This window comes from Phyllostomus hastatus, unplaced genomic scaffold (assembly GCF_019186645.2).
Source record: "Phyllostomus hastatus isolate PE091 unplaced genomic scaffold, TTU_PhHast_1.1 phas_contig_40, whole genome shotgun sequence".
Lineage (NCBI taxonomy): Eukaryota > Metazoa > Chordata > Mammalia > Chiroptera > Phyllostomidae > Phyllostomus > Phyllostomus hastatus.
In genome coordinates, this window is record NW_025333872.1 from 24,628,033 (window position 1) to 24,700,121 (window position 72,089).

At 33.0% G+C, this 72,089-nt stretch overlaps 1 pseudogene; it reads right to left on the minus strand.

The window, feature by feature from the left end:
* Positions 1–8,423: 8,423 nt before the first annotated feature.
* Positions 8,424–9,528, minus strand: LOC123821487 (annotated as a pseudogene).
* Positions 9,529–72,089: the final 62,561 nt, after the last annotated feature.

The following is a 72,089-nucleotide window of genomic DNA, read 5'->3' on the forward strand; positions in this document are numbered from 1 at the left end:
AGAAATGTTATTTCAACATACACAGTGGTATACAAAATATAATTAAGTTAAAAACTAACATAGATAATTAAAAATATGTAGATCTTAATAATTCTTTCATAGTGTATGGATTTTATATAGCACGTTTCTTTGATTATGCAAATATTGAAACATTTAGCAAAAACTTCCTTAGGATACAGAAATGGTTTGTAATTCCTATAGTTTGATGTCTTCATTCTTCCAGATACCTGTATCACCATGGGCTGATGAATTATCCTTTTTTATGCATTTTTGGTTTGGTAGATTATTAAGATATGTTATATCTTTGAAGGTGGCTTAATACTATTGAATAATTTTTAATTTTATTAAGGAATACACTTATTAAAGAAGGCAAGATTTCAAATGAAAGTTTGACCATGTTTTAAAAAGTTAATTTTGAGAATATCTATCCATATTTTAATGAAAACATACAGAGTTTAATGTTTATCTGAATTGTTTTTTACTCTTTAGAAGGAAAAATTGTGTGGGTTTTTTTTTAAATAAAAAAAATAATGAAAAATTATGTCTCTAGAAAAATAAGGTCAAAAGACTCTGATAAAAATTGACAAAGTTGTTTTCAAATATGCTAATAATAATATTATATCTTGTTTACTTCTTTTTTATGTCAAAAAGAAAAGAAACAGACTTCACATGGGGTTGGAGAAGGCCTATGAGATGGGAGGCTGTAGAAATGGAAGTCAGGGGTTGGTTGATTGTTTATTTTGTTTTGTTGTTTATTTTATTCTGTTTGCTTAGGCTTGATAGGTTAACTGAAAATTTAAAGTCTCTATTCAATTCTATCTTTAGCTTTTTGAGGAAATTCCATACATTTTTTTTTCTCCTATAGCTGCAGCAGTCTGCAATCCCACCAATAGTGCACTAAAGATCCTTTTTTCCCACATCCTCACCAGCACTCATTGTTTGTTGATTTGTTAATGATGGCAATTCTGACTGGTGTGAAGTAGTATCTCATTGTGGTTTTTAATTTGCACCTCTCTGATGGCTAAGGGATATTGAAAATTATTTCATTTGTCTATGTGCCCTCTGTATGTCCTCCTTAGAGAAGTGTCTGTTCAGGGCCTTTGCCCATTTTTTAATGGGATTGTTTTCTTGGTGTTGGGTCGTATGAGGTCTTTATATATTTTTGAGATCAAACCCTTGTCTGAGGTATAATTGGCAAAAGTGTTTTACCATGTCGTTGGTTCCCTTTTCATTATATTGATGTTTTCTTTATTTGTGCATAAGCTTTTTAATTTGTTGAAGGCCCATTTGATTATTCTTTCCTTTATATCTTTTGTCCTAGGAGATATATCAGCAAATATATTGTTTTGTGGGACATCTGACATTTTAGTCTAAAGATAGAACTGCCTTTTGATTCAGTGATTCTGCTGCTGGGATTATACCCTAAGAATCCTGAAACACCATCTCAAAAGAACTTATGCTCCCCAGTGTTCACAGCATTACTTACAATAGTCAAGTGCTGGAAACAGCCTAAGTGCCCATCAGTAAATGATTGGGTCAAAAAAACTCTGAAACATTTACATAATGGAATACTATTCAGCAGAAAGAAAAAAAGGAACTCCTATCTTTTGCAACACTGTGGATGAAAGTGGAGACCATTATGCTAAATGAAATAAACCAGGCAGTGAAAGGCAAATACCATATAATCTCACTTATAAGGGGAACCTAATAAACAAAAATAAATGAGCAAAATAGTACCAGAGACATAGAAATAAAGAATAAAGTGACAATGACCAGAGGGAAGGGAAAAGAGGGGTAATAGGGGAAAGATGGGAGAGGGTATAGTCAAGAAACTTGTATGAAGGACCCATGGGAATGGACAACAGAATGGAAATTGACTGAAGGAGCAGGGAGTGGGCAGGGCAGGGAGAGCAATGGGGAAAAAAACTGGGACAACTGTAATTTAACAATAAAAATAATAAAAATCTCTATTCAGTAAGAATATATATAAAGTTTTTTTATCTCCAATCTTCAATTGCCATATTATAGGATATATATATATATATAGCCAGCATTTATAGGATATATATATATATATATATATATATATATATATAGCCAGCATTTCCACTTTTGAGAATAATATCCCAAGAATTCAGAAACATCAATTCAAAAAAATATATGCACCCTTAAGTTCATAGCAGCATTATTTACAGTAGCCAAGATTTGGAAACTGTGTAAGTGCCAATCAGTAGATAAGTGGATAAAAAAACTATGGTGCCTTTACACAATGGAATACTGCCCAGAAGTAAAAAAGAAGGAACAATATGTAACAACATGGATGAAACTCGAGACTATTATGCTACATTTACAAGAGGAATTTAATGGACAAAATAAACTAATGAGCAAAATATACAATCAGAGGCATAGGAACATGGAACAGACTGACAGCTGTAATAGGGGAGGAAGGAGATGGGGGGCTGGTTGAAAGAAGTGAAGGGATTAGTCAAAGAACATATATATATATAATGACCCATGAACATGGACAACAGTGTGGGGATGGACTATGGGGATGAGGGTGGGCTGGCTGGAGGGGGGCAACGGGGAAAAACTGGGACAGCTGTAATAGCATAAATAAAAAATATTTTAAAAAGAAAGCAAAACAAACAAAAACATATACACATATAATAGAGAAATCAAAGTACTTGAGTGGTTATGATTACTCTGATTTTATTAGTTCTGTGTTATGCATAGGCAGAAAGTAACAGGCATTGAAAGACACATTATCCCTACCAAGATACAGAGTTGAGCATAAAGGGCAAGATTTGTATTCAAATGACTCACTTCACAATGTAACTTCTTAGCTACCATCACTTTGGTGCATACTGTTCATTTATGGTCCATTACACTTAACCTTCCTTGGATAATTGCCTGTGATCTAAAAGAAGCTACTGCACTCTGCAGACCTCTGCTCATCCAGCCCTTCCTGTTGCCTCCACAGCTTTGTTTTGTGATTTCACCTCCTACTGGAAAAACATTTAAAAATCAATCAAACAAGCAAAAATCGAAAACCACAAACAAAACAGCTGCACCTCCCCCCTGCAAAAAAGAAAAAAAAAACAGGTTTACTTCTGATATCGAAAATAAACTCAGAGTCTAGTATCCACTATATCTGCATTAAACAAAACTCTCCCCAGGCTATGCTACAATAATACACAATGTGGTTTCAAAGAAGGTTTGTCTACTAATTTAGATAAGGTTATATTTTGAGATTCAACACATTTTGTATGTCTTCCTAGTACATATGTTACTCTTACACTTGATAAAATGTAGAATGGTTTCTATTTAAGAAGATTGACTTTAAAATGGTTGGCGATTTTAATAGTTTCAATAGAGAAAAAACTTTTTCACGTATGTTATTACTTGAAGGATCACAATGTACTTGAGTTCAGTTGCATAAAAACTGAACACTTCTGCATGAACTTTTGAGTTATCTAAATATAATGCTTCTCTACTGATTTTCCTATTATTATCTCTTAAAATACACTTTTAATTCAAACTGAACAATCTCCCTTCCCATTACTGCTCAACCTCATGGTGGTTGTTGTCTGCTTGGTGTCAGATGCTTTTCTCCAAGCTTTCCGGGACTTCTCTCCAATGTTCTGGTAAGCAGTGGAATTGTGTCTAAAAAGGGACACAGTGTGATACAGATCTTCCTGGAGGCTGATAATATTTTATTTCTTGATCTTTGTGGTAGCTCTATAGATGTACTTGCTTTATGAAAATTCATAGATCTGTACATTCTTTTTGCACATTGGCTTATATTTAAATTTAAAACATATTTATAAAGGAAAGAAATTGTCAGAAATAAAGATATTTAGTAGTGTGATGCCATAATAGTGGCCTGGAATAGAAATAACTATCTAAAGGAACTAGGAAGGATTGGAAGATTTTAAAAGCTCTATTTAAAATATAAAGTATTGATTGAAGGATTTGGACTGGTGCTCATCTTGTACACAATAGAATATTTTAATGATTTAATTTTGTATGTAAAATATATATTAGTTATCTTAGCATAAATGGTTTCTGGTAAAGATTTTTATACTATAAGAAGAAGTGGTATTAAATGTGTATTCATTTTGCATTGCTTTTATCTATAACTATATTTTTCATATCTTCATTTGTTAGATAAAGACAAGTAATATAGTCATTATAATTTGTATGAATTCACATTAATCCCTTCAAGAAATAAGTGATACTTAATTAAAACATAAAAATAAAATCATTTATTACTATGCATGTTTATTTTTACATATAGCTATATATAGTAATAAGAAAAGTATAGCGTGATAACATCTTATATATGTTAATAATCACCCTTATCTCTATATTCTTATTTTCAATGCATACATATTTTTATTTTACTTTGTCTTTATTGTAAAAGAGTAAGACAGAGCTGAAGTTTCCTCCTGTAGAAGATACTGCAGTTGTCAAGTTGTGTGGTTCTATGCCCTTGTGAGGTTGTCTCTATTGTCTGAGTTCTTTGCAAACTCTAGTTTTCTGTGGGAAAAACCCCAAAACGTATTAAAATAAAACAAAAAACCCCCTGCATAACTATGTTACCAATGGAAAGATTATTTTTCCTTTTTTTAACACCAGAATATATTAAATTGTTTAAATGCATTTAAACTCCTTCCATTCAATATTAAATCTATTCATATTCTTAATGTTAACTTGAAGTTTCACTAGCAAAATTACGATTTTATTTTTAGGTCTTTCTATTAGTCTTTTGATTTTGTTGTGACTTTTTTCAGTTTCATATATATTTTTTTTAATTAAATACTTCTGAATCTTATTGTTGTTCAAGTACAGTTTTCTGCCTTCCCCCCACCACTACCCCTTCTTGTTTTTGTCCATGTGTCCTTTATAGTTGTTCCTATAAACCCTTCACCTTTTCCCCCCATTACCCCCTCTATTCTCCCCTCTGGTTACTGTCAGTTTGTTCTTAATTTTAATGTCTTTGGTTATATTTTGCTGGCTTGTTTTGTTGATTAGGTTCCAGATAAAGGTGAGATGATATGGTATTTGTCTTTCACCAGCTTATTTCACTTAGTGTAATACTCTCCAGTTCTATCCGTGCTGTCACAAAGGATAGTAATTCTCTATTTCTTTCTGCTGCATAGTATTCCATTGTGTAAATGTACCATAGTTTTTTGATCCATTTAAATACATTTATATGTTCATCTACCAGGATATTAAACTTAAATATTACACAATAAACAGGAAAATGGTAAAATTGTTTTCTTTATGTTTAATGTGTTTGTTAAGTATTTCTTATTAACAACTGCTAGTCTGACATCCCAGTGACTGTGAACAAAATTAGGACCCTGTGTATAATGACAAAGTTACATGCTAACACATCAGTATTTATGATTACATTACATAGGACAATGTTTTCAAATCCAATGAAGAACAGGAAAATTATATTATTATGTACTCCAGTAAAACTTAATAAGTCTGATGAAGGCTGATATTACCAATGAATGACACAGAGTGAAGACCTATCTTTATAGCTTTTACCTGTCTGTCACCTTGGACCTTGAGAATATGCCTAAATTGTTCTCTTTCATTTTTCCAGTTGTAAAAGGTTAGATATTCTGAAATGAACAATAAATTACAGAAATTCAACCAAATATCATGTAAGGCATATAATATTGGTAAATCACTATGCAAGACACAGCTGTTAAAATGTGGAATTATTGATTGTATGTAAATAAAATATTGTGAAGTTAAGAATTGTTACTTCACTATATCATACTGGAAATACTTTAAAAATATTTTGTTTTATGTAATGTTGACATAGTTGTAGACTGGCTTTGCTGAATTGACTTAGTCTCTATAAATCTATGTATATATTTCTCTCATCATGGACTGAAGAACACACTATAAAACCTTCAGTGGTTTGTCACTGACTACAGGTAAAGCACAAGTTATATAGCAAGCTATTCAAGACGGTTAACTACCTTTGAATTTTCAGTTGTAGTTATCCCTACATGAATTTTTAATTCTAACAAAATTACATATTCATAAATCTCTCTATACTCATCACATTTCATATCTAACATTCCCTTTCTTCCAACTTTATTATCGGTCTCATAGTATATAACATATATTATCTTGAATTGTTTTATAATACATGATTTTTCATAACTAAGCTATAAATACTTTGAGGCTATGAACTGTTCTGTATTTTTTTTTTCATATCAATAGCATCTGGCATGGTGGTCAGATATAAGTGCAACTAATAAATTCTTGATTGTAATAATGGATATGGTAAGATAATATTGAAGACTCACTCATGTAAACTAGGACAACAGTCTGGTTTGCTAATGTAGTCATAGCAACATACGTGAAAGAAGGGATCTGTGGATCTTTCCAAAGATATGCTTTATCCACTACCAGAAGGGACTTTCTTTCTCCCACACCCAGTCTTAATCCTGCTGGTCCTTCTGTTCTCAGTTTATACAGAATTTGTGCCATATCTAATGAGAGCTTTGATTCTTCAAACTAAAGTGCTTATTTTTCTCATAAGAATGGGAAGCAACAAAAAATGACAGTTGAAAAACACATACATAGATGTATTACTAAAATGTCAGAATATCATGAGAAATCACAGGCATGTGATTTAAAATCATTCTTGAACAGTTTATGTCACTGGGTCTCATAATGATCCTAAGTAGGGCAGTTAAACTTGGATTTCCTCCATTTGTCCTCCAGTAAATAGTAGAAGGTACTAGTTTCTGTATGTAAACCTATAAGTAGAGAATTGTTTTAAAGATTTTATTTATTTATTTTTAGAGAGGGAAGAGAGGGAGAAAGAGAGAGAGAGAAACATCAATGTGCAGTTGCTGGGGGCCGTGGCCTGCAACCCAGGAATGTGCTCTGACTGGGAATCGAACCTGCAACACTTTGGTTCGCAGCCCGCACTCAATCCACTGAGCTATGCCAGCCAGGGCTCAGTAGAGAATTTAAAAAAAAAAATATCTTTAATACACTAATGAGTGCAGCATTTCCAGTCATTAGAAGATTAGTAATCTGAGTACTAGATGCACTTAAAGTTCATTAATGTAATTAATGTCACCAATAACTTTTTAATAAAAATGATTTGACTCAGAAGTTTAGAATATATTAAATAAAATAGTTTTAAATGATGGATAATACCTGTGGACCTTTGTTTTATTTATTTATTATTATTATTCTGGCTTGTCCAAATATACTTTAATGGCTTTTGTAATTTGACAACAAGCACAAAATATTATTGACAAATGTTTAAATAGTTAATGGTTACTCTGAAAGGTTAATTCAAAACCTAAAACAAATTAATGAATACAGTAAAGAAATAAAGCAATATTGTGGAAAATATTATAATATACATGCCATTCTATATTGTGTTATATTTTCAAATAAGTTTTTGGCTAATAAATTTGGTAAAATGTCAAAAGAGAATAAAACAATGACTATGTTGGAAAAAACAGAACATAATAAAATAATAAAATTAGAACTACCACACCTCTGCCAATATGACAAAATTACAAAAATGGTTAAATCTAGGTTTTATGAATGTATTCTGTGTCTAAAATGAACACATAGTTTTTTTGGGGGGTGGGGTATTTAGGAAAAAAGCTTTTCAAATATTGAAAACCATGACAAATGAACACAATTAACTTTTCATCTCAAACATCATTAATCAATTCTAGTGACTCATATTTAAATACATTCATTTTAACTTTTTAAATTTAAGCTTTACTTTTTGAATTGTATTAACATCATCATCACATATGCTAGAACATAATTCTATTGGAATACATACCTTTTGGTTTATGTTGTGGCATTAAACATTTTAATACCACAACACATACCCTTCATTTTATCACTTTAAAATTTCAGAGGCACTTTACACATTATATTTGGTGTACACTGGCTATAATGTACAATAAATAGTTGTGAATTGTATATAAATTAATTTAATTATTATAAAAATATATTGAATTATATTATACAATCACGATTATGCATTAATTATAAAATCCTATTTTAATTAAAATTAATTTCATTATAAAGATGAGGAAAATAATTACACATTTAAGCTCGAACAGTATTAACTTTTGTATTTTCCTGTCTATGGGTTCACCCAGGGCTCAGAAAGAGAATTTATTGGAAGCTATTCTGACCTAATTTTTCAGGCTGCTTTGTGGTCTTGGGACCACGGATGGAACCAGGATGGAATCTTCTTCTGACTGTGAGGGGACAAATATGGGTCTCCCCATATGTAGGACTCAATTGAGGACATTTCTGCGAGGGGTAGATGGGCTCCTCATGGAATAGGCCTTGTTGTTTTCACTCTAGAATCTCAGGGCATTGCAGTACATGGTCCCCACTAAGGCTCACCCACTGCCACCAATGGTTCCTCTGTAAGTCAGTCCACTGCCACCACCACCAGCGCTATTCACCACAGAGATATTCGGGGTTCCCACTCCATCTCCTTTAACCAGTACTCTGCCTTCCAGCAGTTTGCAATAGGTGGCAATCTCAATGTCCAGGGCCAGCTTGACATTCATGAGCTCCTGGTACTCCTGGAGCTTCCAGGCCATATTCTCCCTTGTTTGGTGCAGGGCAGCTTCCATCTCCCCCTCTTTGTCATGTGCACCCTTCAGTGCTAGCTCCCGGTGATTCTCAGCCTCAGAAATGGTGGCCTCCAATTTAGCACGCAGGTACTTAATGTTGTCAATCTCAGCCTGCAGCCTCTGGATGGTCCAGTTCATCTCTGCAATCTCATTCTGATTATTCCAGAAATCCTAGCCTGGGCCTGGAGGGTCTCAAAGTGGGTCTGGTACCAGGTCTCAGACTCAGCCAGGCTGCGGTTGGCGATCTCCTTGTACTGGGCCTTGACCTCGGTGTCAATGCTATCTAAGTCCAGGGAGCAGTTGTTATCCATCGACAGCACTACAGATGTGTTGGAGGTCTGGGACTGTAGCTCTGACAACTCTGTCTCAGAGAAGGTCCTGAGAAAGCTGATGTCTTCTTTCAGGGCATTCACCTTGGACTCCAACTCCACCTTGTTCTTGTAAGCAGTATCCACATCCTTTTCAGCAACACAAACGCATTCTCAGCAGCCATGCACCGGTTAATTTCCTCTTCATTCTTATTCTCGAAGTCTCCAGAACCCGCACCTTGTCGACGAAAAAGGAGGACTTGTTGTTAAGGATCTTCATCTGTTCATGAGCCTCTTGGAACACCTCTTGGATGGAGCGGTCAATGCTCACCTGAAGCAGGGCCAACAGGCTCTGACTGAGGGTGATCTGGTGGATGCTGGGGTCCACCGAAACCCATAGGCAGAGTGCACCACCATGCACGGCCGCAAGGTGCCCAAGCCTTAGAGGTTACTGCTGCAGGAGCCACAGCCAGTGTCAAGCTCAGGTACACCTGGGCACTGCGCCCGTGGAAGGAGGCGAAGCGCTAGCTGACCAGGGAGCTGAAGTGGGTAGACATGCTGGCTGCACCAGGCTGTACCTAGCATTGAGAGAGAGAGAGCCGAACTTTGAATAGTATTAACATTTTTTAAATTGAAGACATCATAAAGTACACTTGATATTGTATTTAAATAAAATGTTAAACATTAAAGAAAATGCTTAATTGGAGTGATTAAAGTTTGTATACTATATCTAGGGTTATAGTCACATTTTTATTATATCTGTTCAGTTGATTGAAAAACTTGAACAAATAAATATATTTCCATATGAATAAATTGTTTTACTGACTATAAGCATTAATTGTATGGCTTAAAGGGTTTTAATTGAAATTTCCTCTAATATTTCAAATGATTTAAGTTAAAATGCTGATTAGCTATAACCAAAATTAACAGTATTATTGCTTAGTTAAGCAAATAATTCTACCCCTCTGAAATCTATTGTTTCACATATTTTAACATCAATTAGCTTGAACATATATAAAATATGAATGATTATTGATAAGAGTCTCCTATTGCTTTAAGGTACCTGTATTGTTAGAACAAATTTAAGATTAAATGCATTTAACCATTTTTAAAAAATTGAGAAGACCATGTTAGAAATAGAACTATTTTATTGTCTAGTAGTGTTGTACTATGCCTCGACATTTTACAAATTCCCAAATACATAAGATTCTTATGGACAGTTGTGCAATGACAGAGAGAGTTCTTATTAGAGAGACATGCAATCCTCCGTGATACAAACAAGTTAAAAACACAGTTGATAGTATATGCTTACTCACCATTACAGTCCATTATTTTCTTGCCTTAATTATCTATTAGCCCTGTCTTACTGAACCCAAAGAAACTTTATAATATATTTTATTCAATCCACAAGCACCAGACATTTCATCTTTTATTACAAAGACTAGCTTTAATTTTTGAAATAATTAATCAGATTTATATAAATAATCATATGCCATGCAACTGTTTGAGACATTTTATATTAGAGAAATTTATTATCTATTTGATATTTCAATGTATCATTTGTGAAACATATATTGTAAATGTTAATTTGAACTGATATGCTACAAAACATGTTTACATTCTTTCAAATTATAACAGGCAAAGCACTTGATAACTGTCTATAACTTACACTTAATCATTGTCTGTGTTAAAAAATGTGTCCTTTTGGAAAGCAAATAATATGCTGGAGGTTTGAATGTCACCCCAATGGAAAAAAGCAGTAACCAACTCTATAATCACCAAAAGAGAGGATCAATTTTCCTTTTCTCTTGAAATTGTTGTTTCCCAGGTGGTCAATTGCACTTGTCATCTGCTATTTTGGAAAGTGTACAGAATTTAATAGATGAGGTATATCAAACTAACTACATTATGAATGTACCGGCTGTCAATATGGCTTCAACCCAACATCATCTTTTGGGAAAAGTAAATTCCAAAATGCAGACATTATACTATTAGTCTGATAGAATGATTATAAGTCCCACCATCTGTTGCACATTTTACAATTAATTGTGATTTGTTTTCTCTAAAAATGTATGTTTTTTTTCTTATATAAGAAACAAGCCATAATGGACCATTTATAGTGTGGTAGTGACACCAAAACTATCACTTTAAAGGTGCCACATATTTGCACAATAATTTTCCTGAAAACTAATTATAGACATTTATTCAAAAATAGTAATTTCTATGTCAATTAATTCAGTTTAAGTTTATATGCATTAAAATTGTCTTTTAACTTTCCAAGTATTACTACAGTGCAAATTATGAAAAACGTAATCAAGCAGACAAATACAAGTCAAATTTCTGGTATAATTTTTAGATACCAGTAGTTTATTCTATTACAAATAGAGTGTTTGTTTTATCATCATAGAGTGCTAGTTTATCATTTAATTTTAACATTTGCATTTGTTTATGATGTTAATTTAAATTATACTCTTTGAAAAATGTTGGAAAAATTTGTTTCAAATATCTGGAGAAAATTATTACTAAATAAATCTTTATTCCAATTATATTGTGAACTCCATTCTGATTTTGATAGTTTCTACCATTTCAAATAAAAGAAGATGCCCTTTTTCAAAAGTATTCAACTTGTCTTCCATATCAAAAGATTAATTTTAACATCAATTTAGTTTCAAGGTAAATCTACAAGAAAAATCTTAAATAATTAAAGCCTATTACCTACTTTTTTGATAAAATATTTTTAAATCTTTCTGTGGAAAGTTTAATTAAACTGCATTTTTACCCTGGTATAAGTGCACTTATGTTCTATTTTCTTGGCATAATGATACTAAATTAGTAATTCTCTACTTTATGGTTTATATTACTTGGTATAGTTCTGGAAAATTACCCAATTCAGAATATCGAAATCTAAACTACCTACTTTTGCATATTTTATAAACATGCATGTGTTGTTGAGTTATAATATTTCTTTGAATAAACTGATCAGTTGTAAATACCTTAATTAAAACTCTAGGATTTAGGCAAGTAAATGGAAACATAAACTTAATTAGATAAAGGTCTGTGGAGTTTGCAGTAATATAGCTTTCTAGTTATAATTACTGTTGATGGTATTTATGTTATAACATAAAGAACCCTCTGGCCTTACATCACTAACTCACTGTTCTATGGAACCATGTTTTGGAAAGTCATTCATGCACCATTGGGAAGCTGCGGAGATTTGTAGACATCTTTCCTACCATATGTATCACAAGAACAATTATTTTGGAGCAGTTTTTCTAATTTAAGGTAACATTATTTGTACATTTCTAGAAATAAAAATCTATATTTTTCTTAAAATGATAAAATTGACAAAACAAAAATTGAGCTATGAATCATCTTAAAATAACTATGTCCAATAAGTATATTTATTTATTGACCCAATATACGCAGGTTCTAAAATGTACTACATTTTTAAAATATTTTTATCAGATATTAATCTCCAATGTGGACTAGATTCAATAGAATGTAATAACATTGTCTGGTAGAAAAATAGAATACATAGGGTTTAGATTCTGTTTTGAAAGTGCTTACCTTCTACTTAGAGACTTAAAAAATGTACATGTGAAAGCCTATTATCCAATTATAAGTGATACACTGATGGTGTATATAAAGGTTTGAGAAATGAAGGAACAATGTAAAACTCTATCAAAGAAAACCACTTGGATATGAATTTGAATGATCAATACGTCTCAGAATAACTGAAAGGAGCAGTGAAATTTCACAGACACACTGAGGACCAACCCTGTTGTAGCTACTCTAACTAGCACTTTATATTCACCAACTCTTTTAATTTGCATGTAGATTTCAGGAGGTAGGAATCATATCATTTTTACAAATAAAGAAATTAAATTTCAATGGGGTTAACTAAGTTCCTCTATAAAATAGTGTTAGTTTGATATTTCTGAGGTGTTGTGAAGGTTAAATAAAATTATTCATACAAAATCAAGCTAAGAAGGTATTAAACTATAAAATAAAAACTCATGGATACAGACAACAGTGTGGTGATTGTAAAAGGGAATGAGGAGATAGTGGAGATAGAAAAGGTAAAGGAGGAATAAATGGTGATAGAAGGAGACTTGGAGTAGTGAACATACAATGCAATATACAAATGATGCATTATAGAATTGTATGCCTGAGACCTATGTAATTTTATGAACCAATGTCACCCCAATAAATTAAATTCAAACAAGCAATCAAATTACACATATACAGCATTGTTATTTTGAAGAATCTGTAATGCTCTACACAACTTGTTTCAGGTAACTGTGAAAGGCCTGGGATTTTATGATACTTGCAGGGTAACAATTATATTTACAGTTTCATGTATATTGGCAGAAGATATGAGACTCCTGGATAAGAAACAAAGGGCAGTTTATTATTAACTGAAATAGAACTAACCAGAAAACATCATTTTACTTGTTCCTTGAGCCCCAATTACCAGCATTATGTGAAAGTGCCCTACACATTCAGTAGATTGTGTTACAGGAAAGAAACCCTAGAATGAGCAAACCTTGATCTTAGATGTGGGCTACTAGCAAACATGACCAAATTGTCATAAAGGGAGTTATCTCATTTTCCTGGACACTGGGTGAATCTTTTCCAGAGAGGAATGTTGTATCTTCCATGGATATTTTCTATAAAACATTTATATGAGGACAGTTAAGAACAAAAAATGCAGAAGCGTTAGCAAATGTTATCTCTGGGCATCTATATTTATAATATTTGATACATAATAATTAATGAATACATATTAATTAGCAATATTATCAAGGTGATATTAGAGGAATAATATATCAAATAAAATAGCAATACCTGTGGTAATTACATGCTAATAAAACAAAGTAGTAAATTATGTAGTATGATAGAGACAATGTTTTAAATATATAAATGTTTAAAGTATTTGTATGATTAAGCCTTAATATGAAATAATTTCAATGTAAAACTGTTTTGGGTTGGAGTTATTTTAAAATAATATTTTGAAGGTTATGCCTCAAGATGGTCTTCATTGGTAAGGCAAGGAATAGGAAGATAAGGTCATCTTCATACCAATAGTTCTCTACACAAGAAAATACAAAGAGACATTTATGGTAGGGCTTCAAGAACTACTTCCTCAGTAGTTCTGACCTACTGAGGAAATGTCTGAGCATGGGTCAGTAACATGCTCACAGTAACTGAATAGCAATTCATTTTTGAACTCTGTTTAAATTTACTACCACAGAAGTTTAATATTGGTTTAGAGACTAGGTGGAGATGAATCTTCAAATGGTAAAACTTCTTAGTAGCAATGTAGGTGGGAAGAGTTTATAGGAATTGCCTGAGAACAGATTTATTCCCCACAAATCCAAAGGCAGTATAAGCACTTGAAGATATAAATCAGTCTATGATTTATTTCCCATATATTTTCTAATTTTTGTATAGGCAATGTTCTATACTTTATGTAAATGCTGGAATGTTGTTCTGCTTGATATTATAATAAATGATTGATTTAAAGGCTTTTTGTGGGAGAAAATTGGGGTAAGGTAAGGGAGGGATTAACTATAAAATTTCATTTAAAATTCTCTCTTATTTAGAGATAATTTACATCAAGTGCATGTTTGTCTCTATTTTCATACTTCAGATGACTTTTATGAAATATTTAGAGGAGGCATAATTCAGTATGCAGCATAAAGAAGAAAACCAAATTCAATAATCTCAGTAAGCAATGTGCTAATGGAAATCTACAAATAAATCACATATCCCAATAGAAAAACAGGGAAACCAAAATAACTCACAGTAAAATGATTTTAAAATATAATAATTAATTATAAATAAATCTGACTTCACTATATATAAGAAAACTTGAATTTTAATATGTTGTACCAAAACTACAAAGTTAAAAATAAATTATAGTAATAATATAATGAAATAAGACTGCTAGTGGAAATGTGCATTCATGATAACTTTCTGGGAGTGAATCTGTCAAGTCGATCCATACTGAATCCCTTAAACATGCTCATATCCTATAAGTTTTCCCTTCCAGGAATGTATATTCAAGAGGTTTCAGTAAGATCCTAATCAGGTCATGAGTGTTATCACGTGGAGCAAAAATGGGGTTAGTTGCCTTTTTTCTGTCCACACATCTTCTGGATCATTAGCTCTAGTCATGAGTGATTGTCTATCAAGCAATATGTTAAAATTTTGCAGAGAAAGCTGTTGGCCATGTGGGTAAATCAACTTAGCTTCAAAAGGCAAGAACAGGATACACTCCTGTGCATGATATATATGAGGACAGGGTGAACATTGAAATAGTAGCAGTGAAGATCAACAGAAAAACAAACAAACAAACAAATTTTGGGGCTTTTGCCTCTGATAAAATCAGAAAGGAAATTTAATGGGAAAAGTTAGAATATCTTTTAGCTTCTGCCTCTGGAGCAAAGTGTTACCGTACTTTCTGCTATAAGTAAGGTTATATTCTTTCTAGAATGGAGTAGATATGCCCCATTTAGACATAAATTTCTCTCTCTCTCTCTCATCCCCTCTCTCCCTCCTTATATTCTTCTCTCCCTCCACATTTCTGAACTGTCTCCATAAAAGAGATATCTACAAGTCAATCCACAATTTTGATGGAGTCTATATATGCCATTCCCTAGTTAAAATGTATTTTTGACCTCTGAATCAATACTCATGTACTCTCATATTTATTCATACATGTATCAAGTAGCAAAAAATAAAAAAGTGGCCTTTTACTCAGGTTCCCAATTGAGGCCAAACAAGGAGATGTTCTGCCTTCTTGTCTCAGGACTCATGCTCTAAAAATGATCATTTCTCAGTATTTTTAGTGTCACATTTTTGCTAGTGATTTTGCTCCTTTAAATGACTCCCAAATATAGTGCTAAAGTTCTACACCTTGTTTTTAAGTCCAAAGGGGCTATATTTTATTGAGAAAATTTATGTGTTAGATTAGTTTAATTATGAGTCATAAGGTATAGTGCTACATCCAAATAAACAAATATCACTTCAAATTATAATCTATTATTATTTATCCAAATGGTTAAAAAGCCTAGATCTTTTGATCTACAAGTCTACTTTTAGAAAATTATAAATGCAAAATAAAAAGAGGCATATAAAAGTTATGGGTAAGGATATGCATTACAACATCACTCATTATAAAAGATACTATAAAAAGCAACTTAAATATCCCACAATAGATAAAAGGATTTACAGCACATAAAGCATAAGTATGATTAAATAATTTTTTCAAAGAATATTTTACAATATGGAAGTAGTGACTATACACTGTTCACTTTATAAAGGTCACAACATTATATATCGAAGAATAAAACTTTTGTTAGAAAATAATATCTACATAGTATTAACATATTAACATATATATTACCATATGTGACATATAATAAAGGGTATTTAAATATATCATAAATATTTTATAAGTAAAATAATGTTATTAGAGTTAACAGTAGTTATCTCTATATGCTGTGAATTTTAAATAATTTTACGAGTACAATATATTTTATGTTTTGTTTTTGTTTCAAAGAAAATGTTTCTTTTCTTTTTTTCTTGCTTTATTTCTTTATTTATATTGTTGTTCAAGTACAGTTGTCTCCATTTTCACCTCCCTATTCCCCCCACACCTCACCCACCTCCACCCCCACCCTTGAACCTACCCCCTTTGGCTTTGTCCATGTGCCCTTTATACATGTTTCTTAATGGACCTCTCCATATTTTCCCTATTATCCTTCTCCCCACTCCCTCTGGTTACTGTCAATTTGTTCTTTAATTGGGGGTTTCTGTTTATATTTTGCTTGCTTGTTTGTTTTGTTGATTAGGTTCCACTTACAGGTGAGATCATATGGTATTTGTCTTTCAGTAACTATAATATATCTTATATTTTGTTGTTTTTCAAAGAAAATGTGTTTCTGTGTTTCCTTCATAATAAAATCTTATATAAAGGTTTTGGAATTCAAGAAAATATTTTTCAAGTGTTACATTGACCACATTGTATATTTGTTTTAAAATGTTTTATATTATGTATATGAATTTCTGGAGTATTGTTTTCTGCTTTTATAATAATAATAAAAATAAAAGAAACTCAACTAGTTTAAGTAAAAAATTTACCTACTAAACCTGACAGGGCAACTGTAAAGTAAAGGCACATTATAAACCCTGTGGAGGTCATAGCTGATCTGAGAGATATAAACTCTTTCCTTAAATATTGTTACATATATCTGGTGCATAGGTTCAAGGTCATGACTAGCTGCACATTTGTATATGACTAATGTTTAGCCATAACATTTGAGCAGTTTGGTTATATCACATTTTGTAAGAGTGTGTGATATTTGGTAGTGAATTGTGTCTGAGAGATACCTTGAACTCCAAAACCAATATTGTGTTTATTTGTTTGTTTTTCATTTACCTTTGAAAATGCCTGGAAAAACATATCGATTTGATAATCCAAGAGATGTTGAAGAACTTCAGCAAACACTACTCAAGCCCAATGTTGAGAATGATAAAGTTGAATGTGAAAATGAAAGTGATTTAAAAGATGATTATGTGGAAGTTCATCCAGGAAATTCAGATACCAAGCATAATATTTCTAGTGAAGAAAGTGAAGGAGAATTAGACATGAATGAAAAATATGTGAGTTTTTTGTGGAAAGTTTAAAGAATCAAAATGTAGGAAAAGTCCAATAAGAAGAAAAACTTAAAAACAGCTGCAGAATAGTTTGTGTCAACTTCCATTAGATTGATGACAAACTTACCCACTTAGAATGCCTGAAAGTTGACAAATTAGTGACTGTGCAAGACATTTTCTCAGCATTTGTAGAAAATTGTAAATTATGTTACTCTATGGAAAATAATGTAAAAATAGACAAAATTTTAGCTGGATTTGGAGGCAAATGTGGATTTAGACAGTGTATTCCATTCAAACCCAGTAAATGCAGTATAAGGTTTTTGCTAAGGTTGATTTGAATGTATTTTATACAGGAAATTTTGAAATGTATGCAGGTAAGCAGCACAAAGTTCCTTACTTGATTAGTAATAAACCAGCCGACATGATCAAGAGACCTGCAGAACCCATTTACTCATCAAGATGTAATATTACAGCAGATACCTGGTTCACTGATATAAATCTGATCTCCAACTTAAAAAAGAAGCGACTTTCATATGCAGGTACTGTTTGTAAGAATAAACCCTAACCACCTCCTGAATTTGTTTCTTCTAAAAACAGGCCAAAAAATCCAATTTATTTGCTCTCGGTGCAGATTGCACACTTGTATCTCATATACTCAAAAGGGGAAAGATGTAATTTTAGTTTCAAGTGTGCATTTCAATGATGCCATAAATTTAGATTTGCAAGACGCATGATAGAATAGTACAACCAAATAAAGTCAGGAGTTGAAACTGTAGATCAAATGATAGGTACATATAATGTATCCAGGAACAGCAGAATATGGCCTATGGTTATATTCTACACAGTTTTGAATATTGTAGGAATAAATACTGAGACCATTCTTATGCTGAATAGCAATGCCAAAATAAGGTGCAGAATATTTATTAGAAATCTAGTAAAGTAGTTAGTGTCAGAACAAATGAAAAGGCATTTGAAAATCTCTACAGGTGTGCATAAGCATTTACACCTGAAACTTCATCAGTTTCAAACACAAATTGAAGGAAATTCTAAAGACAACATAGGTACCGCTCCCTCCACAAGCAGAAAAAAAAAGATGTGTTGGGTACTATGCATCTAAAACGAGTGCTTATCAAAGTATTTTTGCAGTGTTGTGAAAATTATTTATGCCTTGAGTATAGCAATATTGTTTGTGATGACTGTTACAAATGCTTTGCAAAGCCAACTGTTGAAGATTCTGATTAATCAAAGACATTTTGCTGGTTGTATTTTTAGTAATATCCATGTTTCTGTTATTTGAAAAGAAAGATTTTATCCTTTATGTTTTATATTTCTTTGTTTAATAATTTCTATATTTTAATCAAAAAATAAAAACACGTATTTTATTATATAAATATAATAAACACAAATTTGCAGTGATTTTTCTTCATTTCAGCATGTATTACAATAAATGTATATCTTAGATACATGTTACCTATGCTGTAATGTTTTTGGCCATGGCCTCCACAGGGTAAGATATGGCTGTTAAAAAACATAAATGGAATAAAGTTTCTACTCCCATACTGACAGTGTAAAAGTGTATCCTGGTTACAATTAAAAGGTAACACATAAATATGAACTTATGGGATTGCTTAATACATTTTCCCAAACTTTTACCAATATTTCCTTGGAGAGAGAGAGATGAGAAAACTATGGGTTTTCTTATAGAAGATGTATAAGTTTTCCAGGAAATTTTAAGGAATAGAAGCCAGGTATAAATCAGAATGTTAACTATGGGTTAAATTAAGGTAACACCAAAGTGTATGGACTAGAAGGAAACAGGTAGGACAGAAGGAATTACTTTTAGTAGAGAATGTGTAAAGTAGGATTAGAGCTTCCAAGTCCTAAAGTCAATCAACTCTTTGACTCCATTTTGATTGATGCTAGAAAGGGCTGAAGAGACTGAAGTTGCATTAAAAGCAGTGACTGGATATAGGAAAAGTTTATTCTAAGAGAAAATGGAAATGGTAATATTGCATTGAGTTTGGGAGTTTGGGGCTGTACCAGAAGTTTATCCAAAACAAGTAGTTTAGGAGTATGATTAATTGTGTCTCCTTTGACACCTTTATTTATCTATGACTGGAAAGTACATTTTAAAAACTATCCCCTTCCAAATTAGAAATATCAATTCAGAACTTTTCATGAAAGAACCACTTAAATTCAAAAAATGTTTATTGTTGTATTCAATAGAGAAAAGGGCCCTCTGGTTTTTGCTGTTTGGAAATGACACCAGCTAATCTGTATTTAAGTATGCATAATGCACCAGACCTGGTAAATTCCTTACATGTATTAATTCATTTAAATCTTGTTAAATTCTTTACAAAGTAGTTATTTCTTTATGTTAGTTTTACCTATTTTGAACCAAAAAGGTGTCTAATGACAGTGTTAGACAGCAAATAAATGGCTGAACAATTCTGGCCAGTACCCAGAATCCTGGATGTTGGTCAACACCCTAAGATAGCCATGAAATAAAAATGGAAACCAAACTGCATATCCCAGCCAGGTAGGTTTTAGTGTACAATAAGTCCCCCCTTAACATCCGCCATAAGTTCTGTGACTTTAAGCAAAGTAATGTATAACAAAACCAATTTTACTATAGGCTATTTTACATATAAACAAGAGTGAAGTTCCTATGCCATGTCATCAATGTTATAATCAAATGATGTTGAACAAAACAACATGATTTAAGGACCTGCTGTATTTACTTCATGTATTAAAAAAATCTAAATATTTTATTAATTTTTCTAAAAATTATCCACATTTTAGTCCACATTACCCCCAAAATAGTCTGAGAAGAAAAATATAATACTATGCAAGAAAATGACTACTCATATATCATTACCTGGGTGGGTGGGAACCATAAATCAGTCCAATGAACACAATAGATCAGCAAAAAAAGCTTTTTAACATATAAACATATATTTTAATATATAAAATAAAAAGGAAGGTGGAGTTACTGTATCCACACATTAAATATCAGAGCTCCATCTTGAGACATAGCAAATAGATTCATTTATTTAACTGGTTATTTACATGATCATGACACAACATGGACATGGTTCCGCCTCCCATTTTGTTCCATTAGGCAGGAGAGAGAGTGAACCAAGGTAGGAAGGGGAGGCAGTGTCTTACCTATTAACTCAGCAGTCCTGACCCTGTCAGATAAGATAACCAGGTCTTCTGAAGGTCACAAGAGAGAACCATAAACACAGCAGGAGGGAAGCTTTTGAAATTGTCTGGATATTGTTGCCCCTACCTGGGAAAGAAAGACTTTTAAGCTATATGTTAATGCCAAGGTTCAGAGTAAGGAGGAAGAGGGGGAGCCTGTAGGCTGGCTGCAAACATATGAACCCTTAAAACCCCAATGGGCAGGGCATTCAGACTAGCTGTGTGTCCACTTACAACTTCATGCTCATGTGTATTTCATAAAGAAACTTGCTACTTCATTTCCACTATACTTTCTGTCTCTCATCTGAATTTAGTCTTACAAGCATGACAAGAACAGAGGAGTGGAAGTCCCCTAATTTGGGTCTTCCCAGTAACACATACTATACAGAGCTCATATATCATGACACAGAGCTCACTCAAATGACCATCATTTTCTAACTCCCAGAAGAATCAATAGTACTTTAAACAAAGAACAATCTTAGTTATCTATTAGGAAGGTCAGAAACAATCCCCCAAAACAAAATGTGGGTGTATCTGTTTGTGTATATTCCATAAGCATCTATCATCTATCTGCTATATGCACACACATATAAATACAAGATACACACACACACACACACACATATATATAGGCATATGTGTTGTATATGGTATGCATATGCATGTTTTTCTGGAAGGCTTCCAATGTGCTATAATTCAAAATGATTTTTATCTTTTTTCCCTGAGTTGCTGTCATATAAGTTAATAACACATCCAAATCTCCAGAAATGGTTTATTTCATAAATACAGAAATAGAGGGCATACAATGTTTTACTGCTTGATCTCCTGACAGTCTGTCAACTTCAAAGTTCATATGAACTACTTCTATGATTAAGTTATCCCTGTTCATCTTCATCATTTTCAAGAAAATTCAAGGCTATTCACATTTTTCAAGATAATGTCTTTGTCCATATTAATGTTTATAAGGGTATTTTAATTAGATCACTTAACAAAGTGTCTTTTAGATTTTCAACACAATTATTTTTCTCATTTCTAAAAAAGCATTTTGAAGTCAAACTTTTAAGTGACCAATGGAAACTGGGGAAGTGGAAGTGACAAATTCTTCCCCTGGACAATGTTAAGTCTTAAAACATATTAAGTCCTGTTTTACTCTTAGTTAGATGGAGTAGAAATATGGTGATGTTTACAAAAGATATTGCCTGTGTTCTAAAAGCAAACAAGGTTATATTTTCAGTGTTCTGTTGATGCTGGCAATTTTGACAGCCCCTGTGTTACACTCAAAATATTTAGTTGGCTTAATCTATGTCTTCCTTTCAATAAGATAATTCTTGAAGGTAGGAGTCCTGTCCATCTTGATCAATCCTGTGCCCTAGTATGTAGTATATTACTGGGAATGCAACAACAATATTTATTCAGTAAAGAAAGTAATAAATAAAGAAAATATTGGGTGTAATTCCAAAACACTGTGTTTATATTCTGTATTATCAAATAATTTATCTTTGTATCAAGGTGTGACAGATAAAAGGTATGGGAAAGTTGGTAAAATGCATCAGTAAAATGTTCTAATCTCTAATTTATCTCAGAATTTCTTTTATAAACCATTAGTAAGTAGAAAAATCATCTATTATAAATGTGGGCCATTTAGATTATTTTAACAATAAATGGAATCCAATTTAATTTGGGAATATGTATGAAAACATATTCCTACTCTGGTAACACAAGATTTTAATTTTTGCATGATTTACAAATAGCGAGTTTTTAAAAAAATTCTATCCTTTCATTTAAATGTGTCAAATTGCAGTTTTGTTTACTTCCACGGGAATTCTAGAATTTTGTCTTTTCAGCTTTTTAAAAATAAGGTAAATGATTAGAATTTTGACTAAAAATACATTTGAAATGAAAACTCAGTTATTTCTATCTAAGAGCACAGCATTTATTCAAGATATATATTACAAACATTGAACTCTGAAATTTGAAAATGTTTAAAGCAACAAATACATTTATTTAAGAAAAAGTACTAAATATCAATGAAAACTGTGGATTTTGTGGCACTGTAATTTAAGACTATTCCCAAACTATAGCCTACAAAAACAACAGCCTTCACCTGTTGGGAACTCATTGAAAGTCCCATCACCAGACTATTGTCATTATTTGATCCAACATGAAGCTCCCAGGATAAACCTCACCCCAAGGATATTATGGCTGTTTGACATGACTTAGATCTCAGCTCAAGAAGAAAAACCATATCCTGGAGCATTGAGAATAATCAGCTCCAATTGTTCAACAAAGAAGTTACCTAAGGTTACAATATAGCTTTGGACAAACTGTGGACAAACAAAACTACAGCCAAAAATTTAAGGGTAATATCTGAGGAACAGAAAGTATCTAGCGAGTTAAGAAAGGCTCTTGGATATACCTGGCAGTTGAGAAAGCTGCATGCATGCCCAGGGAAGCACTGCAGTTACTTATGCTGTCCTCTAAATACTACACAAGCAGTAAGTGAAGTGTTAAGAAGAATTACACACAACCAGTGTGTTGAATGTTGAAGGTAACCCTAACACACACACACACACACACACACACACACGATTCTCTTCGAAAGGTAGAAGTCTTTTTGGCTCAATAAACTTAAAGAAATGATTGGCTAACCACTTAGCTATACTATCTGCTGACTCAGATGCAACCATAAGGTTGCATGATTTATATAGACTGAATGTCTGTGTACCCCAACATTTATGTGTTAAAAGCTAATCCCCATGTGATGATATTTGAGGTGGGAGGTTTGGGAAGTGCATAGGTCATGAAGCTGGAGTCCTTATGATTAGGATTAGTGCTCTTATAAATGAGACCCCAAAGAGCTCCTTTTGCTTTCTGCAATGTGAGGACATAGCAGAAAGATGAACCAGTTGGAGGATCCTCACCAGGAAAGGTCTGCTAGCACCTTGATCTTGAAATTCCTCATCTCCATATCTGTAACAAACAAATTGTTGTTGTTTTTATGTTACTCAGTTTTTGGTATTCCATTATAGCAGCCCAACAATGTAAGACAGTGATAATAATAAACAAAAAACAGTACATTATTGGTTGCATGCTACAGAGAATCCAGGCTATAGAACATGTCTAGAAAAGTAAATAACAGTAACAATAGCAACAACAAAACAACAACAATCATTGGGTAATGATCTCAGAATTGATAAAAGGTATTATCTAAAATATCCAGTTTTTAAAAATTAGGAGACTTGCAAATAAATAGAAAATTGTGGCCATACAAAGGAACAATAAACAGTCAATAGAAATTGTCTATGAAAGCACCTGGATGTTCAATTTAGTAAATACTTTAAAGTGGCCTTTATAAAAAAGTTCAAGAAACTAAAATAAACCATGTATAAAGAAGAGCATGACAATTTTATCTCACTTAATATTTCAATAAAGAGATAGAAATTACATAAAAGTATCAATATAAATTATTCTAGAATTGAAAAGTCTAATAGCCAGAATTATTTTTTTTGTTTATTTTTTATCCTTACCTGAGGATACTTTTTCACTGCTTTTTTAGAGAGAGAGAGGAAGGAAGAAAAGAAGGGAGAGAAACATCGATGCAAGAGAGACACATCGATTGTTTGCCTCCCTTACATACCCAGACAGAGGATTGTGCCCAGACCAGAGATCAAACCCACAACCTAGGCATGTGCCTCCTACTAGGAGAAGGTGTGACCCTTCAGTTCAGTTACAGGATGACACTGCAACCAACTTAGCTACACTGACCGTTACTAAGAGACAGAATTAAATTTTATTAGAGGGGCTCAATAGCAGATTTGAACTTACAAACAAAGCACCAGGGACCAAGAGAGCGCTGTAATACATACTACACCTGAGTTGAACTCAGTACACCTGGCCCTTAGATCTTGGTTTCCAATATCATTCTCTAATATAATAACTGAAACTCTTTGGAAAAAAACTGATTCTAGGGTCAAGACAGGTAAAATATAAAATAAACCTGAAACATCTTCTAAGAAAAGAAATTAAGAAACTGCTCACATAATCAAAAGATGGGGGCATGTTAAAGGGACATAGAAACCAATGTGAAAGAACTCCCAAAAGCCAAAGTTGGAATATAATAACAATATTTTTAAATCATAAGCCAAAGAATAAAAGAAAATTAAGAAGCCCATTAATTAATACTGTATAATGTGTTAAATAAATAAATATATAAACAAGAACAAATTTTTCTTGAAGAAAATTCCATAGAATAAAAGGAGAAAAAAATCAGAGACAGAAAATCAGTAGAAACATACTAATAGTTGCTGCAAGTGAGATTCATTGAAGGATGTTAAAAATTAATTTTAAAAATCAGAGAAAATTTTATGGGAAAAAGGATGTTTGATATATTAATTACTAGGAGATTGTATATTGTTTTCACTCCACTGGAGTTCAAGCTCAACTTAGTGATTTTCTTCTAAAAAATGAAGTATTAAAGGGAAAAACAGTAGCTATGGTGAAGGAACTTCTGACCAAGGTTGTCCTCTGCACTCATGTCAGTTGAGATCATGTGCCCACTGACATGCTGTAAAGAAAAAGGTCACAGAACTGTGCTACTCTTCACAAAAACCCATAGCTTCAACATGGTCATGAGAAAACTTCAGATAAACCTAACCGATGGACATTCTGCAAAACACCTATCACAACTCTTGAAAACTAGCAAGTTTGTGAAAGACAAGAAAATTCTAACATATGTCCTGGCTGGTGTGGCTCAGTGGATTGAGTGCAGACCTTCAAACCAAAGGGTCTCGGGTTCCATCCCAGTCAGGGCACATGCCTGGGTTGCAGGCCAGGTCCCCAGTAAGGGGTGTATGAGATGCAACTGACTGGGGATGCAAACACACATTGATGTTTCTTTCCCCCCTCTTTCTCCCTTCCTTGCTCTCTGTCTAAATATAAATAAATAAAATAAAATAAAAATCTAAGATAGTGTTATATACATTGAGTGGATCTAATTAGAAACAGCATTAAATCCAATATGGTGTCCTGGATTAAATTATCAAATAGGAATTTAAATTATATATATATTTAAAAATATAATTTAATTCTTTATACAATTTATATAATTCACACATTATATATTATTTATATAAATATTATTTAATTATAATATAATTTAAAATATATATTTAAACTATAGAAAAAACCTGTAGTTTACAGTATTGAGTAAATATTCATTTGTTTTGATAATGCCATAGTTATGCCAATATTAAACAAAGAGAATTACGTAAGAGATACATGAGAACACTAAGTATTACCTTTGCAATTTTTATGTAAACTATACAAATTTAAAATTAATAAATTATAAAAAAGTTCCAAACCTTAAAATGTAAAAATATTTTAAATGTTAAATTTTAAATGAATATAATAAAAAAGTAAAATAGAAATTAAATTAATTAACAATTAAAGTTAAAATTATAAAAAGTTAAAATTAAATATTTTAAAATTTTACATGTTTAATAATTTAAAAACGAAATGTTAAAAAATAAAATGCAAATATTTGCAAACACAAACAATTTAAAAAGTTTAAAAATTAAAAAATTACTGCATTCTCTAGAGAACTTTGGTTTATGCCATTGATGTCTAACAATATTTAACATTTTAGAAATAAAACAAAAGTTAACATTATTTACTAATTAACTTAAAATTAACAGTAATAAACCATTATTTGTTACCAGAAATAATTTTTATTCAGAATAACTGCATAAGTATTTAAAAATGAATGTGTTCAAGGCCCTGCCAGGTAACTCAGTTGGTTAGAGTGTTGTTTTGATATACCAAGGTTGTAGGTTCGATCTTCTGTGTGAATCAACCAATGAATGCATAAATGAGTGGAACAACAAATCAATGTCTCTGTCTCTCTCTTTCTCTCTCTCTCTAAAAATAAAAAAATAATAATTTTCTCAAGAACATTGTTTTACATTTTTGTAAATCTCTTCAATCTCTGATTTAAAAAAGATAATTTCATTCTCATCTGTTTCCATATTTAATCTATTGTCCAGTCTTGTTTTGCTTAAATATATAAAGGAAATTTGGCCTCCTAGCCATATGTAATTAGAAAAGAAAAAGGTATTTGAATAATCTTTTTAGATAATTATAGATATTCTTTTTTTAATATTTTACCCAAACATTAATGGCAATTTGAAATCTCAAGCCATAACGACACACTTTTTATACTTTGTTTTGTTAAAACCCATTGTCCTGAGCTTGAATGAAATTTCTACCCACAAATAACCATGTAATAACAAGCATTGATCATTTGGAAATATAGTTTCACTGAATTACGCAGGTTTTTCGATTTTTGACACATTTTATTATATTCCGTCAAAAAATCACATTCACTTGTAGTAACAACTTATTTTATTATAAAGTTTTTAAAGTCATAGGTAACTAAAATTAAAAATGACAGTTACAAACATTCTAGATTTGTAATCTTCTTTTGAAAGGTCAGATCTTATTTGCAGTGAAAACTATAAATTATTTCCTTTGAACTAGCAGTCTCATTTTGATTCTTTTTGAGAAAATTCTACCAAGTAATTGACTCTGAAAAAATGATTTCTTAGACTTTTTATTATAAATGGGTTTTTATGAAAAATATTGGCTGTTTAAGCTCAGAATTAAAGCCATTACACAAGTGGCTTTCTCAAGAAAACCACCATAATTTGATTGGCAGAAGAATACTCTATGTGTACTTTCCCTACTGTCACATAGAATAATAATGTGCCAAAAAGCTAAGATTAAATAAATATAATATTTTTACCACTTCATCAAAGGCATCTCTCACCACAACTTTCTCTGTGTGTGAGTGGGGGGAGGGTGAAGAACACAAGAATACAATTTGGTGCCCTGGTTTATTTAGGCTAAGGTATCAGCAATTGCACATATCATTGCTTTTGCATCAGCAGAGAAAATGTCAACACAGGCAAAGAGAAAAACAATGTCACAGTATCATTATAAAAATATTTTACCTTTTGTACTCCCCGAAAACTTCTAGAGATTACACACTGAGAGCCTGTCAAAGGCACTGGGAAGTAGGCTGAAGACAGTTTAGATGCATTCCTAAGGAATAGTCCCAAAACACACTGGAAGCTGCTTCCTAGAGTCTGTTAGATGTGAGCCTCTGATTTCTATACACTTTCTATTTTCATGATTCAGTCATATGAATTTCATAAAAAAAGAAAACAAATATTTTAAATATTTTTAATTTTCTACTTTTTGGTGGTGATATATAATAATATTGCTGTACAAGACCTTGAATTATACAATTTCATAAATTATTTTGGACTTTTAAACTAAAAAACAGTATGCATAGTGTCTTGCAGACTACATATTTACTCATAAAAATCCTCTCTTTCTGTCTTTCTTTCTAATCACCTATTTTAATTATCTCCAATGTCAATAAATTTATAGGCAAATATGGGTTGACATGAACATTGCAACAATCCATAGAAAATAACTTAAATTTCAAGATTACAGAATAATTGGCATATATATAAAATCACTTCATCAATATACTGAATATAATAAAATGTACTGATTAAAGTGATATATAAATCAAAAAGTTATTATCAGTGCATAGTAAAATAAAAGAAAACAAACTTTCAGTTTATGATATGTATTTTACAAACACAAATTCAAGATATGGCTGTGTCAATAAGTTATATATCCATTCTATTTTCTTTATTGCATCAGAGATACAGTCTGGCAGTCTTTGTAGTATTGACAGTCTTACCAACTTGGTATTAATACTCTACCCCTTATTACTTGATTTTCACAAGAGAAGTTCTGACAAATTCAGCTATGTTAGTCAAGGATTCTGATAATTAGTTGGTCCTATTGTCCTAAAATACAGCTGACTTCCATTTTAGGTCAGTAAATTATAGATCAGAAATCAAGTAAATATATTTAAGTGAATGCCCTTTGGAAAGCCAATACTTGGTAACTTCTCTCAGAATTATGTAGGAGAAATCTTGGGATTACAGTGTCCAGAACTAGTAACTCTTCCACTAATAATTCTTGTACTTGAAATAGTTATTTAACTTTACTGATTTTCAGCTTCTTTCTGTGTAAAATTATGAAATAATTTTCATCCCTACAAAAGTAACTTCCAGTGTGTCTTCTTATGATTTAGTTTCATCTAACAGTGTACATCATACATTTTGCTTACAAAACACAATTAATAAAATCTTAGGAAAATCACTGGATGTAGTTGTTTACAAAGATATAAATTGGTTTTTGAGGAAACTTTTTTTATTTCAAAGTACCCGTCCAAATTTCTATTTCAGAAGTATGGCAAAGCACAATGATAGGCAAGCTCAGGTGTCTGGATGTGGCCAGAAGTCATATGAGAAGCAAATAGGGGGAAACTTTGAGTACTAGCCAATCTGGAGACAGATAATATGATTTTGGGGAGAGTGGTTTAGAATCCATTTATGAACAACTATTCGTTTATACAAGATAGAATCATGTAAGTTAAAAATTGGACCTATAAAATATTGATTAGTCAATACCAAAACTGAAAAGCTAGCTATCTTTCAAATTCAACTTTCAATAATGAAAGTTTTTAGTTCACTTTATGAGTCTTTATTGCACTCATAAAAGTGTTAAGAATACTGAATAAATTTAACAAATATTAATTGAGTATAATGAATTCCATGAAACACCTAATTGAAGTAATTGGGGTTAAGACCCTGCCTAAGGCAATTAGTTTTTACAATCTAAATCTGGGAGTATTTCTCACTGAAAATATATTACTTGCTTCATTATCTCTAACAAAAGTTTCTGTAGTAATTATGTCCAAATAGATGAACAGAAAAAATTGTGACAGAAATTTATAATTATTTTTCTCTGATATTTTAGTTCATTCACTATCTTCAGATATGATTTGAATAAATTAAATCAAAAATAAAAATAGGTTCAATAAAATAGAGATAAAAGTTTGGCTCAGGTAAAAAGTGCTTAGGCTGAGAACATTGAATATATCAGAAAATATTTGATAAAATAAAAAGTTACTACAACTGAGCATGATTCATAGTTCTGTACTTCCTGGCAACACATAGCAACACATAGAGTAATGCATTTTAGAAACACAGGTCATGTTGGAGAAAATAAGTAATCCCCATGTGCATATTAAATCTTCCCTATACAGAAATTTTCTATTTTCAACAGCATTAATTATTAGGTTTAGAGCTTACATTTTGATACATTTTATTTTTGCAATATTTACTCAAGCCTCACATCAGTATCAGAAAACATAGTAATAGAATAGCAATGAATTCAATCTTATAATTGTTCAACTTTTCTCTCCCAAGAATAAAGGTAAAGATCTTTTGAATCTTGTCACACTATAGATAGAACCACTGAGACGTTTCTTTTCATGATGATTTAAATTTCTCCTCATGGACGATTTCAGATGAAGTTTTACAATTCTTTGTCAATTTATTTCCAAGCACTGAATCCAACAAGAGACAGAGTTACATTAATCAGGTCATATTTAGGATAATCCATTATTTTTTATGGCATAGGGGATAAGTAAGCATCCCAGTGACTATAGAAGTCAGTGTGAATCATAAAATTATGACAAAACATTAAAGCCAATCTCTTTAAGACAGAGACAACAGGTGTACTATATTCAGTATATTAAGTTCACATGTGCTTTTGGGTATTCTCACTTTTTTGATGACTGGTTGAAATACCTACAGATATTTACCTTTTTTGGTGTTATTCCCTTTGCAATATGATGTTCAATGATAAGATAGAGTCTACTCAACCTCCTTGACTACAGATTATCCTTGACTGGCTTTTAGCAATACAGTGCAGCATAAGTTACTATATATGAAGTCTGAAACTAGGACTCTCAAGGTTTAACAGGATTCCCTTCTTTCTTTTGGAAATCTGCCACTATTATGTGAATAGGCCCAAAGATTTTCTTGGTGGAAGATGAGAGATGTGTGGCCCAGTGGTCCTTGTCTCACCAGACAGTGCAGTAATATATAGTACTCTATATGTGAGTGGGGTCAGTCCAGACCAGTCACCTCCATGCGAACCTACCAGCTGACTGCAGGTCACCAATGAACCTTTCAGATATCAGCCAAACCTGGCTCAGAAAGAATCATAGCTAAATTAACATTTGTTTATTAAGACACTGATTTAGGTATTTTCATACAACAATAGCTAAAAGAAGAGTATTTTCTATATTTTCTTTAATAGTTGAAAAACATAGAATGTTTTATTTGGAATTTAGATATCATTTAGAATAATGATATCTAAATCTGAGTCTTCATTAGATTTGATTAAGGATAATGATAATGTAAAAATAAAATCTCAAATCACAGTTTAAATCTAAAGAATCTTCCTAATACTTGTAGCTGCCAAACACTATTATAGAGTACAATCATAATCTGTACAAACTCAGTCTGTGTTTAATCTCTAAAAGGTGTTTAATCTCTATGACATGCATTTTACCAACTAAAGAATGTGTTGAATAACTCTAGTTTTTAGAAAAACACAATTATTTTATATGCATAGCTTCAGGTCCTTCTTATAACAACCTCCTAATAATTTTACTGATTTCAGAATTGTATTTTTTCTAACTAACTAACTAACTAACATTACCCTAGATATTTAAAGAATTTTATGAATTCTTTAGTTTATAACTCTAAGCTCAATAATTTTTATTATTTTTAATTTTATCTTTGTAAGCATAAATATCTCAATCAAATCATAAACTTATTGTTTTAATTACTTTTCCAATCAATAAACTGATAGCATATATCATTAGCAAACTCTAGCTGTCTATTAGATAAACAAAACAAAAAAAGGCATGACTTTTCATTTAATAGAATTCTGTGTGTTTCTTGCTGTGATCTTATAATTAATCTTCATTTAAATTGTGGTGCTCAGATGTAAATATGTTAGATTAAACGTTGTCTAACTAGTGAAGAGTAAAGTGCAATATTACTGTCCATGTCTGGATACTATATTTTACTCAATTAAATTTGTAATTATTTGTGGTTTTTGTCTCTGTAACTCTAAAGCTTCTAGGAAAAAATGTCCCATTTGCATGTTTGAGAATCACTTTTTTCTCAGTCATATTTACTGTGTAAGTGAAAATCTATATGCCCCTGGGTTTTCAGGGAGAATCTATCACATGTTTAACATGTTAAAATAATTTTCTTCTCTGTCATCCTGCTAAAAATGAGAACTTGACAATGTTTGCTATCATATTTATATAGCAGCAATACTAAAAATCTAGAAAATAAGTACTTACAAAATGTAAAATAAATGTTCTTCACAATGGCAAAGTTTATATAATTAGAGAGAGTCTATAAAAGCATGGGCTACACATACATATACAGAGAGACAGAGAGAATATAAAAAATATTCACATGTACAAGCAGATAAAATCTTATAAAGACTGATGTATCTCTGATATAATTTATAACTATACATTGATCTATAGAAATGTAATGGCATTCCATTAATAGTTAAAATAAACTAGTCTATCAAACGTTTATTCTATATTTTTTATGAAATAAGTTTTCAAAAATAATTGAAGCATTTTTGAAGAAAAATAAAATGTAAAAAAGAACAAAAGTTGTGCCAGGAAATATTCGTATGAACGAATACAAATTTAAAAATTGTAAGATCATCTGAAGTTCTGTTGTTACTATCTTCCTCTGAGAGAATATTTACTTTCCTTACTGGAAGCCAGTTGGGCTAAAGTAGTCGACCTTGATACAATCTAGGATTGATTTATTTAAAGCTGTTTCAGTCTTTGTGAAAACATCTCTGTCTTCATTTTACCACTACTACAAAGGTTTACCTTTATTGTGTCTTAAAGACTGTTGGAACTTGATTGCTCCTGAACTCTAATTTTGTCCAGTCATTTAAAAATTTTAATTGAGAGTGCCCACTTGTATCAAAAGTGAACTAGAACTCTTGAGAATGAGCTGGAGTCCACAGGACAAACTAGGATACATTACTCTCTCACCACTGCTACAATGCCAAATTTAATGATAGAATAAGCATGACCTTCATCCTGCAGCTAACTATGCATCATGCCCAATAATTAAGTAAGCTAAAGGAGGATATTTAGCAGTATCTGGGTAACATGTGGGCCAAGCTGCTGCCTTATGCCGAAAAGGTGAGCCAAGAAACCCATAATAAAGTACACAAGCAGAAACAGTATACAATCTATTATCCTAAAATTTTAAAATTTTGCAAACTCAATCCAAGTTACAAGTACCTCTTGCTTATAACACTGCAATAGCTTCCTGACTGTCCATACCACATCTTATGTTACTCCTCTTAAACTCAGCTTCTTCCAGAAAAACATTGTGATTTTAAATCCTTTTCTGATCAGCCTTGGCATGATTAACATTTTGGGCCAGGTGTGTGTGTGTGTGTGTGTGTGTGTGTGTGTGTGTGTGTGTGTGAGAGAGAGAGAGAGAGAGAGAGACAGAGAGACAGAGAGACAGAGAGAGAGAGAGACAGAGAGAGAGAGAGACAGAGAGGACTCTGTCCTGTGCATTGAAAGATACTTAGCAATATATCTTCCCTCCTGCCACCAGATGCCAGTTGCCCCCTACCCATGTATAAGACAACGAGAACAAGTAGATAGCCAATAGGCATATGAAAAGATGCTCAGCATCACTAGTCATCTGAGAAATGAAAATTAAAACCACAATGAAATATCACCTCACACCTGTCAGAATGGTTATCATCAATAAATGAACAAACATGTGTTGGTAAGATGTGGAGAAAAGGGAACCCTAGTGTACTGTTGGTGAGATTGCAGACTGGTGCAGACACTCCAGAAAATAGTATGGAATTTCCTCAGAAATGTAAATATGGAATGGCCTTTCGGCCCAGCAATTCCACTTCTGGGAATATATTAGAAGGAACCTGAAAGACAGATTCGAAAGCACATATGCATTCATACATTCACTGTAGTGCTATTTTCAATAGTTAATATTTGGAAGCAACACAAGTCACCTTCAATAGATGAGTTGATTAAAAAAACAAGAGCAAAAAAACTGGTCGATTTACACAGTGGAATATGATTCAGCCATAAAAAAGAAGGAAATCTCATCTTTTGCAACATCATGGATGGACTTTGGAGAGTATTATGCTAAGTGACATAAGCCAGTGAGGAAAAGATAAATATTCTATGATTTAACTTATGTATGGAATCTAACGAATAAAATAAACTAAAAAATGAAATCGAAACAGACTCATAGATATAGAAAACACACTGACATCTATTAGAGGGGAGGGATGTTGGGGTTCTGGCTGAAAAAGGTGAAGGTATTAAGCAAAAACAAAAAAATAAAAAACAAACAAAAAACCAGTGGAGACAGGCAAGAACACCAGTAAGTACCAGAGGGATGGGGGGGGGGGGTAAAGTAGGGTGAAAAGAAGATAAATAGTGACAGAAGGGGAATGGCTTTGGATTATGAACAAACAATACAATATACAGATGATATATTATAGAATCATAGACCTGAAACCTATATAATTTTATTATTGTCACCCCAATAAATTCAATTAAAAATATTTTAAGGATGTACCTGGGTGTGGTCTTAGTAGGTGGTCAATAATTATATATTGAGTCAATTAATGAATTAATAAGAATAATCATCACCTACTTATTCATCCAAGTCAGGTTAAATTATGCTGAAGGCAAGAATTATTTATCTCTCTCAGGTATTGTCTTTGGCAATGCATCTTTTTCTCTATCTGTTGAAATGCTTTGCACACATTAGGAGCTCAAAAGCATATGGTGCAACTCTTTTCCTCTAGCCTCCAGCCATGATAAAATTCCTCCTGGCAATTTTTTACTTCATTGTGATTCAGAAAACCTATTAATTAGAGAAAATCTCTAAAGACAAAGAAGAGAATAGAGTCTCAATCATTAAGGTCAAAATGGCCTCTTCTGGGCTTGTTTGCATGCATATTATATTTATTTTCTACGCTCAGATGAATGTAAAGTGTTCTCCTGATGCCACACAAATTGGCTTTGTTGTGTCTTATCATAGACCTCATAGATGACTATTAATCAGTTTCATATGGAGCAAAATAAATGGAGGGTAAAGGTAAGCTGGAAATTTTTCTTCAGAAGGTTGGTTCCTATAGAAAATGTATCTTTGCTCTTTTAGAAGCTGCAGCTAACTTCAAGTAATCAATACATGTGGTGAAGAATAGCTCTTTTTTCTGAAATTATAACAATTTGACAAATTGGAAATCAATCCACTAAGGAAATGAAAATGACAAATGAACAAATGAATAATCCAAATAATAAAAAAAATGCATTAAATTTTTCTCAGTAGGACATTCATAAAAACATGTTCAGTAAAATATTAACTCAAAATAGAAAGTTGCATGGAATGATAAATTAAATTCATATATTATAGTAAGAAGTAATTTTATTAATAACATTTTGATTTTTGTATTCAATATAATATGATTATACAATTCTAATTTTCAAGTGTAAGTGATGGTAATCTTTCAGTTAAAATTTAGTATTTCTCCCACAATGTCTACTAAAATTAATCAGATACAAAGACTGTAGTGCAAGCCTGTTTTTCCTAAAAATTTGATTGCCATTACTTTTATTAGACAGCATATTGCAATAAGATATTTGGCCATAATAAAATGTACTTATATTATTATAAGGACAGAAGGACTCACAGCTTGCAGTTACCCACTGTCTGAGACTCAGTCTCTTGTTCTAGTTATGGTCTTGCACTGTGGCTTGAAACATCTGTACTTCTGATTTTGCTTCTCTACACTCAGTCCTATCCAGAATCAGCTTTTGGTATCTGAATCTATTTATTTCTGGTTGCTTCTAGCAAGAGCCCAGACCAATATAGACTGGTATTTTAGAACCTCAATCTGCAGCAATAGGATTCTTTATAGGCCAGTGTGCCTGCTCCTAGGGATTTCTCTATAGCTGGGAATTGCACCTGGAATACTAATCCTGCCTTGTGAATTTATTGGTACCCATTGGGGATGGCCAGTTATGGTGCCCTATTGACCTCTCTAGAAGCAGATAAGTTGCTACAATTGAGGCATGATAGTAAGAAGCTAGGGAAATTCCTTGGCAAGTAGAATCAGAAAATTAAGACAGATAGCTAGCTGAATAAATGGCTGAACAATTACAGCCAGATACAGAAGGTCACCTCCCTAGAGATAACATCTAAGCTTCAGTTGTATTTCAGCTCCAGGCACGGAAAATCAGCAAAACCAGGTGGGTGTGGTGATGCCAGGAACAGCTGCAATGACTACTGACTCCCTGCCTTGTCACTGACCAATCAATAAAGACCATGACCTTGAAAGGGCACACCTGGAAACCCTTCCGAGAGACCTCCCTTAAGATTCCTGCCTGCAAGAGGGAGATAAAAGCCTCAGGACACAGGACCCTGAGTGCACTCTCCATCTGGTGAGCAATCTGTGATATTTTCTTTCACCTCTTCTTCCCTTAGTTCTTCCCCCACAGGCACACATCTCCTAAACTCGAAGGGTCCCCAGGAGACTTGCAAACAGGGGAGCAACAGGCAGTGGCAGCTTGTCTGAGGCTAATTCCCTGAACCTGTCCCCAAGGCCCTCTTTTCTCTGACTTCCCAATGAGCGAAGGCAGTCCAGCCTAGGCTCCCCTGTTGCTTCTTTCATGCTAAGTCTTTGCTTGTTTTACTGTCTCTAGCTTTAATAAATGCACCTTACAGTCACTGGACTCATTACATCTTTCCTTCACAAAATTGAGAACCCATGCACTACCAGCGGGTCCTACTCAGACTTACTCAGGGCCAGGTCCCCCATCTCCTAACACAATTACCTCTGAAGGTATGTGTGGGAAGGAACTGGTTAAAGTTTGTCTGCAGAAGTCCAAGGGAAGCATTCCTCTGAGGATTCATAAGGGTTTGATAACTAACCTCCACCTCAGGCTTCTTCACTTAAAGCTGTGACTAAGATGTTTCCAGGCAATAGGATATAAAACCAATGGCACCCCCTGGTGCAGTTCCAAGCTGTAATAGTACAAAACTGCAAAGTAAAAGTTAGAATATATATAAAATTTTTGTCACTCCTAAGGACACTTTATTAAATGCATACTATACATTTTTAGTATGTATTTAATTTTTGAGTACCCCATTTGCTGGTGCTATATGCTTGTGCTTTGTTCACCTATCATATATCAAGGAAGTATTCCACATTTTTCTGAGTCAGTGTTTAGGTACAATGATACTCCTTAAGCTAAGGGTAAGCTCTCCCAATTCCTACAGGAGACGTTTTCTAAGATAATGTTTTATTGTTTATGCTGTTACAATTGGCCCAATATTTTCCCTTTCACCCCTCTCTGTCCAGCCCACCCCTCACCTCTGTAGTCAGTCACCACAACATTGTTCGTGTCCATGGGTCCTTCATGTATGTTCTTTGACAAGTCCACTCACCTTCTTTCAGTTAGCCCCCACCACCCTCCTCCTCTCTTACTATTGTCAGTCTATTCCATGATGTTATGCCTCTGGTTATCTTTTTCTCATTAGTTTATTTTTTTCTTTAGATTCCTCTTATAAGTGAGATCATATGGTATTTATCTTTAACCAAGTGGCTTATTTCACTTAGCATAATAGTCTCCAGTTCCATCAATGCCATCTCAAAAGGTCAGAATTGCTTCTTTTTTTTTTTCCTTTTTTTTTGTTAAGTACTATTCCATTGTGTAAGTGTATCACAGCTTTTTTATCCACTCATCTGCCTGCCGATGGGCACTGAGGCTGTTTCCAACTCTTGGCTATTTTAAATAGTGCTGCTATGAACATAAAGGTTCATAGGTTCTTTTGAGTTGGTGTTTCAGAATTCTTAGAGCAAATTCCAAGCAGGGGAATCACTAGTTCAAAAAGTAGATCCATTTATAACTTTTTGAGGAAATTCTATACTGTTTTTCACAGTGGCTGCAGCAGTCTGTGTTCCCACCAACAGTGCACTAGGGTTCCTTTTCTCCACATCCTTAATACTATAATAACTCAGGGGTAGACCTAAAATAAAGAAAGAAAATACAAAAGCAAAGAAAGATATTGGCCAAAAATAGTAATAAAATCAGAGTCATGGGAAATTGCTTTCTAGATATAGCACTTATTGCACTAAATGTAAACAGACCAAGTAATCCAATTACTAGATCATGATAAACAAACTAAATTTTAAAAGAAAATGAACTATATTTTATCTGGCAGCAAAACACATATTCTCCTATAATCCATACCTCCTGACCTTCTAGTCTTTATCCTTTTGTGTAATTTTTCTTACCTCTCTCCTCCAAGTGTAGTGAAGACCTGTGTCTTATTTCTAAGTATTAGATTATTACAGAGTTGATGGCTGTCATTACCTGATTATGTTCTACCCATTATATAAATCTCCAATGTCCTAGAAGACTCACTCCAGACACTCTTATTGCTTGATGTCTTAATGAATAAGCAACTACATTTTGAAAACCCATATAACAAGGAATTGTGTCTAGTCTCTAGAAGCTGCAGGAGACCTCAAGAAGCTAATAGTGAACTTTATCTAACAACCAGGTAGAATTTGGAGCCCTCTGACCTTCAGCCACAAAATAAATTCTGCAAACAGTTTGAATGAACTTGGAAATGGATCCTTTCTCATTTGAACCTCTAGTTGAGAATACAGCTTAGCCAAAAGTTTTGACAGTAAAAAAATTAGCTGAGCCTAGTCCAGACTCATGACTCACAGCAAGTGAGAGATAATTAGTATGGCATATTTTAAGCTCTAAAGATTTTTCTGCATCAGTAGAAAATTAATACACATGCCTTATAAAAGATAATCCTTGAATATAAAAATACATGAAAAATGAAAAGAAAATATGGTGAGATATAAGTAAGCAACTTTCAATGCAAAAAATATTTGCACCAAGTGGACTTTAATACAAGAAGAAAAATAATTGAATTAAAATATAATTATATCAAAAAGCTCATAATGAAAATGGTTATTCTAAAGAATGTGAAAGACATGTATAAATTAGATGAAAATGCTGCCCAGCTATCTATATACCTCCATGTATATAAATCAATTAACATATTTTGAAAGATTTAACTAAGAGAACAACTGATGTATATTTATATATGCATACACATATAATGCTTATGTAATATATACATATATGCATGTATATGTATATACACATATGTAATGCATATGCATCTACATGCATATACATATACACAAATGTAATGTAGATGCATATACATGTATATACATGCATACACCCATACATATGTTATATACATACATATATTACACGTAGTATTGTCTTAAAAAGACAAGTTCGATATGCTAATATTGCTTGACACATCTGGGCAATAAATCTGTTGAGAGTACTTGAAATCTAGTTTTGAAATTATCTTGGCCCTGTAGAGATTAGTCCATACTTGTTTATAGCAATACTATCCACTATATTAAATTCATTAACAACTTGATATTGTTTAGAAATAACATATATAATAGATTCAAAGGCATTAATATATATTCAATAGAAAGTGAAAGCACATTTATCCATATAAAATTTATATCACTTGTGTGTAGAATATAGCAATATTAATAAATCAGGGGTACTTATCCATAAGAACATTATCCAATTTCCTGAGGATTAGCAAAAGATAAACTGGTATTATTCTAATGATTGTTGCTCTCTAATATAGTGTTGCAAATTTTAATTAAAAATGATTGCACAATGTTCATATCAAAAGCAGTTACTATGCTGGAGAGATTGTTATAGTTAAAATGACAGACGGCCCTCCAGGTTAAGCACACAGTTTGTTCTTTATGAGGTAACCACAGGAAGTCATAAGGTTTAGTGAGGAGAACCACAGGAACAGATATTTATTTAGAGAATCTATGTTGGCAGAAGTGTTGAGAAGAGTTCAGAGTAATGTTTTACCAGATATTTCTTTCTATATAACAATAGCATCTAGTGATAATATATGTCTAGTTAAAAATCTATTAGTAAGAAAAACTTTTTAGTAAAAAAATTGTTTTAAATTTTGAATATAACTTAATTTGATAGAATATTGACTATGCTCATGACACTGTGGTGTACACTTTAAGTCATCTTATTTATTTCTCCCAGGAAATGATTGGTTATATTAAGGCAAAAACAGCTAGCAACTGTGTTTAACTGTTTATAACTATGGTCCATGTCTGTTATTGCCTCCCTATAGCTGTGCTACTTGGTAATATCTGTCCACATTGAATCCTGGCTTGACTATATGGCTTAATTTGGCTAAAGGTAGTGAGGTAAGCCAAGGTGTGAAAATTGCTTGCACTTTGAGTCTTGCCCTCTTGCTGTTCTTGGAAACATGTTGTATGCTGTCTTGTAAACCCCCTCAGGCTAGCCTCCTGGACAAGATATATGAGGTTTGTCTAGAAGGTATTCAGCCATCTAGTATGAAAAATAGAGACATTTATTGAAGAAGATACAAGATACAAGAAACATTGCACATGGGACAATGATGCCTCAAAGGCCCCTTCAAAGTAGGCACCTTGGGCCTTTGCACAGTTCTTTCTAATCACCATCAGCTGCCTCATCATATTTCCCTGAATCTTATCAATGGTCTGAAATCTCTTCCTTTCAAAGGTGATTTTAGTTTTGGATAAAACAGAAGTTTCAGGGTACCAAATCTGAGCTGTAGTTGAGGAAGAATCACCTGCGTGATTTGACATTTCCCCCCAAAACTCTGCACAAGACATTATACATGAGTGGGCGAGTTGTGATGAAGTAATCAATCACCAATTTCCCATAGCTTCAGCCTTCTGAATCACCTGAATAGTTTCTATGGAGCAACGCTCAAGCTTAACATTCACTTGATGTTAAATTTTGATACAGATTCATTGCTCTATTTGCTCAGTCATTTTAAATATGGAGGTCACACAGTACACATGTTCATTCAATGGCATCTACTGTCCCCACCGACTAGTACAGTGAAGTCATCATTGTTCACACATGCACATTCCAGTCCACTCTCTTTGGCTGTCAGGTATCATCAAAGTCACACCAGCTGTTCTTGTAATCTGATTTTTTTCTGAACAGACATTGTATGTAGCCCAGTCACCACACTTACTCCTCACAACCAGAACTGACAGGGAGCTAACTGCCAGATCATCCAGGCTTCAGAAAGCATGAGGGAAGCTGAGTTCAGTGGAGCCTAGTTCAGATGAGCAGAGTCTCTCAGTTGACCCACAGACATAGGAATAATAAATAAATGATTAATGCTTTAACTGGGTTCATTTAGTAGAAAAGCTTATATGCATATATATATATATATTTATTTATTTATTTATTTATTCTAATAACTTATTAATTGAACTATAATTTTGTTGCAAAATATCAAAATATATATTATAAAAATACTGTTTCCCTTGATTGCTAGATTATGGGCATAGCTATTAGTCCCAGATCTGGCCAATGAGAAGGAAGGAGAATTTATCTGGCGAGGCATTAAAGAAGACTACCAGTTTCCTGATGTAAAATGTTGTGTTGTTTACAACGCCTTACTTTCTCTCTTCTTCCTGCCTCTGATGTAAATGAGATGTCAGAAGATTCACCATAATCTCATAAAAAATAATTTTCCTCATGTTTTTTGGAATAGAAAAGAAGAAAACTAGGAGAAGTTTGTTTTTTTTGATAGCCCTGTGGCTTTAAACCTCAAAGTCATACTTCCATGATTTTTACATGACAAAACTAATCCATCCTCTCTTTATTCTTGTTTAGTTTCCACAAATGCAGCTCTACATATTGTTAGCTCATTTATAAGACTAGAAAATGAAACTTTTGAATGTTAACTAACATTACAATAATACTTACCTATCAATTAGATCATATTTTCAACCCTACACGTATATATTGAGCACAATGCCTGACATTGTTTCATGTACTGGAAAGTGCTAAAATTTGAATCCAGAAAGTCTTACTAAAGAGTATCTGCTATTTAATAATAATCTGAATGTTTCTCACTGGTAGTTCATCTCAAAGTCTTTAAAACACTGTATATACTTTTAGAACATTTCCTAGGACCATGATTCTAAAAGATTCAATTGAAAAATGCTTGTTTAGAGGTCTGCAGGGGAGGGAGCATGGAAACTAGTCAGAATATTATTGCACTGTCTTGGGTAGAAAGAAATCATGTGTCTAAACTAATAAATAAGCAGCAGACAGTGAATAGAAGTGCTTTAGAAGGGTAGAATAGACAGTACTATTTGGGTATAAAAGAGTTGGTAGGAGTGGACTTCTCCGGTGCTATTTGAGAAATAAGCTAAATGAGATTACTGGGAGAACTGCCATGTGTTCTGTGGACTACCTAAGCAAACCTTCATGTAATAAATGTATAGTAAAGGGTTTGGATATGCAGAGGGAGAATGTGGAAATTATTTAACAACTGGTTTATATTGAGTAATGATCATTTAGAATAGATGTTGATTATTATACCCTCAGGTGAGTAACAGGTTTGAATCAGTACTGAATATATAAATATGTGAAGAAAAGAGAAAGGAAGGAAGAAAGAAAGGGGGGAAGAAAATACAAAAGTAAAGAAAAGTATTCAGTAACATACAGAGACTATTTCCTCACATGCAGCCAAATTAGAAGAATATCTGCCAGAACCAGAGACAGCCAACTCATCTTCATTCAGCAAATATCAATTGGCTCTCTCCCTTAAACCAGAGACTTTTCTAAGGACAGTAAGTATTTTGAGAAAGATAAAGCAGAACCCTGTTCCTGGTGTGTTTATCTTCTATTGTGGAAAGATAGGTACTAAATAAGTGAATACATCCAAGACTGAGATATTTTATAGACATTAATATGAGCTCTGAATAGAGCTCATATTTATGAGCTCTATTTAAAAAGAAAAAAAATTAAAAAGAAAAAAAAACAAGGAAATTATGACAACTTTAAGTAGCATTTTCTATCTATGGTCAAACTGTGGTCTTTGGAATAGGCTGCAACACAAATGTGTGGTTCTTATGAATCTGATTTTGACAAATAGTAACACCATGTGAAGGCTGACAGTAAGGAAAAGGAGAAATTGTGGAGTAATATTAAATATGCTAGTTTTTCCTATATTTGGCCTGTATTAAACATTATTTTTTAATTTAATTCACAAATAAGTAAAACAAGAAAGTCAAAATGTGCATATGTTTTCTACAATATATAAAGACTCCAAGTGTGCCACATATAATAGTTTAAGTCCAAAATTCTGAAAAGAATATCCTGTGACTCAATAGTACTTTCCTGAAATTTCACGTTACTGAAGTATGAAAAGTCCACTTAGGTGGCAAGTCTCAGAGTCTGTGTGTGTATGTGGTTTATTCTATGTGTCTGAAAGCTCTGTATCTTACCAAGCCATATAAGTTATCTGTTATTTTCCAATCTGTAGGAACTGTCAGCATGATTTCATTACTACAGTGGACTAGTGCAGTCTTCTATTCAAATTGTAAGATGGTCAAGCTTCTTGGTGCTTATATTGTACATAAAAAAAGAGAGCTGATGTCACTCTGAGGCAAAATGAAAATGTTTCCAGTAAGAGACTATAAACTTCAAATGTGTGTTGTGTTAAGTACAAATGGGGTGAACAATTAATAGCAGCAAAAAGTCACCAGGAGATAAACTGAGTAACTGTAAGAAGGAACTGGGAAGTAGGTTTACATATTTCAGCATAAGCAGAGATAACCTCCCTGAAATCTCAATGACTTTACACCATAAAGATTTAATTCTTGCTCACCCATAATCTCATGCTAATGATTGTGGTCTGGTGATTTCTTGATGGCCACAGTCCACTTAACATATTCAGGAACTTAGAATTCTATCAGGTTCTATTCACCATTTTTGGAGTACTTTACTCCAAGCCATTCAAGCAGAGAATATAGAATGTGAAAAACTGCAATAATGTTTTACATTTAGGCCTCAATACATTATGCTTTATTTCTCCCAAAGCTGGCCTGAACTCAGCCACATAGTCCAGTCTGAAAGCATGGGAGTTAGGGCAAAGCAAACTTTCTAGTGCTTGGGAAGAAAGGAAAATATTTTGATAAAGTGTATTATGTTCTCTGACACATACTCAATCAAGGTCAAACTGTAATTGAGCTTATGATAAACATGTGTCATTTTATGAAAACTATCAAACCTTTCCATTGGATCTACTACAGGATTGAAAAGAGGCATGACAGCAATCAATCTGTGAAGTTGCTCTGATGTTTGAATATCTGAGCAATCCTTTTAGGAATGAGTTACAGTTCTAGTTAACTATTTTTTAAAAGAGCCACATTAATAACTGCCATTTGTCCCTCACTATGAATATAAATTTTATCCACATATCAGGAAACTTGTTATAAATTATGGCCAATTGAGGGTATATAATTTTTTAACTTTATTTTTATTGTATTTTTCCATTACTATTTATCCCCCTTATACCCCCAAACAGTCACCACACTGTTGTCCATGTCCATGAGTACTTTTTCCTTTTTGCTTTATCCCCCCATCCCCTGCCCTGAGCTGTCAGCTTATTCCCTATCTGAGTCTGTTTCTATTTTGATTGTTACTTCAGCTTGTTCATTAAATTCCACTTGAATCTAATTATTCATATGAATGAAATCAAATATGTGTTCCTCTGACTGGCTTATTTCATTTAGCATAATGTTTTTCAGGTCCATCCATGCTGTTGCAAAGGGTAAAATTTTCTTCTTTGTTATGGCTGAGTAGTATTCTATTGTGTAAATGCCCCATAGTTGTTTTATCCATTCATTTACTGATGGGGACTTTGGCTGTTTATTGTACATCTTGGCAAATGCAAATAACACTGCAATGAACATAGGGGTGTTTATGTTTTTTCAATTTAAGTTTCAGGTTTCTTCAGATAAATTCTCAAGTGTGAAATTATGGGTCATAGGCAGTTCTATTTTTAATTTTTTGAGCCATCTCTATATTGCTTTCCTCAGTGGCTATACAAGTCTACATTTCCACCAGCAGTGCAAAAGAGTTCCCCTTTGTCCACAAACTCTCTAGCACTTGTTTGTTGATTTATTAATGATAGCTATTCTGACAGGTGTGATATGGCATCTCATTGCAGTTTTAATTTCATTTCCCTGATGATTAGTGATGTTGAGAATCTTTTCATATGTCTATTAGCCAACTCTATGTCCTCTTTGGAGAAGTGCCTTTTCAAGCCCTTTGACCATTTTTAATTGGATTGTTTGCCTTTGTGGTGTTGAATTTTATAATATCTTTATAAATTTTGCATATTAACCTTTTATCAGATATACCTGCAAACATATTCTCCCACTTGGTGGATTGTCTTTTTATGTTGATGGTTTCATTTGCTATTCAAAAACTTTCAGTTTGATGACAAGGATGTCTGTTTTCACCTCTCTTATTTGACATAGTAATGGAAGTCCTAGCCATAGCAATCAGATAAGAAGAAAAAAAAATAAAAGTATCTAAATTGAAAAGGAAGTGAAACTGTTTCATTGCAGATGGCATGATGTTGTACATAGAGAACCCTAAAATTTCCACTAAGAAACTACTAGAACCGATAAATGAATTCAGTAAAGTAGCAGGATATAAAATTAATATCCAATAATCATTTGTATTTTATATGCCAATGATGAATTATCAGAAAAGGAAATTTAAAAAACAAATCCCATTCACAATTTCTTTAAAAATAATAAAATACCTAAGAATAAATCTAAGCAGGAATGTAAAGGTTCTGTACTTAGAAAATTATAGACACTGAAGAAATTAAAGAAGATATAAATAAGTGGAAACACATACCATGTTCATGGATAGAAAGAATTAACATTATTGAAATATCCATACTACCCAAAACAATCTATAGATTTAACACAATTACTATCAAGATACCAAAGATGTATTTCACAGAAGTAGAACAAATAGTTCAAAATTTACATAGAATGACAAAAGGCCCTGCATAGCAACAATGACTTATACGAGAAAAAGAAGAAAAAAGTTGGAGGAATCACACTACCAAATATCAAACTATACTATAAGTCCATAGTAATCAAAACAGCATGGCACCAGCATAGAAACCAACACATAGATTAATGGAACTGAATAGAGAGCCCAGAAATAAACCCACACCTTTATAGTCAATTAATATTTGACAGATTAAGCAAGTACATACAATGGGCTAAAGCTAGTTTATTCAATAAATTTTGTTGGGAAAATTTGACAGACACAGGGAGAAAAGTGAAACCACACCACCTTTTTATGCCATACACAAGAGTAAATTCAAAATGGATTAAAGATTTAACTGTTAGACCCAAAACCATAGAAACCCTAGGGAAAAAAAAAACATAGGCAGTAAAATCTCAGACTTTGCTCATATCAATATTTTTTACAATATATCACCTCAGACAAGGAAATCAAAAGAAAAAAATAAACAAGAGGGTATATCAATTGTAATCATGAACTTCAGATCTGGAAATGTGACCACCATGGAGACAGGAGCTCACCTATACCTGCTATGTAGTACTCATGTAAACTATTTTTCTCTTGAGACTCATAAACTCCATTCATGTCAGCAGACCACAGTGAATAATGCTAAACTATACTCAGTATCCAGTAATTCTTAATAATTATGCACACTTTTCTCTTTTCACCACAGCTTAATTGCATGAGTAAATAAGTGCACGATCAGTGGTATTTTTGGAGAAGCTTGAGAAAAGGATCACAAAATGAACATGTAGTTTTTGAGTACATTATTTCTCTTCATTTCAGGACTAGGCATTATGCCATGACTGGATACATAAATTGAGGGAAGCATTGTAACTCTATAATGTAATGTATCAAGTCAAGCTTTTGTTAACTATATTACATAGTAAAATAAAAGAATACTCAAATAATAAGAATTATAGTTGATGCTTTGATATATGAAACAAATACCATATTTTGCTATGTGTAATGCATACTTTTCCCCCAAATATTTGAGGGAAAAGTGAGGGTGCACATGATACAGGGGTAGTATTGATATAAATGTTTTTAATTATTTTATTTATGCTTATGCATTGAAAGTGTAACTGTAGGAAGCATTAATGATATCCATATGCAAAACCATACTTAGAATATGATAATCAGCTTTGTTTCTAAGTATAAATAAATACATAAATGATTGAATTAAAAATTAAAACAAACTATTTTTTCCTGAAAGTTTGGGCCAAAATGGGGTGCACATTATATATGGGAACATGTTATACATGGAAAAATACAGAAGTTCCTTACAGCAGCAGTCCCTAACCTTTTCAACACCAGGGACCAGTTTCATGGAAGAATTTTTCCACAGACAGGGGAAGGGGATGGTTTGGGGATGGTTCAAGTGCATTACATTCAAGCTCACCTCCTGCTGTGCTGCCAGGTCCCTAACAGGCCACAGACTGGTACCAGTCCCAAGGCTGGAGGTTGTGGACAACTGGCTCACAGGATGGCCTATGGATTTCTCTCCAGTGATGCTATTTTTGGCTTACTATTCCTGTCCTTAGAACCACATGTTAATCACATCAACTTTGTTTCTTTTAAAACTTTTGTTTCTTAAAGTTATACTCCAATGTTTGAAATCCATCCAGATACACTAGAATTAGAGAGACCTTTTCAGTCAGATACATACACACACACACACACACACACACACACACACACAGAGAGAGAGAGAGAGAGAGAGAGAGACCTGTGCTTTTTTGCAAATCTCTTCCTTAAAGTTGGTGAAGGAAGTGCATTCTAGTACCTCTCAGGTAATATAATTAGGCAATAGTTTTCAATTAGTTTGCTAAAATATATACAGAATTTCAAAATCTTTCTGAATCCTGAAGTCTGTATCTTTGAGTCTTAATTATCTTCAAACATTATGTGATTTCTGTCTGTTTATTGTCATTTGAGCACCGAATTTGCATGCTGATTTCTACTAGAAAAAAGAGTCACTTAAGAACCACAAGATTTCTAGTAAGTGCACTTGTAAGGGTAAGTCCAATCTAAATGGTCATTGTTTTTGTTTCTTTAGTTAATAATTTCAAAATTTAGCAAAATCAGTCCTTCAGATATGAAAATACATTAATAAGTTTCTGCTACATTTTATGAGTGAAAACTCATTATTCTCCATTTTAATTCTATGTTACTTCAGACAATGGTAAATATAGATGTTGTTCACTTTTACAGCCTAGTGGTAAAAGTGTTTACTTACATTCAAATGCTTGAGATGTACAGTTGCTTTCCTTACTGTGTAATCATTTGCAATTTTTCCTCTTAAATAAGTGTATGGAACCAAATGTACAGTTAGCTCACAGCTAAAATATAAAAAGTGAAATGTGCTTTACTTTCTAATTTGGATGACTGTCAGTGACCCCATTAGATTTTCTCCACTAAGCAATGACATTCCAGGAGAAACAAATGGCGTCCACCCTTCCCACTATGGGCAATTACTCCCTGTCTATAAAAGAGTAAGCAGAGAAAGAGCAATGTGTATCATCAGGGAATCAGAATGCTTTCCTCCCATATTCTATTTGGCCTTCTCCCTAAGTTATAGTTTATTATTTGTCTCTCCTCTGAGTATATCTATGTCACATGAATAGCAGAAGTTACATAGAATGAAGCAGGAAAGTTTATGGATGGTAGGACAAAATAGTTTTCCCATTTGATGTAGTAAAAGTCCACAAGTTTGTGTGAATTGAGAAGACTCTATGAGAGGTATGCAAATCTTAAATTTATTTTTTCAGTCATTCGGAAGGGACATCCACTAGAGGGGGAAAGCACTGCATGTAGAGCCTATGGTATGAAGTGGAGCACACTCTGCAGATGGGTGAAGCTGCAGCTTGACTGCATCCCTCCTTCATACCAGGTATCTGCTTAAATATGGAATCTTGAAGAGTCTCCTGTAAACCTAGCAAATACTCCTCTGCAATGTTGCCAGTTTTTAGATGTCAGTAATGCAGAGGGAACTGCTACATCAACAAGATGAGGCAGAAGAGCAACTTCTATGAAAAGAGAAGCAGCAGCTCTGACTGGTGTGGTTCAGTTGGTTGGGCCTCATCCTGCAAAGTGAAAGGTCACTAATTCAATTCCAGGCAGGGTGCATGCCTAGATTGCTGGTTTGTTCCCCTGGCAGGGCACATTTTAGAAGCAACTGATCGATGTTTCTCTCTCACACAGACAATTCTCTTTCTCTCTTTTTCTCTCTCTTCCCTGCTGTCTAAAAATAAATAAATAAAATCTTTTTAAAAAAGAGAAGGAAGATGCAAATATCTTTTTTTATTGTTCTTGAAGTACAGTTGTCTCCATTTCCCCCTTACTATTCTCCCCTGCCCCACCCATCCCCACTTCCCACTCTATCCTACTCGGCTTTGGCTTTGTCCTCTCCTTGGCTTTGTCCACGCGTCCTTTATACATGTACCTGACAACCCTCCCCGCCTTCCTCCCCATTATCCCCTCCCACCACCTGTCTTGTTACTGTCCGTTTGTTCTTAATCTTACAAATACTATGAGGGTTTGTGTTCTGACAAAAAACCAAAAGAGAAAATATGGATATCAAAAGAAGCAGTTAAATTAACACTTTTGGCCTTTTCCTAATAATTCACTGAGCTCAGTCATTAAAAATACAAAAAAGAAAAGACTACTATGCTCTAGAAGATACTGAGATGATATTGAAGGGAGACTTTACATTTTTCTCTGAACACTCTCATCCCAGCTCCATAAATGTTTCAAGGAATACTCAAAAATTCAGAGTTGAATAGGAATTACCTGGAAATGAACTCAACTGAGTTTAGGGTGGTTAATCAAATCTATAATATGAATTTACTAGTGTATTCCTGAATCTGCACATGTTTTCATTCTCCTTATACGAATTTATTTAATTTTCATGTTACAATTTTAGAAGGGATTTGAATACAATAATGTTGTAATTTATCAAATCAAAGATTGAGCACTAACTTTTCTTTTCAATGATTTTAATCATATGGCTACAAATATCACATTCTTTTCACACAAGTATTCTGTGCTAAAAGTTTCTGTGACTGGGGAAATTTTTTAAGGATATGATTATTTTCTTCTCTTATTTAATTGGACATATAGCCTTTTTCCCTCACTATGATTACATAATTTTTCATCTTCTTTAAATTACACTGTGTCTTTAGCTACTCAGTTACCCAGTTTTCCCCAGAGTAGGCAGCATTCTCTGTGGCCATAGGTGATAACTTAATTAGCTATCATGGAATGTTACTTTTACATCCCAGAAAGTCAAAGAGATTACCACTGCGTTTTACCCTATGTCAGCTCAATAACAGATTAAAACCTCTTCCTATCAACACTTGGGTTTAGCCCATTCCTATCATTTGTACTGTGATGGCAGACAACACGAGCTGACTTTTGTTACCATATGCACAGATTAAAAGAAATTTAATACATAAAAGAAATTTAACAGATAGCAATATATAGGGTGATTCATACAATGAAAGGAAAAAACTGAAGAATTCTGTCTCACATAAAATAAGAACTAGCACAGTTCCTGAGAAAATAGTTTAATGGACTATTTCTTCATTGTCTTCTCCTAAATAAAATTAAATTTCTGTAAGAGAGAGACTGATTGCCATAGACTAAATAAGATGGGAACCATCAAGTTAAAACTGTGAGCAATGGAAAATTGAAATGTCATTGAAGAGGAATCCTAGGCAGGCGAAAACAACTAATGCCATTTTGTACAATGGTTTAAACATTTTAAAAAGGTATTGAAACTTTCAATAATATCATTATAGAACTAATTCAGCAATAAAAGTGAAATAAAATTCACAAGTGACATGACAGAAAAATAATCAGCATTAGCAAAAAGAGAAGCAGCATATGCACAATCTACAATCGCTTAGCCAATAAGTTTTCCAAAGTGCAAATATAGTACTATTGCTTACCATTATTATTTCTCCCTAGTAATGGATATAGCATCCTATCCCGAAAGTGTACAACTGAAACCTACACTTGTATCCTAGATCCAAGTTTCCTGACTTTTTAAGAATCCCCTTCTCTTTATGAAATTTCTCTTTTTAGCATGATGTGTATAAATACTTTCTATATATGGCATCAAATTTCTCAATACTTAAACAAAATTACTTTAAACTCTATTAAATATTAAATATATATTAAAAGGTAAAGTCATTCCAAAGAATATTCAGATGGATTAATAAAGCAAAAAATAAATTTTACAATCTGTCAAAAGTATGAATGTATATGTGTGTCCAGTTATTTTATGAGACTTGCACAATTTCAACTATCAAAAAAGGAAAAAAGAATATTCAAATAAAGTTAATGACATGATCAATTAGCCATTTTGAATATTAACCTGATGCTAAAATTTATTTCAAATAAAATAAGAATAATAAAGTTAAATATATAATGAATAAGTAATTAAATTAATGAAACCATAGCAACAAATTAAATTGAAAGAACTTTGTTACATAGCTGTGGGTAAGACTGCTTTAAGTATGATGTGAAAGGAAACTAAGAAAAATTTTAATTAAATTATTCAATAAATTTTAAATAACTTTTATGGGAAAATTTCATGAAAAAGTGGTGACCATTACTATTTGTTTAAATTTTGCAAAGTATAACTATTGTTGAAAGACTATTTTCCATGTTTATTTCATATTTCTGTTTGGTCCAGATCCTCTGAGTACAGTTAAGTTAAGAATGCTTGTATAAGGGAAACTTCAGGATAATGTTTAAGATTTGTCCCTCCCTAGTCCAGGGTAGTGAGTGTAAAGACATCCCCTTCCCCTCCCAGAAATAGATTGGCTTTTTTCCAGAAGGAGAAATCTAGAGCCTCTCTCTCTGTCCCTAGATGGTTGAGCAGGTCACCCACTGGCCTATAGAGTTTTCTAATCTTAAGGTTTTTCTCCTGTGATATACCCCAAGTAGAGAAAAAGAAACAAAATGAAAAACAAGAGGAAAAGGTCAATTAGTGAAACAAGAGTCCATGTGAAATCTCTATGAAAGTATTTCCCAAGAGCCAAATAATAAAGTAGAGATGAATAAATTGTTGAGTAGTTATGGAAGAGAAAGAGAGATGAATTAATGCTTACTGCCCTCAATGTTCTCTGAATTGTGTGCAAAGGCACTTAGTAAAAAAAATGAATAGTCTCACTAAAGATGCTACATGGTGTCAGAAAGTGAGTTTGTGCTGAACATATAAAGGATCCTTCCTCCTTACTGAGTTTATAGGTCATACATTATAATAGTTAAATTTTCTGGTTTATGCCATTTTCTATGGAGCTTCTTAGAAGTAAAAGTATAGCAATGAGGAGATCAGACATTTGAGTTAACTCAAACTCAAGAATTATTGTTTCTATGCATCAGAAGGAAAAAAATAGTGATGACACTATTATTTTCAAATGTGATGGCAAGACAGAGGAGATATAAGTAATTCTATGATTGACTGAACAATGTCAAACAAAGTGAACCAGAAGAGATAGTGGGATTCCTGGATGACAGTAATTTTGAATTCAAAAAAGGAAAAAGAATGAGATAGCATGACTGCAAAATAAAATTTTGAATAAGAATAGAACAAATAGAATAAAATTTTGAGTAAGAATAGAATAAGGGACAGTTTTTAGTTATTTGAAAGACTATTAGTGGGGAGGTTAGAGGGTGGAGGGATTGAACAAAAAGGAAAAAAGACTCATGGACATGGACAGTAGTGTGGTGACTGCTGAGAGGAGGCCATATAAGGGGACTAAATGGTAATAGAAAAAAATGATAATAAAGATTAAATCGAAAGAAAGAAAGAAAGAAAGAAAGGAAGGAAGGAAGGAAAGAAGGAAGGAAGGAAGGAAGGAAGGAAGGAAGGAAGGAAGGAAGGAAGGGGATTCTTTATCCTAACTCCAAGGACACTGCATTTATATGAATGAGTAACACTTAGGTGAATGTTTCACAAGGGAGAAGACATTCTCAAGGAAAACTAAATATAACCTAAGACACAACAGGACAGGATGATGCAGAGAACTTTGTAAAAACAATGCATATGTAGGAGTATTTATAATGGAAAAAGATTTCAGAGGCTACTGTGTAGCAAGTAGACAAGAGGGACTTGGGGAGGAAGCAGTGACAATTAAAAAATAGGAGTAAATAAAAGTAGTGGAAATAAATAAAATCCTAAAAAAAATAAAAGTAGTGGAGATAAGATGAACTAGCATATTGAGAAGTGGGCTAGGATGGCAAAAAGGAAAAAAAAAGAAAATTACTTACAAGATTACAAGAGCACATGCTATCCTGTGGAGGTCAGTTTACTGAATGTTTCCCTTAACATTTAATACAAAAAGATTAATAGATTTATTGAATGCTCAAAATATAATGTAATTATTTCATCTGAGCATACCTTCAAGAATTTAGAGCACTACTAGGGAAAGTCATAAGGTTAATTGATTTTTTCCACTCACCAAAATGACTGCAATTATGTCATTCTTTCTAAATAAGCATTTAAATTTGAAAAGCAACCAAAATATAATATAGAGCTTGTTAGAATATACATTTATATATTGTTGGGAAAATGGTTTGAAATTATCTACTAAGGCACCTGTGGGGTCATCCTGGACATGGCTCCTCCAATACCCATAATGGACAGCTAGCCAGGGGGCCTCTGGCCAGTAGTAATGTGTATTGTTTTGGAAATGGTTTTAATTCCCTCCTTCTCTCCTGTATGACTGCTTCTTGACCTTTTCTCTCTGCACATACACACTGAAGTAATGTAGTTTGGAGTCATATATAAGACATGTGCCCCCTCAGTCCAGAACTGCTTAAAACAAGTCTAGGGCTCAGGAAGCAGGAGGTGCAGTACTGCTCCGCCAATATTCGGCTCTCAGTGCTCCCTTAATGTGAGTAATAAAAGCTATGTCTGCTCCATCCAGTTCGCCATCCAGTTGTTTTTTTGTTTTTTGTTGTTTTTTTTTTGGCTTATCTGAATGAGCAGTTGAGATCCCAGGCCTCGACCTCCTGCACTAGCACACAAAATTATAGAGAGACCCTGTGACCTAGCAATTCCACTTCTAGTTATTTACCAAAAATGGTTCCAAATGTTCAGTAAAGGGTTATATAAAAAATGTACAACATAGCACAAAAATTATCAAAGAGAAAATTTAAGATTTCAATATTTCTGATATTTAAAGCATTATAGATGAAAGGATGTTATGAGATAAAAATTTAAATTAAAAGTCCTCATAAAAATAGATATAACATAAGTACATATGGAAATGTGCAGACAAATAATCTCTAAGGTTATAAATTCTAAAGCTATAAAATTTGAATATATTTTTAAAGTTCTATAATTCCAAAACACCCAACATAAATTAAATGTAAAATGCAATTCACAGAAACATTTATTGTTTTGATTGCAAAAAAATGGATAGTATCATTAACCCTTACTGAGAACTCAGGGCAGGGGCAAACAATTCATATAATCATTGAAAAATGTAAGTTAAATCTGATGTGCCTTTAATAAACCCAAATGCGGATTTAAACTCCATTATGTAAAAATCATTGGAGCTAAATATATTTCAAAATTCAGACTTTTAAAATATTTTGACCAAAAATATGATTCATTTTCATTTTTTAAACATCCTTTAAGCTTTTGCAATAATGAATACGAGATTTAGAAAGGGAAGCATTTCCACCAGATATACCAAATAACAAAACCTCAGTAAAAGTTGAGTGCTAGAAATAGACATTTAAAAATTTTGGGCATACATACAATAAATAAACCACTGAAGCAAGAAAGTTCAGATTAAATGTAGGAAATGAGAAATCAAAGATGGATTAGGGTGGAGCTGTGTGGAAGATGTACTTTATGAGAAGTAAGGAAGGAGAAGCTGGAGAAGACAAATCTTAATTATAGGAAAAGTGAATCCATGAATCTTGATTATAATATGAGGGAAAAAATCAAGAGAGAATGATTGTGTTATTGAGGGTAATTTGGAGAAACTAATAGGATGGATGGATGATAGGTAGGTAGGTAGATAGGTCGATAGATGATAGATAGATAGATCTGAAGGAATTGGCTCATGCAGTTATGGAGGCTGGCATTCCCAAAATCTGCAGATTAAATCAAAAGGCTGTCTGTTGGAGAATTTCTTATTGCTTGGTAACTGTCAGTCTTTTGTTCTGCTCAGGACTTTGACTGACTGAATGAGACCTGTTCACATTTTGGAGGGCCATCTACTTTACTCAAATACCACTTATTTAAATGTTAATTACATTTAAAGAACATCCTTACAGAAACATCCAGAGTAATGTTTGCTTGCATATCTGGGTGCAATAGCCCAGCAGAGTAGACCCATAAAATTGACCGTCATAATAGTTAAATTGTCAAAAGTTTAGAATATTCCAATAAGATAAGACTAAAACACTTGTACTGGATTTAGTAATTATTATTTACTGGTTACATACAATGATTCACTTGTACATAAAAACACAAAGATTTTATTTAATTACTTCAAATCCACCAAAGTTTTTTCTTATCCCTTTCTGCTCTGAGGGCCTTATATTCTCTTGATTTTGATTAGAGCCTGAATCTCTGCCATTCTTTAATTTGGTTAATTGCATTCTGAATTGCTCGGTGAGAGTTCCACATCACATAACCAGTAAGTTGTTAAGTTATTAAAATTCTATCTCCATGTTATTTCTCATATTTATGTATATTCTCCTTTTCATTTCTAATTATATTTAATAATATCTGTCTAGGACATTATTATTTCTAATCTCAAGTATGGAATTAGAATAGTAAGCAAGGTCATTACCTACCCTAGCCTAACTTTGCAATCTGTTTTTACATAGGCCCCTGAACAACTTGTAGCAGAAATGTAATCATGCTGCTTACCTGTTAAGCAATTTAACACCACACCATATTACTTTGTTTACTTGGCACCAATAGATCACAGAAGTTAGCATCTTCCAAGAAGTTTGCTGTCATTATAAAGCTTGAAGTCCAAGACTTGGATTGAGCCTATGTATGTCATGTGTCAAATGATTTTCCTAAGCTGTAAATACACCTAGAAAATATTCCAAGTTGCTACAAACTGAAGGAATTGCTATAAATATTCCCAAAGAATAAACTCAATAAAGAATTCTTGGTAAATCCCAAAAGAAGTGGGAAAAATATAATTAAACTTGATAAGAACTGTTATCAGTTATGTGTAATTATGCAACTATAAACATAACTAATAAAATATACTTTCAATAAAACATATTTCAAATTATTTGAAGAAATTTTAATAGTGAAATGCTAGTTCAGTTCAATGAACTATAATGAAGGCATTACACAAATCATCTGTATTACAGGTATATTAATATAAATGTATTAATATAGTACAAATGTATTAAGAATTTGCTTTTAAAGTTATATGATTAGAATAAAATAATACTCTAAATTAAAATATATACATATACTATTTAAAATATGTATACATATACTATTTAAAATTATATTAACTTATTTACTCAGTTACCTCCATAAGTTATCTGAAAAATTATGTTCTGTATGGCAAGGTCCTAGGCACGTAGATCATATTACACATTTGATCAATTTAATTAAACATAATTTATTGGACTCAAATACTCTCATTGCAATTTTTTTGAAGATTTTATTTATTTATTTTTAGAGAGAGAAGGGGCGGGGGGAGAGAGAGAGAGAGAGAGACATCAATGTGCGGCTGCTGGGGGTTATGGCCTGCAACCCAGGAATGTACCCTGGCTGGGAATTGAACCTGGGACACTTTGGTTCCCAGCCCGCGCTCAATCCATTGAGCTACTCCAGCCAAGGCTTCATTGCAATTTTTAAAAATCTGAAAACCACAATGAAGATGGATATGTGACGGTTTCTTTACAAATTAAAACCCTCTATGGCACTTCTAGTACCTCCAATGGCAGAAGAGTCATGAGAGTAAGTGATTGCTTTTTACTATTCAAACATTTAGGTATAATATTAAATGCTTCACCAGTCCAGCCATCTCAGGTGACTTTACCACCGACTGAAGCATATTACACCATAAAGGGCTATTTTTTATTGTTAAATTGATCAAAAAACAAATCAACTCAGATATAATGAGATATATTTTAATATTTATTTATTTGGAATTTATATTCCAAAATTACTTATAATATGCATAATATTATAAATCTGAAGCAAGAAGGTTTATGTCCAGGATCATGTTTGGTTTGTTTCAACCAGCTGAAACAGCATTTGCTTTGGTCAGTCTGAAATAGGCAAATATTAAAACAAGCAGTCTTCTTAAACCATTACGCAACAGCACATGCCCCTTGCTCATGTCTTTCCTCTTCCTTCTAAATGGAATGTTCTTTACATATAGGAAGACCTGCTCCCTCAGTTCATTCAGGTTCTGCTCAAATATTAATTCAAGAGTCAGACCATCACTGTTATATCTGTTTTGTGTAATATGGCAACCACTATTACTATGTGGCTATTTAAAATAAAAATTAAAAATTTACTTCCTCTGTCTCACTAGCAGCATTTCAAGAGTTTAATATCAATGTAGCTAGTGGTTACTTTATTGAATAAAGCAGATATAGAATATTTTTATCATTAAAGTGACTTCTACTGGGTAGTTCTGCTCTAGGTCCTTAACCTACTCTATTATGCACAGATCATCACTGTCTAATATAATATTAGAAATCTTTTTATTTCTCATTATTTATTTTTTATTATGATGGAGAACCTTACTTTAGTTACCTCTTGCCCTAATATCTAAAATAGTGATTGGTACAAACATGTTGCTCAATAAATATTTGTAGAACAAAAGGTCAGTAATTCTTTGTTTCATGTGTATTTTCTAGTATGAAAATTAAAAACAGACCTCAAGAAAAATGAGGTCAGGAGACTTAGAAGAGAGATGTCTTATACACCTGTCACTCAATGCAAACTATTGACCCCAACAGGAAGAGAAGTAACTTGCATTATTGACAGGAACTGATACCACATAACTACCTCAGCAGGAAGAAGAAAAAAATTACTCCTTACCCAGTAATGGCTTAGCCCATGGTACATAGCCATAACTCAGCCAATGAAAAGTCACTATACTTTGAAATTTTAGTTTTCTTCAATGAACTCTTCATTGACAACACCCCCTCCAAGTCTATAAGAGTGTTCTTTATTTTGTTGGACTTGTTCATGGTTGACCATTAGACTCCTAGTCCCAGATTGCAGTTTTTTGTTGTTCTGGAACAAACTTATTTTTCTGGAGAAATATCTAACTGTCTATTTTTTAAAAGTCAACATTATGTTGTGATCCAGAACACATTATGTTGTGGTCCATGGGGCTCACTGCTTTCTTCTGACCCTGGAGTTCAAGAGTATGTCTCTCTCCTAGGTCTGAGCCTTTGCTCCCTTTGCATCTTGAAGCTCTTTGGGTTCTATTCAAGATCTAATTTGAGGCTTTATCTTTTTCTGATTAAGGTCTTGTTTTGTCTGTGGGTCCTCAGGTGGTACTTACCACTTGAGTCTTTTGAAATCAAGCTGTTCCCCTGAAACTGTACTGTCAGTCTTTGGTCCAAATCCTTTTGGAACCATACTGATCCTACTGGAATTTTTCTGTTTAGCCTTTGATTTAACTTTTTGAAATTGAACTGCTCCTAGTAGAACCCTGCTGGTGTGTGGCCTGCAGAATGTTTAGCCTTTTGTTGTAGAGAAAAATCTCCCTAAAAAATGGCATCTTAGTTGTCTAAATACTTTAAGGGCACACACTCTTCAGGGCTTCTGCACTATTTATGTGTAGAAACTTCATCCCTTCTCATGCACTTTTTTAAATCAATAGACAAATCTGACAGAAGTAATTTAGAATACCAATGGCCTTTATGGGGATCATTTGACCTCGCCAAACTTACTTAAAACTGAAGTAGACAACCATGGCTCTGATATTGTCAAAACTGAATACGATGCCTAATTTGATTGGCATTTTGAAACTTCCAAACATTACCAGGAGTCTAAAATTACAAGCTTACGATGAACTGAAGCACACAAAAAATTAAAGAAAGACAAAATGACCACTGAAGCTATCTTGCTTCTCACCCCCCTGCTTGGTCTCAGGCTGTGTCTCAAGTGCCATCTTTGTCCTCCTCTGAACCTCTTATCACATCCTCCTCTGAACCTGAGAATTGAAAACCTAAAGACCTAACTTCTTATATTCCCTAGACTAACAGTGAGTCTAGTGAATACTTTTCACCAAATAGCTGAAAATCCCCACAGATTTGCTGAGGATTTATTATAGTCATTCAAATTTATTAATTTGGTTTCTCTGACCTGTATTAGCTAGTTCATACTAATTCAAATAATTCTAACTTTTTGGTAAAGACTATGCTCAGCATTGAATAAAAACTACTGATTGGGTCCTGGCCAGGAAGCTCAATTGGTTAGAGCAACAATGCCATATTGCCATATGCCCATATTGCAAGTTTGTAAGTAATCTTCAGTCAGGGAACATACAAGAAAAACCAGAGTATAGTGGGGAAAAAATCAATGTTTCTCTCTCTCTCTCCCCCCTTCTTCCCCCTCTGTCTCTATCTAATATATATAGTTTTTAAATAAAAAGACTACTAATTGATAAAATCCTGAAAGGCATCTAGAATTACAACTGAGAGCCCACCCCTGACTTACTATTTAATTGGGCTCAGACAATTGTAATCTGATTTCATTGGGCAATTCTGAGGAATTTCTGAAAGCCTGTTGATTGAAATAAAATTCAGACTTTCTCACAAAAGTCTGATTAACTTGGTCATGAGTATTATAATCAATTTCAGAATGTTTTCAAAGAAAATTATGGTTTTCCATCAGATGTTGATACTATTCAAGTAACTTTTAACTCTGTTCATTGATGGGCTGACCCAAGAACTTTCTCTTTTCATTAAAAGGACCAGGTGGTATGAGATACCGTGTCCATTTAAGAGTTGATCAATTTAACAAATCAATTTGCTTAAACCTTAGATAAGTCAGCTGAAAGAAAAACAGCTATAACTCTTAATTTTCATTTTCAACCAAATAAACGTCTCTCTATGAAACCAAAATCTTCTAGTTTCTGCTTTAATTGCAGAGAATTAGGACATTGGAAAAGAGGTTGTCACAAATTTAAATGTTTCAGGTGCCTTGGCCTTCTAACCAGAACTTCCAATGTCCTCTTAATTCTCAATGATGGGCCTCCAAACCTTGCAGGGGTTCTTCCCAGTCCTCCCTCTTAAATGACTCAAAGAAGTCACTCTCTAGATTGAGACTAAATCTCTCTCTGTTGTCACCAGAGAAATACTCTCAGTGCTAAACCCCACTGTTAGGAGGTATCCTCTCCTCAAATTACTAAAACAGTTCAAATAGTGGAGATCTCTAAAGACTCAACAGTTTTCTTTTCTACTCATCCCTTTTTGTTTGGGCCCTTTCAGAGGTACGTAACCCTTTGCTCCTTTATTCTATCATCCCTATTTATTTATTAGTTTGAGACATCTTAAAGTATTTTCTACAGAAAATAATTCTAGAATTTGGCAGTCTATCAAAATAGCTACTCAAGTGAACTAAATGACCTGTCAATATAATTCAGCCCTGGATAGGTAGCTTATTTGGTTAGAGCATCATCCCAATACACCAAGGTTGTAGGTTTGATCCCCAATAAGGGCATATACAAGAAACAACCAGTGAAGGCATAAATAAGTGGAACAACAAATTGATGTTTTCCTTTCTCTCTCTCCCTTTTTCTCTCTCTCAAATCCATCAGTAAGTTGTTTTAAAAAGAAATATTATTTGCTCTGTTTCCAACAGAACTATAACTTAACCAGGGTGCACTGATCATTTATGCCTATTAGATCAACTATGATTTTCTTTATGGGGAAAAACATTAACTGATATTTACAGAATTCACAGTGTTCCTTCTATAAAGATTCTTTCCAGAATCAATCAATACTCCATAAGCAAAGAGGTTCTTCAAGGTATAAATCTCATAATAAAAGATTATAAAACTCAGGGTCTCATTATCCCTTGCACTAGGGCCTATAACATTCCTATTTTACCTGTGAGAAAACCCAAGGGCTGGAGGGGGAGGTTTGACCAGAAATAAATAATATTTTTATCCCTAGGCACCCTGTTCTTAATCTTCATATGTTACTAATTCCATCCCAAATCAACATAAAATCTTTACTGTAACTGACTTATGCCATACATTATTTAGCATTCCAGTGGAGGAAGTTAGCCAATACATTTTTTGAGTTACTTGAGTTGCCTTTACTTGAGTAGGAAAACAGTTCACCTGGATCAATACATTTTTTGAGTTACTTGAGTTGCCTTTACTTGAGTAGGAAAACAGTTCACCTGGACATAATGCCTCAGGGTTTTATTGAGAGCCCTTCTTATTTCTCACAAGTCCTGAAAGCTGATTTGGATGATCTAAAGTTCCCTAGGGGTTCTACTCCACTGCAATATGTAGATGAATTCTTTGCTTCTCTTCCTGTCTCTTAATGGGGAGACGTTATAAAAGCTTTTAGTTTTCAATAAGTAGACAATAAAAAAATGGCAATCTGCCAAAACCTAAGACTGACATTTAGAGTATGTGATGTCAGAACTAGGGCTACACCTAGATTCAGATAGGTTTCATCATGTTCTAACACTCCCAAAACCCAAAACTAAGCATTAACTGCAGAGTTTGCTTGGGCTAGTTGGTTATGGCCAAAACTGGATTCCAAATCTCTTCCTTATAGCCAAATCTCCATATATTGTGCTAAAGATCAACAGCATCAATTTAATTTTGTGGAAATAATAGGACAATGTAGCCTTTAAAAACTTAAAGGAGAATTTAATAAGCCCACCTGCCCATGGGCATTTGAATGACCAGATTTCTGTTTCCTTTTTGTACAGGAAAAGAAAGAAAGTGCCCTTGGGGTACTTACCCCAGAACATAAGGACTATCATTAACTAACAGCCTATTGTATCCAGCAACTGGATCCTGTGATGCAGAGATACACCTTTGCCTTACAGTCATTACTGATTCTGCCCTTGTGATTAAGGCCATGGAGGAAATTGTTACAGGGTCCCCTTTAACCACCTTTATTCCCTGTGCAGTAGAAGAGTTTCTGAAATCTCATCACACTCAGTATTTTTCAGTCAGTCACCTTACCTCCTAAGAAATCCTTTTGTTAACTGCTCCTCACATAACCATTTCGTGTTATAATAACTAACTCTGCCACCCTTCTCCCCTTCATTTCCAGCACATTCCCTCCTGCTGGCTTATCTGACAGATACCTCCTGACCCCTCATGATAATTTGCAGAAAACTTCAATGAGTAATGGCAACTTCTCATGCTTCACTGATGGTTCTTATTTAAAAGATGTAATAACAAACATTGTGCTGGATATACAATATCAAGACCCTCTGATGTAAGTCAAGTGGTCCCTTTGCCTTTGGCTACTGTTATCCAACAAGCCAAATTCTGCAAAGCTCACATGGGCCTGTGCCCTGGACAATAGCACAACTGCCAACATTGACCCTGAGAGTAAATATGGATGATTTTAGAGTAGCTCATGATTTTGGAATACTTTGGAAGCAATGTGGCTTCCTTACTTCCAGTTGAAATAAAATAAAAAATGACCAATACATTCAGGAATTATTGGATGCTATACATTAACTTGACCACAATAGATTTCCAATCTGTGCACTTTCCCTTCAAGGGAGGACATGATATTGAGGGGAAAAATTCCTTCCTTATGATTGAGGTTCTTCTAAGTACAACATAGCAGGAAAACATTATAAAATGAATATGGAATGTAAGGAAAGGCAAAACTCTCTTAGATCCTGGGGCCACAGCTATGTAGTGATTTAGCAAGGTCAGAGGATAAAAGATCATATGAGTTGATAGATTTATATATCGATTGTTTTGCTGTACATTTAGGAATAAAAGCAATTAGAAAGTTAAATTAAGCATACCATACCATTTATAAGAATATGAAATATGAAATAAAGAGGGTCATATGTAACAAAATATGTGCAAGCACTTTACATTAAAGAGCTAAAAATACTGAAAGAAATTAAAAGAGGAAAAAATAACCAAAATTTATCACAGACTAAATACATTTTAATATATATATAATACATACACATACATATATGTATATATCTTGTTTAAAAGAGTCTATTTATTTTTAGAGAGAGGGAAAGGGAGGGAAAAAGAGAGGGAGAGAAATATCAGTGTGTGGTTGCCTCTCACATGTCCCTACTGGGGACCTGGCCTGCAACTCAGTCATGTACCCTGACTGGGAATAGAACTGGTAACCCTTTGGTTCGCAGGCCAGTGCTCAATCCACTGAGCCATACCAGCCAGGGCTGTATATGTCTTATATAGAGTGTTAGAGAATGTCTTTGTAACCATAGAGCTAACAAAAATATCTTTCATAATAATATAATGCCAAGATATGAAAGAGAAAAAATAATAAATCGGTCTTTGTAAAAAACTAAAACCTATTTTTAAAAGACAGAAAAATGAAAATGCAGGCCATAGACTATTAACTCTGAAGACGAGCTTGCCTTCCTATCCTTTCATATTCAAATTCATTCAATTCTGGCTCTCTGAGATCTGTACATTTTTAAAGATTTAAAAACACTGATATTATTTCAATTTATGTTATTCTCAGATTATTCTTTAAATGATAAATTCATATAATGGGTAACTGAGGTAGCATCTATCAAAAGATCTGTCTCTTTAAGATGTAATACATTCAATAAGACTACATGCTTCTGAATCAGAGAAATTAGTATTTTGATTCTTGTTCTACTGCTTGTTGGCAATGAGACAATTAACAAGATATTTAACCCTAACTGTTTTAACATTTGTAAGTTGGTTATTAAAATAATCTACTAGGGTTATGGAGAGGTGTTTAAAGTATTTCACAGAGTTCCTTGAAATATGTTAGATCTTAATATTATCTAAATAAGTTTTAGTGTTATCTTTAATTTCTTTTTCTCCTGCTTTTCTAAAGTATAATCACCAATTCTCCATTTAAAAACTACCTTAAATCTATTGCTTGTTATTTCATATGCTGTTTCCTTAATCCAGGTCATATCACCTCTCCCTTTGTTTACCTCAACAACCTAACGACCCTCAACAGTCCAATGTTATCCTTTGATATATTATTCATAAAGCTATAGCCACAAAGTTCTTTCTAAGAAACAAAATTTTCCTTTAATGTAGAAATGTCCAGTAACCCTTTGTTTAAAATTCAAACTACAACTAATGAACAGCTTGCAAATGCTTGATGATGTGGCCCTTGCTTTTTAACTTTTCAATCTCCCAGTGTACGTCTCTGTATTTGATCTTCAGCCACATCGAGTGAACTCTCACTCCTCCTGTTATACTCTTTTCTCTGACTGGAATCTGTCATACCTCTTTGCCTGAATGACTCTTACTCATCCTTACTGTCACTTTGCAGAGACGCCCTATCATTTTATACTGATCAAATGTCCACTTACGTATTTCATAGCACCCCATATTTCCCATCAGAAAGCTTGAGAGATTATAATAATATTAGCATTTAGTCAGCTGACACCTGCAGCAGATTGCATGATTTATGAGGACAGGCACTGCACTGAAATTCCTATAGAGAAGATAAGCCAAAATGTCTGGTACACAGCACACAGATAATGGGCAATAACTATTTAAGTAATCCCTTGATGAATAAGTATATTTCCTTCCTTTGAAAAGGATCCCAGAATCTGTGGAAGTTGTCATTCCACAAAATTACCTTTACCCGGATTTTGTTATTTCATGAGATAATTCCAAGCTCTTCTGCCACTTGCTAGACTTTTTTGCTTGCCCACTGCTTCTAATTTTGTTTGGATCTGGAATTTGATACTGGTCTGCTTCTCCGGGTTTATTGCATCTCACTTCCATGTATTCCTGTAAAGAGTGGTCTGGGGTTCAGAATCTAGTTGTCTTTGATTTTAATTGTTTTCCTGCCACCACTCATATGCACTCCCAGACCTAGAAGTAACAGTCTTGCCCAGAGCTCAGATCCTCACTGTCTAGGACAGAAAGTGGGCCAAACCTCTCAAGACCTATGATATGGACAAATCAATCAATAAACAAACTAGCAAGCTGAAAAAACTAGTTGTCTTGTTATAATACATTAAATGCATTTATACTCCACTACTGTCAGCTCATCACACATTGATATCTTTTTTACCTTCATTCTATAATCTTTTGACATATTATATATCCATTTTACAACCAAAATACCAAAGATCAAAAAGGCCTCTGGACACTAAATGCATGAATTTATTTATGACTCTCCAGTCTACATTTTTACCCTAGACTCAAAATCAGTTTCATATCCAACAAATTAAGGTTGATTAATAATTGACCACAAATAAACATGTTTACTTACCAGACATACTTAGTTTGTTCAAAACAATACACCAAAGATTTTTCTATAGTATAAGATATTTTACTACACTAAAGGTTGTTATTATGTTTAATATTTTTTGGCTTAAAGAGACTAAATTTATTTTCTCACAATTTTAAAGTCTGGAAAGTCCAAGATAAAGGTGCCAGCCAATTCTTTCTCATGAGAGCTTGCTTCATAGCTTGCAGACAGTCATCATCTCATCATGTGACCCTATGACTTCTTTGTGACCACAAACAGAGAGGGACCATAAGGTCTCTGGTGTCTTTTATTATAAGGACAATAATCCCATGGGTCTGGGCCCTACCCTGTGACCTCATGTAAGCTTATCTACCTTTCCATAGGCCCATCTTCAAATACAAGTATGTTGGGTGTTAAGGCTAGAACACATAAATTGTGAAGGGACACAAGTGAGTCCACAGCAGAGTAGAAATTCTAGGCAGTAATCTCCAAAAGAAACAATTTGGGTGATGACTCCACATGAGGGGAAATAAAAGCTTATTGGTCGGATCCTTTCCACAATATGCTGTAGTGTGGAATCCCTTCTGTCCCTTTGGAGATGCAGGGAAGGGAAGGGCAGGCTAAAAGTGCCAGGTTAAAATTATGTTTTAAATTAGAAGGAAATGAATGTTCATAATAACATTTGTGCATGTTATGTATAGAGAGGAGCAAAAGGAGGCTTGTTATTTAGATGGAAAATAATACAATAATCAATAAATAATAATGTAAGAGTAAACTGTTTCACATACTCACAACTGTAAACCTACTTTTGTCCTTCCCTGTGTGCAGAAATACTATTGCTTTAAGAACATATGTAACTCTTTTTAGATAAATAATGTACACTACTTACAGGTAATATTTCACAGGCATTTAATTATACTAAATAATATTTAACAAATCCAAATTTTGTTTTATATTTTATATTTAAATATTTCTATTGTATTTTCTATTTATAGTTAGGTATAATTCACACAAAGAAAATGCAGGACATTGTTTGTTATATTAAAAATAGTATCGTGTAGCCCTGGCTGGCGTAGCTCAGTGGATTGAGCGCAGTCTGCGAACCAAAGTTTCGCAGGTTCAATTCCCAGTCAGGTTACATACCTGGGTTGTAGGCCATGACCCCCAGCAACTGCACATTGATCTCTCTCTCTCTCTCTCTCTCTCTATCTCTATCTATCTATTTCCTTCCCTTCCCTCTCTAAAAAATAATAGTATCTTGTTCTCATCCATTTCATTTTCATATATATTTTTGAACTAAATAGATGCTTTAGAAGTTGATGTAAGTAGAGCCATTTCAAAATGAAGTCAAAGTTGCTATACCAGGGGAACTGCTTTGCACATTTTTGCTCCTTGAACTGTGGAATGTTTTGACTGGGCAAAATACCTTTGGATTGGACTAAACCAACATTGTTTTACATTTGTTTGCAAAGCTAACAGGAAAGCAGACATCCTGAGCACAAGGACTGATGATTATGGACTCTCTGAAGAGAGAATCAATACCAGCCATGTATAGCTAAGAGTAACTCAGCTTAACATCAGTAGGGCTCTCTTTCTTCTATTCATTTCCTTTTTGCATAAAAACCCTTGTCCTCACTCTGTAATCAGGACATGATTTGATTTTCTGCCTGAATCTGTGCTTCAAGAATTGCAATTCATTTCAATATCAAATAAATGGTGTTGCTTCTCATTTTGGCTTTTTATTTTGAAGTTAACAAGGCCCATTCTGTTTGCTTCTCTAGTTCTAGAATGCATAAATGTTTAATCTTCCATTAAAGCTTTTGAGTTAAGCTTTATAAATTATAAATGTGTTTTCCTCTTTTTAACTGGTAATCAGCATCGCTGTTTTGTTGTCTTTGATTCAAGTTCATTTTTTAAGTTACTTGAGCCTATATATACTCACTTTGTAAGTTAAAGTTAATAAAAGTAAATTTTTCAGTGAATGTGTGACCAAAGAACACCAATACATTCTGACACTTTAAAGCAATTGGTCTTCGAGCACAAAATGTTAACAGAGACAATGTCACAATAATTTTAAGTTTATTCATTATATTAACTAAAATGTATGTTTTCTTAAAATTCTAGAACTTTATATATCTATGATATTTCTAATCTAGTTGGATTTTTCTAAAAGTAAACTTTAATTCTTAATTTATAGCTATGACCTTTTAAAATATTTCTTAATCTTAAAGAAAATACCACTTCAAAGTAATGTGCTTCAATTTCTGAATACTCACATTAATTCATTGAATACTAGAGATTTTTGAGATTCAAATATTTAATTGCTCAACCACCTTTCTTTTCTGAAGCTTCAGTTCCTCTGCTCTTGAGAAGGGTAAGTGGGTTCTGAGCATCTGTCCTTAACTCCAGAAAATTCAAAAGGAAAATATTTACTTATTGCTCAAAGGCTACTTCTCCAAGGCAAGTATAACTAATATAAATTTTGATGATTACCTTTTAACATGATGTACCTTTTATATGATACTTATATGATATGCATGTTTATACATTTATATAATATATTTATTTTATAAAATTATCATTCCTTTTAATATTTCTTCAATAATAAAGATTGAATGTCCACTTATTTTTATTATAAAGTTAAGGTTGAGGTTTTACACATAATTTGTTTTTTCCTCTCCCATAATTCATTTCATTTGGATTCAAAATAATTTATGATTTGGTTTGAATTAAATTATTTAAGAGCTCAAACATTGGTTTGCCTCCATAAATATTAGAATTGGTATAGTAATCATCTTAATTATAGTGAAAACTAAATGTGTATCTTTTCACTTATAAATTTCTTTTCAAACTTGTATAAAGCCATGTAATATAGATGAAATTATTTTCATTAATTTACTTTTTTGGCACTTGTTTTAATGAATTTTACTTTTGACACTATCAGATATCTTCAAAGACATGCTTTATCATATGTAAAGGCAAAATTATTCATTTAATAATAAAGGGAGGTTTTTTTATTGTCATTCAACTACAATTGTCCCCATTTTACCCTCATAAATCTACCCTACCCCACCTACTCCCACCTCCCACTTTCAGTCCAACCTCTCTCCTTGTCTTTGTCCATGGGTCTTTTATACAAGTTCCTTGATGATCCATCCCCTTCTTTCCTCCTCTTATCCTCTTTCCTCCTCCCCTCTGGTTACTGTCAGTTTTCACAACAAAGTTAGGCTAATAACATAATGACTAGGTTTATAGACATGCAAATGGTTAAGTGATGAACAGGAATTTAAATATAAGCCTGATTTACATTTTGGTTAATATACTAGATGGTGGAAAAATGGAGACAATTGTAATTGAACAACAATAAAGAAGCTTAAAAAAATAGAGTAAGCATATGATGGATTATACATTTTTCCCTTTGTTTCCCTCCTAATCAAAATGTTGTTGGCTTTTTTATTCATCAAGAATTAACAAATTGCAAAAATATAATCCTGAAAATTATATTGAATAATTATTACAGAATATACTTTCCCTTGCCCCTATATTCTCTTGGTATTTCTCAAGGTAAATTCTCTATGTTGTATGCATTGCTTTTAAATTACAAAAATTACCTCAATGTGAGCAGTAGAGAAAACATTAATTAATAATATGCTTTTATTCATGTAAATATCTCTTAGATGTTGCTCTAGCTCTTTTAGTCAGAAAAATATTATATAAAAGAGCTAACTAAGAGATAGCTATTATTAATATAATTTTAATGATTAGTGGTTGTGACTACAGACATTTTGTAATTTCAATTTACTTCTCTTAATCAAACTGCCTAGGAAGAAAAAGTACGAGTGGACAGGACTCTGAGTTTCCTCTTTAAGAATTAATAAAATATAAAAATATTTTTTAAATATAGTATGATTTTCTATTACAGATACCTGAAAGGAACCAATGATAAATTACTAGAAAGAAAATGTAAGAAACTTTTCAGTAAGGACATGAAATATAAATTTAAAGAAATTTATGTTTTAATGAATAAGGTATGTTGGAAGCAAGTTACAATATTAGGAAAATTGAAACAAAACTTTAAAGTGAAAAAATAAACTATACATTTGTATATGATAACCTGTTAAATTAATTCTGCTCCATACTATAATATATCTTGGGACATATTGACATAATGCCTAAACAATTGTAAGAGAATATATTGTAACTAGGAGGAAACAGGATATAATGTTAATTTTTAAAAAATATTGTTAAAGATTTTATTTATTGATTTTTAGAGAGGGAAGAGAGGGAGAAAGAGAGAGAGAGAGAAACATCAATGTGCAGTTGCTAGGGGCTGTGGCCTGCAACCCAGGCATGTGCCCTGACTGGGAATGGAACCTGCGATGCTTTGGTTCGCAGCCCGCACTCAATCCACTGAGCTACGCCAGCCAGGGCGTAATATTAATTTTTAAGTTAATCATATAAATAACTGAAAGCATGTATTTCACAAATAGATTTATCGCTCTTTGACAACCATCACTCCGATTTCACCCACTCTCAAAGATAAATACATATAAGAGTTTCTGGTCATTTACAGTGAGAATAGTATACATATACATATATAAAGTTTTGTATTCTTCTTTTTTCAAAATAATTTTTTAGCTATTTTAAATTATTAATATTTTAAGTGTTTTTATCAGAACATACTACTTCAAGAATTCATATTGCTTGGGGTTCTTGTTACATGATATATTCTCTACTTGATGTACTTCCACAGGAGATTTTCTTACAAAACTATTAAAACACCTCCATCTGCTAGGTTAGGCACCTGAAATAGTTTAGGTACTCATCTCCTACAAGCAGAGAGCATTGGGTTCCTCCCTTATGTTACACACTATGATTTTGTGGGCTTAATTATCTACCTAATGAGACCACAAGTTCCATAAGAATGGATTTAAGATGCTTATTGTCATTGTAAGACTAACATATAAAACATTTCCTGACACATACAAAATCTTCAAAAGAAGAGGAATAATTTAACTATTATTTAATACCTTTACAGACAACACCTTTTCACTGTATCTCAGAAGATAATACGTGGTTAAACTCAAACAAAAATTCAGTATGTCATGTGACTTCTTTACATCATACCTAATAGTGGATTTTTATAACTAATTTTATTTTTAAAATATTACAAATTTCATTGACTTAACATGAACTCAAAATAGTAATTATATGATCTTTTTACTAACATTGATATGTGTTGTATATTTTCTTGTTTGTATCTCTTCTTATATCCTGGGTACAATTATCCTTGATAATTTTCTTAAGAGAATCATCAACTATTTCTACCTTATGTTATCTATTATGTTGTTTATTCATACTTTAGTTAACAAACATATGTTGTTTCAGATACTGTTTAACAAACAAATAAAATATCAGTGAACTAAAAGATAAGACCTTTCTTCTAGATATTTTTTATATACTAAAGTAGAAGAAAGATACAAAGCAAGATATTAAAGTAAAATCTTTAATGTGATAAAACACATGTTTAAGTCTTCTAATTATAAAAGAATGAAAGGAAGAAGTAGGAAAGAAGAAAAAGAAGACAAGAAAAAATGATGAGTTTTATAAAAATTTAAATCTCCTTTTTGTGAACCCTGAGAATAAAGAAATCTATTAAAATAGATTTCTCATGGTTTACTAGGACCAGTTTTATAACCAGAATTTAGCAGCTGTTCTGTCAGAGACCTTTCCTGCACTCTGATTTCAGGAAAAGCTGCAGACTTTCAACCTCCTGCACTACGCTCCCGCCTTTTACACGAGTTAAGCACTGCAAGAAAATTACTGGTTTTGTCTTTTGACCAATGGACTGAGACCTGCCCTGTCCAATCAGAACTGCACAAATTACCTTCTCATTTGTATCCATACTGACCAATCAGAACTGTACAATTTGGAAACCTCATTTGTCTAAAATGGACCAAATTGAGAACTTGGACAGGAACTTTCTCTATAAAAGATGGCCTTCCCTTTGTCTCAATCGGGCACTTTCATTTTCCATCAGAGGCTGTATCTCCCCAATTTGCAAATGCTCACTTGAATAAAGTTTCTTTTCAAGGAATTTTTTGCTGATACTTGCTTCTGTTCCAGTGATAACTGAATTTACCATAATGGCTAAAATTAGACTTAAACATTTTTGAAAGTCTGACTTATTGAAATAAAATTTTAAATGTAATCTCATTTTCAATAAATATAGAACATTATTTCATCTCAGTTTGATATAAACAAATTATTATGTTAAGATAGCTCTATTTTTGGTTGACACATAACAATAATAGGTTAAAGAATAATAGCTTTCTCATAATCTAGCTAGAGCAATTTACACCAAACCCTATTGATCAACCAAGACAGCAACAGAAGAAAATTAGTTTAGATCTCTACTCATAACTTGAAGGACTAATATATAACTTTATTATTGCAATGCTCTGCTGGGTAGATTTCACATTTATACAATCCATTTGATTTAAACTTCAGTTGTCAAGTGCCTCACTCCAGACTACATAACTCTAAATCCCTTTACTCCTATTAAACATGTTATTACATTTTTTTACTTGGTTCTGATAGACTTTTGAATTAGTTTTGAGAATAATTGCATTTGTTATAATATTAATGTTATTCTTCAATACAAAGGTTATGTTAAGTGTTTCATAAAATATTTGAATGTCTTTAATTAAGAAATAAAATGTTATTGGTCCTTTGTTGCAAAGAATGGCAAAAGTTACAGCCAGGCAGTGGTGAGAAGAATAT